Source organism: Sapajus apella, unplaced genomic scaffold, assembly GCF_009761245.1.
Source record: "Sapajus apella isolate SASKATOON/1434 unplaced genomic scaffold, GSC_monkey_1.0 scaffold27, whole genome shotgun sequence".
NCBI classification, from domain to species: Eukaryota; Metazoa; Chordata; class Mammalia; order Primates; family Cebidae; genus Sapajus; species Sapajus apella.
The window spans coordinates 16,537,230-16,609,318 of NW_022436967.1; the positions used below are offsets into that span (position 1 = coordinate 16,537,230).

The 72,089-nt window shown below is 35.6% G+C and overlaps 2 protein-coding genes and 1 pseudogene across 3 annotated transcripts in view; 1 reads left to right on the forward strand and 2 right to left on the reverse strand.

Annotated features, from left to right (window-relative positions):
* Positions 1-16,475: 16,475 nt before the first annotated feature.
* Positions 16,476-17,872, reverse strand: LOC116560853 (annotated as a pseudogene). The gene has a single exon (XR_004273172.1). The product of XR_004273172.1 is annotated as a 60S ribosomal protein L4 pseudogene (transcript).
* A 7,431-nt stretch (positions 17,873-25,303) lies between these two features.
* On the forward strand, positions 25,304-30,587 carry IL2 (interleukin 2). The gene is made up of 4 exons (XM_032292373.1): positions 25,304-25,847; positions 25,938-25,997; positions 28,240-28,386; positions 30,211-30,587. Exons 1-4 carry the CDS (start codon positions 25,701-25,703, stop codon positions 30,319-30,321), a joined length of 465 nt encoding a protein of 154 aa, XP_032148264.1. The 5' UTR covers positions 25,304-25,700; the 3' UTR covers positions 30,322-30,587.
* A 15,822-nt stretch (positions 30,588-46,409) lies between these two features.
* Positions 46,410-72,089, reverse strand: part of ADAD1 (adenosine deaminase domain containing 1) — a 72,481-nt gene continuing 46,801 nt past the window's right edge. Inside the window, exons 6-11 of the mRNA XM_032292374.1 lie at positions 71,201-71,324; positions 69,192-69,362; positions 67,791-68,020; positions 65,193-65,430; positions 56,989-57,118; positions 46,410-46,565 (exon numbers count right to left, since the gene is read on the reverse strand). Coding sequence (XP_032148265.1) covers positions 46,452-46,565; positions 56,989-57,118; positions 65,193-65,430; positions 67,791-68,020; positions 69,192-69,362; positions 71,201-71,324 — 1,007 coding nt within the window. The 3' untranslated portion in view covers positions 46,410-46,451. The remainder of the gene's footprint in view (positions 46,566-56,988; positions 57,119-65,192; positions 65,431-67,790; positions 68,021-69,191; positions 69,363-71,200; positions 71,325-72,089) is intronic.

Consider the following 72,089-nt stretch of genomic DNA (forward strand, 5'->3'; position numbering starts at 1 on the left):
AAGCCAGAGCAGTGGTCAACCTTTTCCCATCTTCATAGACCACACAATAAAAATAAGGTGCTATAAAACCCAAAGGGAGGGACTGAAACCACTACTGAAAATTATAACTAAGGCAGTGAAAGAGATCTGACCTAACCAGCTCCATCTTGCTTCTAACCTCCAAGCTGTCCTTGTTCGCTCCTGGTTGTAGGCAGAACTAACTTTGGGAGAAACTTAGTTTAGTTTATAGTCTGAAACAAAAATGATAACAGCCCTTTCCCAAAACAAATCCTCATCTTTCCTGGGGTCTAGATTGCCTTTGTAGGACTAACAAATTAGCCACAAAATTAGAAGTTATGGATTAGGAGTCATGCAGCTGGAAGCTACAAGATTCTGACCCTCCCCACATTGCTCCTGGGGATAACATAACTATTGTAAAACCTATGATCAGTGCTTGAGATATTCTGTAGACTCTGCACTTGATGGATCAGCTGGCACCACCCAGATCAATAAACTGGCTCATCTGATCTTTTGGCTCCCACCCAGGAATTGACTCAATGCAAGAGGACAACTTCAATTTCCTATGATTTCATCTTCAACCCAACCAATTAGTATTACCAAGCCACTGCCCCCAAACCCCCACCCAACACACCAAATTATCCTTAAAACTCCAATCCCCAAATGCCTGGGGAGACAGGAAGACTGATTTGAGTAATAATATAACTCTGGTATTCTGCACAGCCGGCTGTGCATGAATTACTCTTTCTGTATTGCAATTCACCTGTCTTATTACATCAGCTCTGTCTAGGCAGTGGGCAAGGTGAACTCCCTGGGTGGCTACAAGAGTATTAGGGATGAGTAGAAGCACATAGAGGGACCAAGCACATAATTTAAAAAAATGATTTCTGTCAACTGAAAAAAATTCCCCAAACAAAATCCAAAAAGTGAAAAAGCATAAAAGCCTTTTATATATATTTACACACACACACACACACACACAGAAGCACACATAATTTGTATATATTTATATAAATATCCTTTTAGGTTTCTTATTATCATATTTTAACTTGTTTAAATAGCTCTTATTTCTGTCTTTTGAACTTATTTACCAAAGGTATTCTCCCAAGTGAAAACAATAGCTTTAACCAAGATTATGACTTAAGCAAGGATCCACAACTCATCTCCAAAAGGTTCAAGGTGGCCCTCACAAGATCTAGAACCACCCCAAAGATAGTTCAAAGAAAAGAAAGTTTCACTAGCCACAAATACAGTACAACTCACATTTCTATCCAGCCGCATTCTCTAGAGTTTCAATTTCTCAGTTGACGGTGTACACACAAAGGCCCCAAATCCCTGTGTGCTGCCACAGACAGGATACAAGAATCAAAAGTTATCCATAGATGGGAAGAAGATCAATAAGTTGCAAAGTCATACATATATCAAACCAAAAGGGACTGATTCCTCAGGAGGGCAAGTATCACCTGGTGACCATCAAGAGGCCAACTGGAGTCAAAACCCCTCATCTGAGGAATTAAGAAGTAATTAGACATCCCTATTATCTAAAGACAGCATCTCGTTCCATGCCTTTTTCTAAAACATTTATAAGTAACTAGAATTTCTATAAATCTCTAGAATGCATGCATGCCAAAATCATTGTACAGCCCTTTCTGACATTAAGGCACCAAATTGCCTACAAATGTAGTAATTTATTATGACTTACATGGTCAGTAGGGTCCAAATTTCCCTTAAGCCCCCACTTGAATACCCATAAATGCGCCTAAGGAAAATCCATCTGGCACAGTCAGTCATTTCTTGCTGAGGCTCTCTCCTGTACTCCTCTGCAGCATTCTTTCTAGCTAATTAAACTTTCATTTTTAAATCCATACTGTTGCCTGTAAATTCTTATTACCAACCCATGACTCAACTGTTTTCCAATGCTAGGGCCCTGACATAGCGATTCCCTGATCAGGAATTTTAACTATTAGAATACAAAATGGAGCAACCTTCATTGTTAATCCTGCATGGAATCCAAAAACAGGCAGTTTGAATGTATCAGAAATCTTAACTATTTTCAGTCAGATTTTTGTGCTGTAATTTAATCAAGAGAATTTTTAAGGTTAGTCATAACACTATTATTTAAAAATTTAAAAATTTTTGATATTCCCATTGTGCTTAAATATGTAAGCCACTACAGTCCCTTATGGCAGCTAATCAGAGACTGTCCTCTTAGCACTAAGGTTCTCTGTAACTGCACTTACCTTATACAGTTATAAAACTAAGCCCAAGGAGAAAGCTCAGAAATGAGGTGACTATATAAGAAGCTTTCCTTTGACTATTAGCTGCTCAGCATGACAGAAACAATTAATAGTATCATTCACTTAGATATTTGATTTTAAAAAGAGCTCTTTCAGCTCTTCTTAGCCAGAAAATTAGCAATATACAGATTAATATAAAGTACAAAGTTATGGAATGGACTATCTGTCACACCAAATGGTAACTGTAAATGTGAAATTCAAACTTTATCTGTCTCAGTGTAAACATATATTTTATTTTCTGTTCTTCTTTTAATTCATGTATTTTATACTTTAAATATTATTGAAATTATTTTTACTTAATTTCCTAATATCACAATTAAAAGATCTAGAGAAGCAAGGACAAACAAATTCAAAAGCTAGCAGAAGATAATAAATAACTAAGATCAGAGCAGAACGGAAGGAGATAGAGACTCAAAAAAACCCTTCAAAAGAATCAATAAATTCAGGAGCTGGTTTTTGAAAAGATCAACAAAATAAATAGACTGCTAGCCAGACCAGTGAAGAATAAAAGAGAGAAGAATGAAATAGATGCAATAAAAAATGATAAAGGGGATATCACCACTGATCCCACTGAAATACAATCTACCATCAGAGAATACTACAAACATCTCTACAAATAAACTAGAAAATCCAGAAGAAATTTATAAATTCCTGGACACATGCATTTTCCCAAGACTAAATCAGGAAAAAGTCAAATCCCCGATTAGACCAATAACAAGTTCTGAAATTGAGGCAGCAATTAATAGCCTACAAACCCAAAAACGTCCAGGACCAGATGGTTTCACAGTTGAATTCTACCAGAGGTACAAAGAGGAGCTGGTACCATTTCTTCTGAAACTTATTACAAACAATAGAAAAAGTGGGAATCCTCCCTTATTCATTTTGTGAGGCCCGCTTCATCATGATACCAAAACCTGGCAGAGACGCCATAAAAAAAGAAAATTTTAGGCGAATATCCTTGATGAATATTAATGTGTAAATCCTGAATAAAATACTGGAAAACAGATTCCAGCAGCCCATCAAAAAGCTTATCCACCACGATCAAGTTGGCTTCATCCCTGGGATGCAAGGCTGTTTCAACGCAAGCAAATCAATAAATGCAATCAATCACATAAACAGAAACAATGACAAAAACCACGATTATCTTAATAGATGCAGAAAAGGCCTTCAACAAAATCCAACAGCTCTTTGTGCTAAAAACTCTCAATAAACTAGGTATTGATGGAACGTATCTCAATATAATAAGAGCTATTTATGACAGACCCACAGCTAATATCATACTGAATAGGCAAAAACTGGAAGCATTCCCTTTGAAAATCGACACAAGACAAGGATGCCCTCTCTCATCACTCCTATTCAACATAGTATTGGAAGTTCTGGCCAGGGCAATTAGGCAAGAGAAAGAAATAAAGGGTATTTAATTAGGAAAAGTGAAAGTCAAATAGTTTCTGTTTGCAGATGACATGATTGTATATTTAGAAAATCCCATCATCTCAGGCCGAAATCTCCTTAAGCTGAAAAGCAACTTCAGCAAAGTCTCAGGCTACAAAATTAATGTGCAAAAAATCACAACCATTCCTAAATACCAATGAAAACAGAAAGCAAAATCATGAGTGAACTCCCACTCACAATGGCTACAAAGAGAACAAGATATCTAGGAATACAACTTACAAGGGATGTGAAGGACCTCTTCAGGGAGAACTACAAACCACTGCTCAAGGAAATAAGAGAAGACAGACATAAACAAATGGAAAAACATTCTATGGATAGGAAGAATCAATGTCATAAAAATGGCCATACTGCCCAAAGTACTTTATAGATTCAGTGCTATCCCTATCAAGCTACCATTGACTTTCTTCCAAAAAAGAGTCTGCATAGTCAAGACAATCCTAAGCAAGACCAAAGCTGGAGGCACCATGTTAGCTGACTTCCAACTATAATACAAGGTTACAGTAACAAAAACAGCATGGTACTGGTACCAAAACAGATATATAGACCAATGGAACAGAATAGAGGCCTCTGAAATAATGTCACACATCTACAACCATCTGATCTTTGACAAACCTGACAAAAATAAGGAATGGAGAAAAGATTCCCTATTTAATAAATGGTATTGGGAAAACTGGCTAGCCATATGCAGAAAGCTGAAACTGAATCCCTTCCTTACACTATATGAAAATTAACTCAAGATGGGTTAAAGACTTAAACTTAAGACCTAAAGCCATAAAAAACCTAGAAGAAAACCTAGGCAATACCATTCAGGACATAGGCATGGGCAAAGTCTTCATGACTAAAACACGAAAGCAATGGCAACAAAAGCCCATATTGACAAATGGGATCTAATTAAACAAAGGAGCTTCTGCACAGCAAAAGAAACTATCACCAGAGTGAACAGGAAACCTACAGAATGGGAGAAAATTTTTGCAATCTATCCAACCAACAAAGGTCTAATATCCAGAATCTACAAAGAACTTAAACAGATTTACAAGAAAAAACAACCAACCACATCAAAAAGTGGGCGAACCAGACACTTCTCAAAAGAAGACATTTATGCAGCCAACAAAAATATTTTAAAAAGCTAATCATCACTGGTCATTAGAGAGATGCAAATCAAAACCACAATGAGATACTATCTCACGCCAGTTAGAATGGCAATCATAAAAAGTGATGAAATAACAGATGCTGGAGAGGATGTGAAGAAACAGGAATGCTTTTACACTGTTGGTGGGAGTTTAAATTAGTTCAACCATCGTGGAAGACAGTGTGGCGATTCCTCAAGGATCTAGAACTAGAAATATCATTTGACCTGGCAATCCTATTACTGGGTATATACCCAAAGGATTATAAATCATTCTATTATAAAGACACATGCACACATATGTTTATTGTGGCATCATTCACAATAGCAAAGACATGGGACCAACCCAAATGCCCATCAATGTTAGACTGGATAAAGAAAATGTGGCACATTTATACCAAGGAATACTATGAAGCCATAAAAAAGGATGAGTTCATATCCTTTGCAGGGACATGGATGAAGCTGTAAACCATCATTCTCAGCAAATTAACACAAGAACAGAAAACCAAATATTGTGTGTTCTTAGTCATAAGTGGGAGTTGAACAGTGAGAACATATGGACACAGGGAGGGGAACATGACAGACACACTGAAGCCTGTTGGGGGGTTGGGGGTTAGGGGAGGGATAGCATTAGGAGAAATACCTAATGTAGATGATGGGTTGATGGGTACAGCAAACCACATGGCACGTGTATACCTATGTAGCAAACCTGCACATTCTGCCCATGTACCCCAGTATTTAAAAAAAAAATAACAGCTTCAGGGATAAATTTTACTCATGACTTTCCCATTTCTGTGAAATAGTCTGCTTCCAGATTGAAATACTATCTCCATTTCTTCAAAACAGGTAAACAAATCTTTTATCATCCACTTTGATCTATGAGTTTAGCAAGAAAATCACTGTATCAAAATCTTTTACATTTCTTCAAATATTCATCCCCTAACCATTCCCCTGGATTTTAGTGTTGCTTGACTATATAAATTGGGCTTAAAATTAATATCCAAGTCATAAAGAAGTCAGTAACTAGAAACAGAGTTAAACTTATTAAACTTTAAATTTATTAAAGTAGAAATGTTTATTCTCCCACTGTCTCAAATTTTACTTTACTACTCAATCCAAACTATTCAACCTAATATTTCTTCTATTTTTCAACATAGACAACAGGATGGCTTGGGGTTAATAGGAATTGGCATTAGTGAGCTTGGGAGCAAACTTAATTCCCGCTACCTAAGGGTTCTTCCTCAGAGAGATTCACTTTCTGAGAAAAAGCAACATTCTTCCCAATTTTAAATCAGTATGTGATCTAATTAGAAAAAAAAAAGATAAAACCACAAACCCATGGCACACCAGAGAGATTTAGACATCTGAGAAACAAAAATAAAATCCTAAGTCCCCCAGCTGACTGAATGCCCCCCTTCCTCATGAAGGGGACCCCAGAGAAACCTTAAAAACTAAATTTCTAATCATGACAGGATGGGAGGTCAGACACTTCTCATTATATCTCCTTCCACACTTTACCGCCATTAGCCTTTCTTCCCTGTGGGTTAAACAGAAACCAGCCCTTCGTAAAGACTCCACTGTTGATATCAACCAATTGCCTGACACTGCCCCCTTCCTTTTTTGGTTTTGGCACAAGAGCAAACCAGCATTCCTTCCTGATAAGAGACCACTAACCACAGAGTGGTTCTGGCTTGTCTACAAGGATGCCCAGGGAGGGCATTCATGTCCTTTGCTTCACCTTTTAACTTCAAAGGACTGAAAACTCCACCTTTAGATCATGCCAGTGCCGTCATTTTTTGTACATGCCACTCATGAAGGGACATGAAGTTCAATTGCACATACACATATTTCTTCTTCCATAAATATATATGACTCCTCCTATAGCTTATTAAATATCTATATTCAGCCACCGTGCTCAGCATAAATTCTTCAGCATTCTTCAGCATTCTTACTGGTGACAAGGGTGGCATCCGCAGAGAATCCTGCATTCCCCTAGTGTGATCAAAGTCAATGCACCAAGGTCTACAGCTTAGCTGTGTCCCTGACAATGCTGGGAGGAAGCTTGGTAAGCTTCCCTAGACCTAAAATATCCCCCCTTTAGGTGAAGATTTTGGAGAAGATTTCTCTCCACCCTTTACCTTTATTTCTTCCTAGTTCCTTTCCAGTCCCTGTCCTAGTTTCCTCCATCTGGATGATGGAGGGAATCTTCCCTGTTAGCCCCAGATTTCGGTGAGTGGGTGGGTTTCCCAGTTCAATTAGACTCAGCTGATATGTAAGGTCTTATAAGGATACCCATGATAAGGGCACTCAAAGAGATTCTTTTATAAGGTAATTTGACACTTTTAGACTTGCTTTACAAGAAGTACTAATGGGAATCCTTCAAGCTTAAATGAAAAAATGCTAACAACATGAAAACATATAGAAGTATAAAACTCACTCTAAAGGTTAGAATAGAGTCAAATTTAGAATACTTTAATGCTATAATGGTGGTGTGTAAATACTTTTTAACTCTATTAAGAAAGTTAAAACTATAGCGACAATAATTTGTTAATGGATACACAATATTAAAAGATGTAAATTGTGATGTCAGTAACATAAGATGTTGGGAGAGGAGAAGTTAAAGTGTAGTTTTTGTTTGTGGTCAAAGTTAAGTTGCTATTGGCTTAAAATAGACTGTTATAAAGTATTTTATATAATCACAAACCTCATGGTAATCCCAAATAAAAAAACCTGTAGTAAGTACACAAAAGGTAAAGTGAAAGGAATCAAAGCATACCACTATTAAAAAAAATCATAAAATCCCAAAGGATAACAGGAAGAGTAAAAGAAAGAAACAAAGGAGCTATAAAACAGTCAGAAAACTACTAATAAAATGGCAATACAAAGTCCTCACCAATCTATAATTACTTTAAATGCAAATGGATTAAATTCACCAATCAAAAGACATATAGTGGTTATATAGATTTAAAACCTAACAAGCAAGATCCAGCTATATCCTGCCTGTAAGAGACTCATTTTAGATTTACAGACACATATAGGCTGAGAGCAAAGAGGTGAAAAAAGATATTTCATGCAAATGGTAACCAAAAGAGAACAAAGGTAGCTGTACTTACATCAGACAAAATAGACTTTTTATTTTTTATATTTGTTTTATTTTATTTATTTATTGTTTTTTGAGATGGAGTCTTGCTCTGTTGCCTAGGCTGGGCTGCAAAGGCACGATCTCAACTCATTGCAACCATCACCTCCTGGGTTCAAGCTATTTTCCTGTCTCAGCCTCCAGAGTAGCTGGGATTACAGGAACCTGCCATTATGCTCAGATAGTTTTTATATTTTTAGTAGAGACAGGGTTTCACCATGTTGGTCAAGCTGGTCTCAAACTCCTGACTCCAGGTAATCTACCCACCTCGGCCTCCCAGAGGGCTGGAATTACAGGCGTGAGCCACTGTGTCCAGCCCAAAATAGCCTTTTTAAGTAAAAAGAGGTTATAAGAGATAGGAAAAAACTTATCATTATATAATGATAAGGGTGTCAATTCATCAAAAGCTTATAATAACTGTAAATATATACATGTACCTAACATCAGAGCACCCAAATATATATTAAAAAATTGACAGGAGGGGAGAAACAGGCAGCAATAAAGTAATAGTAAGAGACTTAAGTACCCATTTTTAATAATCAATAGAGCATCCAGACAGTAAAATCAATAGAAAATATTAGACTGAAACAACACTATAGCCCAAACGGACCTAATAGACATATACAGAACATTGCAGGGAATGCAATCTTCTTGAGCACACATGGAACATTCTTCAGGATAGATCACATGTTAGGTCACAAAACAAGTCTTAGCAAATTAAGAAGATTGAGATCATTCCAAGAATCTTTTCTGATTACAGTGGAATGAAAGTAGAAATCAATAACAAAGACAAGATGGCAAAACTCACAAATACATACTAATTAAACACACTCTTGAACAACCACTGGGTCAATGAAGAAAGCAAAAGGGAAATTAGAAAAATCTTGAGATAATTGAAGATAAAAACATGCATATCAAAACTTATAGGATAGAGCACAAACAGTAATAAGAGGGAAGTTTATAGGGAGAAATGCTTTCATCATAAAATGAAGAAAGGGCCAGGCACGGTGGCTCACACCTGTAATCCCAGCACTTTTGAGAGGCCCATGTGGGCGGATCATTTGAGGTCAGTAGTTCGTGACCAGCCTGGCCAACATGGCAAAACCCGATCTGTACTAAAAATACAAAAATTAGCCGGGCATGGTGGCAGGTGGGCACCAGTAATCCCAGCTATGTGGGATGGTAATGCAGGAACATCACTTGAACTTTGGAGTGGGAGGCTGCAGTGAGCTGAGACCATGCCACTGTACTCCAGCCTGGGTGACAAAGTGAGATTCTGTCTCCAAAGAAGAAGAAGAAAGATCTCAAGTTAACAACCTAATGTTATACTTCAGAGAACTACTAAATAAACAAACAAACAAACAAACAAATAAATAAAAGAACAAAATATGCCCAAAGCTGGGGAGATATAAGGAAAGAATAAATACTAGAGCAGAAACAAAAAGAAATAGAGAATAGAAACATATCACAAAAATGGAGAAAACTAAGTTGGTTTTTTGAAAGGTAAACAGAACCAACAAATACTTAGCTCGACCACCCAAGAAAAAAAAAGAGAGAAAACTCAAATAAAACCAGAAATAAAAGAAGAGACATTACACCTGGATACACAGAAATAAAAATGTTCATAAGGGACTATTCTGAATGATTATATGCCAAAATATTAAACAACACAGAAGGCATAGATAAGTTCCTGGAAACATGCAAACTACTAAGATCCAGTCAAGAAATAGAAAGCCTGAACAGATGAATACATATAAAAGGACTGACTCATCTAAAACTTCCCAACAAAGAAAAACACTGGAGCTGATGGCTTCATGGTTGAATTAAACATTTAAAATGAATTAATACTAGTCCTTTTTAAACTCTTCCAAAAATAGAAGAACAAGTAAGACTTCCACATTCATGATGCCAACATTACCCTAATACCAAAGCCAAACAAAGACACCACAAGAAAACTACAGGTCAATATCCTTGATGGACATGAATACAAAAATCCTTAACAAAATATTAGCAAACTGAATTGAATAATACATTAATCGGTTTATGCACCACGACCAAGCAAAATTTATCCTGGGAATGAGGATGGTTCAACATTTGCAAATCAATCAGTGTGATACACCACATTAACAGAATAAAGAATAAAAATCCCATGGTCATCTCAATAAAAGCAGAAAAAGCATTTAGCAAAAATTAACATTCTTTCATGATTAAAAAACCTCTCAACAAATTAGGTTCGGAAGGAACTTACCTCAACATAGTAAAGTCATCATGAAAAGTCCACAGCTAATATCATGATCAACGATGTGTAACAAAGCAAGGATGACCACTCTCACCTCTTCAATTCAATCTGGTGCTAGAAGTCCTAGACAGAGCAATAAAGCAAGACAAAGAAATAAAAGGCATTAAATTTGGAAAGAAGTATCACTGTTTATAGATGACATAATCTACAAGTATTTCTAGCAGACATAGAAAACCCTGGCCAGGCACAGGTGGCTCACACCTGTAATCCGAGCACTTTAGGAGGCCAAGGTGGGCAGATTACCTGAAGTTGGGCGTTCAAGACCAGCCTGACCAACATGGAGAAACCCTGTCTCTACCAAAAATACAAAATTAGCTGGGTGTGGTGGCACATGCCTGCAATCACAGCTATTCTGGGGGCTCAGGCAGGAGAATTGCTTGAACCTGGGAGGCAGAGGTTACAGTGAGACAAGTATTGTGCCATTGCACTCCAGCCTGGGAAACAAGAGCCAAAAACTACATCCCAAAAAAAAGAAAACCCTAAACACTATTTAAAAAATGCTGTTGGAACTAAGTTGCAATTTACAAATCAACATACAAAATTCAGTTTTGTTCCTATACCACCAGCAAATGATACAAAAAGGAAACTAAGGAAACAATCCCATTTATAATAGCATCAGAAATAAATAGATAGATAGATAAAGTAGTTAGGAATAAATTTAACCAAGGAAGTGAGAGATGTATACACTGAAACTATAAAACATTGATGAAATAAAATGAAGAAGAAAAAAATGAATAGAAAGATATCCTGTGTTCATGGACTGGAATAATTAATATTGTTAAAATGTCTACATTACCAAAAGCAGTGTGCAGATTTAATGCAATCCCTATCAAAATTTCAATGATATTCTTTAAAGAAATAGAAAAAAATTATTAAATTCATATGGAACCACAAAAAACCCTGAATTGCTAAAGCAACCTTGAACAAGAAAAAGAAAGATGGAGGCATCATATATCCAGATTTCAAAAGTATAACCAAGCTACAGTAGTAAAAACAGTATAATACTGAAGTAGTAATAGATATATAGATCAATGAAACAGAATGGAGAGACCAGACATGAATCCACCCACTTATGGCAAATTGATTGTCACCAACAGTACCAAGACCACATGATGGAGAAATGATAGCCTTTTTAACAAATGGTGTTAAACCATGGAATACTATGCAGCCATAAAAAAGATTGAGATCATGTTCTTCATAGCAGCATAGATAGAGTTGGAGACCATTATCCTAAATGAAATAAAGCAGAAACAGAAAACCAAATACCACATGTTTTCACTTACGAGTGGGAGCTAAACATTGAGAATGCAGAGACACAAAGAAGAGAAGAAGAGACACTGGGGGCTACTTCAGGGTAGGGGGTAGAAGGAGACAGAGGATTGAAAAACTACCTATTAGGCACTATGCTTATTCCTGGGTGGTAATCTGTACACCAAAACCCCCAAGACATGCAATTTACCTACATAACAAACCTGCACGTGTACCCCTGAACCTATAATAGAAGTTATAAATAAATAAATAAATAAATAAATAAATAAATTGTGTTGAGAAACTGTACACCCACAGAAGGATGAAGTTGGCTCTTTATCTGACACCACATATAAAAATAAACTTAAAACTGATTAAAGACTTAAATATAAGATCTGAACCTGTAAAGCTACTGGAAAAAAAAACAGGGTAAAAAGCTTTTTGAAACTGGTCTTGGTAATAATTTTTTGGCTATGATACCAAAATCATAGGCAACAAAAGCAAAAATCAGTAAGTAGTGTTCCCTCAAGCTAAAAAGCTTCTGCACAGCAAAGGAAAAAATTAACAGTGAAAAGACAACCCATGAATGGGAGAAATATTTGCAAACCATATATCCAAGAAGGATTAAATTTCTAAAACTTATAAGAAACTTGGGGGGGGGGGTGGAGATAAAACTTATAAGAAACTCATACAACTCAATAGCAAAAAACAACCCAATACAAAAATGGGCAAAGGACCTGAATAGACATTTCTCCAAAGACATACAAATGGCCAACAGATATATGAAAAGGTGCACAACATCACGAATTATCAGAGAAATGCAAATCAAAATCACAAGGAGGTATCACCTCACACCTGTTAGAATGGCCATTAACAAAAAGTCAAAAAGTAACAAGCCTTGGTGAGGTTGTGGAGACAGTAGAACCTTTGTACACTGTTGGTGGGAATGTAAATTGGTACAGCCATTTTGGAAGACCATATGGATTTTTTTTTTTCCAAAAATTAAAACTAGAACTACCATATGATCTAGTGATCCTACTTCTGGGTATATATTCAAAGGAAATGAAATCAAGAGCTCAAAGAGATATCTGCAGTTCATGTCCATTTTAGAATTATTCACAATAGCCAAGATAAATATCCATCAATGAATGGTTAAAGACAATTTGACTGATGCACACACACACACACATACACACACACATGAACAATGGAATACTATTCAGCCTTAAAAAAGAAGAAAATCCTGCTATTTGTGACATGTGTGAACCTGGAGGACATTATACTGAGTGAAATTAGCTAGACACAGATACACAAATACTGTATTATCTCACTTAAATATGGAATGTAATATAGCTGAACTCATAGAAGCATCATATAGAATGGTGGTTGCCAGGGACAGTGGAAAAGTGGAAATGGGGAGATGTTGGAGAAAAGATATAAAGTTTCAGTTATGCAAGATATATAAGTTATGGAGATCTAGTGTAGAGCATGATGACTATAATTAACAATACTCTATACTTGAAATTTGCTAAGAGGGTAGATGTTAAATATTCTCACTGTAACACCCCACCAACACACAGACACAAAATCATAATTACATGAGATAATGGATATGCTCATTATAGGCATACCTGAGAGATATTGAGGATTAGGCTCCAGATGAACATAACAAAGCAAATACTTCAATAAAGTGAGTCACACAAATTTTTTTGTTTCTAGTCCATAAAAGCTATGTTTATACTATAACTAACAACTGACAGTTGGTATGGCTGTGGAAATTTCTTAAAAGAAGAAGATAATGATGTTTTCCACATCAACCGACTCTTCCTTTCATGAAAGATTTCGCTGCAGCATGTGACACTGTTTGATAGCATTTTATCCACAGTGGAATGTCTTCCAAAACTGGAGTCAGTTTCCTCAAACCCCAGTTTCATTAACTAAGTTTATTGAGTACTTTAAATCCTTTTTTTTAATGTCATTTCAACCATGTTTACATTGTTTCTTCACCCAGAATAAATTCCATCCCAAGAAAGCACTTTCTTTGCTCCTCCACAGAAAGTAACTCCTTGTCCATTCAAATTTTATCATGAGATTGCAACAATTCAGTTCCAACTTCAGGCTCCACTTATTTATTTATTTATTTATTTGAGATAGAGTCTGGCTCTATCACCCACGCTGGAGTGCAGTGGTGCCATTTCAACTTACAGCAACCTCTGCTTCCCAGGTTCAAGCGATTCTCCTGCCTTAGCCTCCCGAGTAGCTGGGATTACAGGCACTCACCACTTTTATTCTCATTCTCTTGCTACTTCCATCCCATCTCTCCATTCAAGACTACAGTGGAGAAAGCAGTTACTTCCTCTATTGTAGACTTGAATCCCTCAAAGTCATCCGTAAGAGTTGGAACCAACTTCTTCCAAAATCCTAGTAAGGTTGATATTTTGACCTCCTCTTATGAATAAAAGTGTTTTTAATGAAATCTAAAATGGCGAATCCTTTCCAGAAGGTTTTTAATTTAGTTTGCCAAGATCCATTGGAGGAATCACTATCTATGGCAGCTATAGCCTTACAAAATGTATTTCTTAAATTGTAAGACTTGAAAGTTGAAATTACTCCTTGATCCATGCTACAGAACAGATGTGTTAGTAGGCATAAAAAGAACATTAATCCCTCCATTAGGGCTCTTGAATGGCTAGATTCACTGTCAATGAGCAGTAGTATTTTGAAAGAAATCTTTTCTTCTGAGTAGTAAGTCTCAACAGTGGGCTTAAAATATTCAGTAAGCCATGCTATAAAAAGATGTGCCGTCATCCAAGCTTTGTTGTTTTATTGATAGAGCAGAGTAGATTTAAAGACCCCAGCATTTTCAGAATGGTAAACAAGCACTGGCTTCCACTTAAAGTCACCAGCTGTATTAGGTCCTAACAAGAGAGTCAGCCTGTCCTTTGAAGCTAGGCATTGACTTCTCTTCTCTAGCTATGAAAGTCCTAGACGGCATCTATTTCCCATAGAGGACTGTTTTGTCTATGTTGAAAATCTGTTGTTTTGTGTAGCCACTTTCATCAACTTAGCTAGATCTCTGGATAACTTGCTGCAGCTTTTACATCAGCATTTGCTGCTTCAACTTGCACTTTTATGTCATGGAGACAACTTCTTTCCCTAAATGTCATGAGTTAACATCTCCTAGTTTCTAACTTTTGTCCTGCAACTTCCTCACTGCTCAGCTTTCATAGTATTGAACAGAGTTAAGGTCTTGCTCTGACTTAGGCATTGGCTTAAGGAAATGTTATGGCTGGTTTGATCTTCTATCCAGACTACTCATACATTCTCCATATAAAAATAAGGATGTTTTGCTTTCTTATTATTAGTGTGTTCATTGGAGTAGCATTTTTAATTTCCTTTAATAACTTTTCCTTTGCGTTTACAACTTGGCTGTTTCACACGAGAGGCCTAGCTTTCAGCCTATCTTGATTATCAACATGCTTTCCTCACTAAATTTAATCATTTCTAGTTTTTCATTTAAAGTGAAAGACATGTGACTTTTCCTTACACTTGAACACTTAGAGCCCATTGTAGGTTTACTAGTTGGTCCAATTTCCATATTGTTGTGTTTTGGGAATAGAAAGGCCTGGGGAAAGGGAGACAGACAGAGGAATGGCCAGTCAGTGGAACAGTCAAAATACACACAACATATATCAATAAATTTATGTTCTTATATCTGGGTCTCAAAAAAACAGGAATATCAAAGATCACCAATCACAGAACACCATAACAGATATAATAATAATGAAAAAGTTTGAAAAATTGTGAGAATTACCAAAATGTGGCACAGAGGCACAAAGTAAGCACATGCTGTCAACAAAATGGTGCTGATAGTTTTGCTGCACACAGAAGTGCTACAAACCTTCCATATGTTAAAATAGAAAAAAAAAGACAATGTCTGTCTAGTGCAATAAGTCAAAGCTCCATAAAATGAGGTATGCCTGTAGTTTGATTTTGGCAATTATTTCACAATGTATACATACATCAAAACATCAAGTTGTATATCTTAAATACAATTTTTATTTATTTTTTATTGTACTTCCAAAAAGCTGAGGGAAAAAAAATCTCTTTGGTTCATCAATAGTCAGAATAATATCACAGATTTCACAGAGAAGACCAAAAGTAAGGACTTCTTAGTTGTAAAAGTACATTCAATACATCATTTTATTAAATCTTTATAACAGTACTGTGAGGAAGAGAGGAAGGGCAGGTATTCTTTGACCTATTTAATAGAAGCTAAATAAGACTTATAAATAGGAAACATCATGCCCAAGGTCATAAGGCAGGTTAGACTTCTCCCTAGGTTTAGGATGCAAACTCAAATGCCTACAAATCCAGATCCATGATGTATTAGCCTGTTCTCCCACTGCTAATAAAGACATACCTGAGACTGGATAATTTATGAAGAAAAAGAGGTTTAATGGACTCACAGTTCCACATGCTTGGGGAGGCCTCACAATCACGGCAGAAGGCAAAGGGATAGCAAAAGTACATCTTACATGGCAGCAGGCAAAACAATGTGTGCAGGGGAACTGTCCTTTATAAAACCATCAGATCTCATGAGACTTATACACTATTATAAGAACAGCACAGGAAACCCCCCCACTTCATAAATCACTGGGTTCCTCCCATGACACATGGGATTATGGGAGCTGCAATTCAAGATGAGATTTGGGTGGGGACACAGCCAAACTGTATCACATGATATAATGAGCAAAGTGGCCAGTTGGAAGAGCACAGGTAACCACTGCATGATGGCATTTAAGGAGGGAAGTAGCGTCCAGCTTCAGCAAACGACCACCAGTGCTGCCATATCTTCAGAGGTGTTTTTTTTTTCTATCTTTGGAGTTTTTTTTTTTTTTTTTTCTTTCTTTCTCGCTGCCTTTTTGATCAGGTCTTTTTCAAAAGAAGCTCTCCAAAATGATTTCACCTTTACGGAATAATCAAATTTAAGAGTTTATGCAGCAGGCTTCTTTTCCTCTGTAGTAGGTTTCTTTTCTGCTGGAGTCTTTTCAGGGGCTGGTTTCTTGGTAGCTGCTGGCTTTTTTCCCACTAGAGGCTTCTTCTGCTTCTTAACACTAACAGCAGCCTTCTTTCCTTTCTTACCTATCACAGGCTTTTTGCCTGCAACCCCCTTCTCATCTGATTTGGCTTCTAGTGCTGCTGCTGCTGCCGCTGCCTTATCCACCCGGAGCTTGTGATTCCTGGCCTGGCAAAGAATAGTGTTCCAGCGCATGATCTTTGTGTATGGGTTTAGCTTCAACATGATTCGCAGGTTTTTCAGTGGGTTCTTCTTTAGGTCTCTGCAATGAATCTTCTTGCGTGGTGCTCGAAGGGCTCTTTGGATCTCTGGGCTTTTCAAGATTCTGCTGAGATCTGTATTGTTCATCTTGTGCATAGGAAGATTGTAGTTACTCTTGAGGGAAGCAGCTTTACGCCAAGTGCCATACAATTCATCTAACTTCCGGAAAGCACTTTCGGTCCAAATGCAGAAACGTCCCACATGCCCACCAGGAGCAGCAAGCTTCAAATGTTCAATTTGCTTACACTGAGCAAAGTAATTCCAGGGATGTTTCTGAAGCCCTTGATGATACTATTATCTTCATTGTAGATAATGCAGAGTCTCCTGTGCTGCATATGGTGACAGTTTCTCATTTTGCCCTTGCCAGCTCTCAGTCGCTGAGAGGTATAGACCTTTTTGATATCATTCCAGGTTGTAAGTTACTTAAGAAGCAAAACAGCCTCCTTGGTCTGCTTGCAGCCTTCAACTTTGTCTTCTACTACCAAAGGAAGTTCAGGAACTTCTTCAATACGATGACCTTTAGACATGACCAGTGCTGGTAAGGCTGAGGCAGCCAGAGCACAACAAACGGCATGTCGCTTTTGGGTTGTGTTCACTCTACGATGCCAACAGCACCAGGTTTTGGTTGGTGCAAACATTTGGCCTCCATGACACATATTTCCAAAAGCACCCTGGCCAGAACGGTGAGTACCACCACTTTGAACTCTGGGAATTCGAGCCACAGCTCTACCAATACCCCAAGTCTCAGCACTGGTCTGATGACCTGCTATTTCACTGACGGCATAGGGCTGTCTGTTCTTTTTGTGCAAGTTGGTGTGAACAAAGTTCACAATATCTGGTCCAATAGGATATTTGAATACAGCAGGCAAAGTGACATTTTTGCCAGATGACTCTCCCTTTCTGGAGTACATTAATATCAGTGGGCAAGCACATGCCATGGCGGAGAGGAGACAGCCATGCTCCTCTCAGCTGGCAGCTGCCACAGGAAAAGCTATCCTCAGAGTTTTAAACACAAGCTCCAATCCAGACTTTTAAGTTAAATCTTCCGATTTTAAAATGTTGCCTTAATTAAAATACAAAACAAATGAACACTCTGAGGGCTAAGTACATTTAAGTCACAATCTGCATCCTCTCTCAATTATTAAATGTTGGTTTAAAATACAAACACTTTGAGGGCTAAATACATTTAAGTCACAATCTTTATCTTCTGATCTAGGGGTTTCTGCTTTTCAGACAGTATTCTGCTGCTTAGTATACCAGTCAAGGGTTGTAGTAGTCAAACATTTGGCTATAAGAACAGGTGTACTTGTTACCTGCAGTTAGGTCTGGTTGTATGCATCATGTACCATATTTTGGCTTCCAAGTTTTCTTAAACCATTTCCATATTTCTGTAGTATTTATTAGTATACTTATTTATCTTAAAATATTTTCAAACATTTAAATATACTGATGTATTAAAAGATGTCATTTAATAATCAAAGAAAACGTATTACCATTTATTTAATATTTAGGACTTAATTAGGTGACAATAATCAGCAATGAGAATAGTGACTGAATGCCATATAGTAATTTTACTATTTATTTTTACTCTTTAACAATATAGACAATTTTAAGTTTTAACTTGTTCTTTTCATTCTCTTTACACTTATTTTATATACACTGGTTATATACCCAATTCTTAGAGATAAATCTAGTTTCATTCTGGGACATTATTTATTTCAGTATGGCCACAAACCAAAATCATACTGCATCTGTTTCAACCATTTTTCAATTGTGAAGCTAGGAAAACATTTTTAGCAGCTTTGAGATATAACTTACATACCATAGTATACAATTGAGTGATTTCTATATATTCATAGAGTTGTACACTATCTAATTTTAGAACATTTTCATCATCTAAAAAAGAAACCTCATATTCATTAGCAGTGACTCCCTTTTCTCCCTCCCGAGCCCCTGGAAACCACTAATCTGCTTTCTGTCACTATGTATATCTTTATTCAGGACATTTCATATAAATGGAATCATACAATATTTGACCCGTTATGATTGCTTCTTTCACTTAGCATAATATTTTCAAGGTTCACCCATGTTGTAGAATGTAATAGCATTTCAGTTTTTATTGTTAAATAAAATTCCATTGTATGGATGTACATAAAATTGCATTGTATGGATATAAACATTTAATTTATCCAGTATCAGTTGTTGGGTACTTGGGTTGCTTCCACTTTTTGATTTTTACAAATAATGCTGCTATGAACATTTGTGTACAAGTTTTTGTGTGGAGATGTTTTCATTTCTTTTGGGTATATAATTAGAAGGACAATTGCTGGGTCACACAGTAATTCTATATTTAATATTTTGAGGAATTGCCAATGTTTCCAAAGAAGCTATACTATTTTACATTTCCACCAACAAAGCATGATGGTTTAAGTTTTTTCATATTTTTATCAACATTTGTTTTTGTTCTTTTAAAAAATTATTTTAGTTATTCTAATGGGTGGGAAGGGGCATCTCATTGTGGTTTTGGTTTGGTTTTTCCTAAGTATTAATGATGTTGAACATCTTTTCATGTGATTTTTGGTCATGTGTACATTTTTTTGAAGGAATGTCTGTTCAAATCATTTGGCCACTTTTGAAATGGGCTATTTGTATTTTTACTGTTAAGTTGCAAGAATTCTTTGTATATTCTCAATACAAACCTTATATAAAATAAATGGTTTGCAAATATTTTCTCCCATTCTGAAGAAAATGATGGTCTTTCTTCATGGTGTCCTCTGAAGCAAAAAGTTTTTAATTTTGATGAGCTCCAATTTATTTATTTATTTTTTGTTAGTTTTGCTTTTGGTGACATATCTAGCCATTGTCTCATTCAAAGCCAAGAATATTTACTTGCATGCTTTGTTCTAAACGTTTTATTAGGTTGGTGCAAAAGTAATTGTATTTTTTTCCATTACTTTTGCACCAACCTAATATAATTTTAGCTCTTTCACTTAGGTCTGCGATTTATTTTGAGTTAATATTTCTATATGGTATGAAGTAAGGGTCCAATCTCATACATTTGCATGTAGATATCCAGTTATCCCAAGCACCATTTGTTAAGAAGACTTTTCTTCTCCCATTGAATTGTCTTGGCACCCTTGTCAAAAACCAATTGACCATAAATGTACCTTACACTTGGGAATTAACCCCTTATCCATCCTCTTATTGTCTAATACTGGGGCATTGCATATATATCTGTTTTTCTTTCTTAAATATAAAATTCTGTGGGCTAAATATAGCAACACATTTTGTATCTCCTATAGCCCATAATCATACTTAATAATGTTCCTTAAATATTTTGCATTTACAATACAAATAGAACTTTCTAGGAAGAATGGCCCAATATACTCAGAGTGTAGTTGCATGAGAAACCCAAAATAACAGTGGCTTAAATAAGATATGGTTGTTTCCCTCTCACATAAAAGAATTCAAAACTAGGCAATCAGAGTTGATTTGGTAGCTTGATGAAGTTATCTGTATCCTAGCTCTCAACCCTATCATCCCTAGAGTGCAGTCCCCTGTCTTCAAGGTACTGGAAAGCCACTAGAGCTCTAGCCATTAAATCTGCATGGCCACACCTCACTGCCAAGTGAAACTAGAGAATGTGGTCTTTACTGGAGAGCAGCAATATGTCCAGCTAAAAATCAGACTTCTTATTATAATAGAAAGGAGGGATAGATATTAGAGGAAATCAGCATTCTCTACAACAGGAATAAGGGGATAACTTTAAAGCAAAAATCTCTTTGGGACTAAAGAAAGTGAGGTATTTAGGAAGTTCCAAGTAATTAACTGTCTCATAGCTGCCCCTGTGGCAATGGACTTAGATAAGCCTGGGATGAATGTGGAGCTTGTTTTTTTTTTTCTGATTAATTGGCTGTTCTTTATTCTAGATTAAAGGGACAACTAGCAGGAAAGCATTGAATTACTTCACCCCTTACAAGTTGTAAGCTGTACTCCCAAGTTATCCTCATTGAGAAATGATGTCAAATAATTAAAGTATCTTCTACCCTATTTGTCTAAACTGTAGGAGACAGAAGATGCAACTCTTTAAGGAACAGAAGGTCTGAGCAGGTTCATCTGCCAGAAGACTTGGCCTAAGAGGTGAAATGAATTCTGCAGGAATCCTAATATCATCCAGTGAAGAGTCCAGAGTTGTTTGTTCAATATTGTGCAACTAGCCTGATACAGGTCAAGGATAGAGAAGAAAATTAAGAATGAGGTACATATTCATACATTTAAAAATTATATGAGGCAAATGACTCTAAAATTAGCCACCTATGTAACAACTTCTAGAAGCTCTACTAGTAAAAAAATGCAGTTACCATGAGGTGATGGAAAAGCTTTCCCTTTCTTCCCAGTAAGGAGAACTATAGATCCATCTCATTTGCAGAGGCTGGCCCCTCCCCTTATCTCCATGGGTTACATGAGTGGGTCCTGTAGATGCGTTGATTTCCTTGACTTCCCCCTATTCTCTGGCATTACTGTTTTCTGTAGTAAATTGTTCACCCTTGATCTGCAGAAGTGTGAAGTAAAATGTGATAACAATGGTTATCTCTAGCTGATTAGATTACAGTTGATTTTTATTTTTGATTTTTTTTAGATTCTGTGTATCATCCAAATTTTCTATAATAAATATGCATTATTTAATAATTAGACAATGTTATAAATTTTAAAATAAAAAAATCCGGTCAGAATCTTTAAAATATGTATACTATTTAGGAAGGATGAACAATGGACTCTTTGTCAGTGGTACACCCAAAGCCACTATAGGAGAAAAGAATAAACTGTTGACAGAGAACTTAGAAATAAAATAGTAAAAACAATTAGATGTAGATAAGCTTAAATGACTGCAAATAATAACTTTATTTTCACAAAATTTTAACAAAAGAATTTATCTTGGCAGAGGAGAAAACTAATATTTATCTGTAAGTTGTAAGGCTTAATTCTTAATGTATGAAGAAAAAAGTTCTGCAACATGAAGCACATGTTTCTTTCCTTAACTATTTTGTGGTGGAATGAGATTAAAAGATGTGAAATGAGATAAATAGATGTGAAAGTGCTTTATAAACCTGTGCTTTGCGAATCTGTTACTGTTACTGTCAGAATACTATCTATCATCTTCTACCTCTAGTAACTGCTGTGTGACTTGTCATAGGGGTCTCATATTTACACAAAAAGTAAATTTCCAAAGGTTTTGAAGATTCTCCCCTTCTCATCACATTTAAGTAGTAAGGTATCTCTTGGCTGCCAATGCAGACAATTGCCTAGTGTGATATTTCCATGTTAGCCTTAGAACACTGCACTCTGAAAAGCACAGTGCAGCTTAAATCCACAACGAATACAATCATTGCCTAACTTTAGATATGAGAGAAATGTTAAAAAAATCAAGTCTTCTGGTGCTTTTAAAAGGCCCCAGAAAGAGAGCCAAAAACATGAGAAAAACTCAGCAATTGTAGCTACTGTGTGAATTCAGCGGCTCCAAGTTCTTAGAAATCCTAAGGCTACTCAAAGTGTTGTTTTAGTGAAGATGGATGATGCCTTCCCTGAATCATCCTCTATCATTGACAGAGTGAAGGAAGATGGAATAGTGGGCACAATCTCATTCAGCTAACTCTGTGTAGTCTTAATGGGTCCAGAATTTAGCATCACTATTTTACACTGGAAAAAGATGAGATTATGAGGGGTCAGGAAGGCTTTGAGTTTTTACTCTAACCTCACCAATAATTAAGATTGTGATACTGGGTAAGCCACCTTAACCTCTGTAGATGTCAAGTTTCCTATCAGTGAATTGTGAGTATATAAAATACTAAATTTGAAATAAGTATTCAATCCAAAAAGGTTATGAACATTGTTAAAATTTGCCACATGGAAAAGCACACACCACAGAGGCATAATTGTGATCATGAACAGATTTACAAAAGTGATATCACATTATGGAGGGCCATAGGGCTGATAAAGACAAATGCATCACCAACCTATGCCCAAGGTCATTCAGATTTTCACAGTAAACACAGAGCTTCTAGCTGAATTAGGTCTGGAGGGTATGGAAATTTTCCAACAATATGTTCCTAATTTCAAAGAAACAGTAAACTGAACCTTGAAAAGCCAAGAGGCCTTTACAAAAACTGACAAGAGATGAATTAATACAGGCATCAAGCTACAGACCAAATTAAAGTTTTACAAAACTGTGAAAGAGGATCAGAAGGAAAAACTTTTTGGAAGCAGAGTCATTGAAAGTCAGCTTTGATGGATGGACAATATGTGCAACAGAGTGAGCAACCTCTTTGGTAGGCAGCTTCAGGGACTTGGGCTACTCTTGAGTCTAAGAGGCTGAGTCACAAACAATGCTAAGCAACTAAAACAACTTCTTGTTGAATAGTAAAATTCTGCATAGTAGAAGGAGAAGCAGGGGTATGACATATGACACACGTGGTAGTTAGCAATCCACTACTGACTTTACTGCCACTACACCCAGAAAAGCCAGCTGATGTGTCAGACATGAGAAAGCGAAAGTATGTCACAGTGAATGTGGCTTTCTCCCCAAGTATTTCAAGAAAGAAATTAAAAATCCAACTTCTATAATGGTGTCTACTGTACAATAACAGAGATAAACTAGGTATCCATGAATTCAATTTTCTACAGGGTCCCAGAAATATAGCCATATATTGTCCCATTTTCTAATGGAAATAGCCGGAGAAATATAAATATCAAGACTGGAGAACATCAAAGACATCATTGGAAAAGCCCCCACATAGGAAAATGAGTGGGCCTGAATTCTTCCATTTTGGAAGGGTAAAGCCTGAGTGATGATGCTGGGATTAGACACTGAAACTATTTAGAGAAGCAAAACAAGTTTAATAAAGCTATATTTTATTATGCTAAATGACACCTTTATTATACTAAATAAATAACTACCAAATAACCTTCCCCTTGTAATAGTGCTAATGTGATTTTGATCTGAAATGTACAGACATTTTGCATTTTTTCATAACCAAATGTTTATGATATTTGGCCATAATCTGACCTTTTCTTCATTTTTTTCTACTTCAGGGACTATAATCTTTATTTTTAAATTTGTTTTATATTCCCCAAACATTAACTAATGCATAGAAAACTCTTATTAACCCATTTTTCTGTTTTTTTTTTTTGTAAAAGATCACAATTGACTGTTTCTTAGAATGCTTGAATCATTCCTGCCTAAGCACCCTCCTCAAAATCCAGTTTGAAGTAATCGTTCCTTATTGAAAATTCCTTATATCCACCTCCCTTGAGACAGCAATCACCTTTCACCCAGGATTACACTTGTGTATGTACATACCTTCCCTATTACAAATCAGGGTCTTTGAGAAAATACAAATGGTAAGAGAGTGGATTTTTGGATTCAAAACATTCTCTTTTCAAATCCTTGTTCTGCCCCTTACCAGCCATAAGGGCTAAGTGCCCTAGAGCAAATTCCTTAACTTCAGTGAGCCTCAGTTTTCTAATCTGCAAAATAGGAGCCAGCACTTCACAACTCAGCAAGACCTAAATTAGGCTAAGTGCTTGCCTGTACACTGTTCTCTTTTCTCTTTTTCTATGTACCTGAGGGCATAATAGGTGCTAGTAAATGTCTGTTTAAAGACCAGACAATATTGTCTTCAAAAAAAAAAACAACAAAAACACAGGCGATATCATCTTAAAAAAAAAAAAAAAAAGACCAGGTAAAAAATAAATAAGGTAGGAGAATGGAAGCTTGTGTCCCCAGGTTAAATTAGAAGTATATACCAGTACCATTGTTCAGCCAGTTTGTGCACTGTACTGAGGATGAATGAACACATATCCTAAATGTCCTAGTATGCTGACTAAAAGAAATATGATCGTATTTCATAATTATTACTGTTACACTCATAGTGTCCCAGGTAATTTAGAGGATAAATCAAAATCCATTAAAGAGGTAAAGACATAAAAATGAGAAACATGTACTGGTTTACACATAACACATATAAAGTCTACTATAAAACTAGCATCAGTATCCTTGAATACAAACCTTTTTCTGAGTATTTATCACACCCTTTAAAAAATGTACAATAGACATTAAGAGACTTAAACAGATATATAAGCATTTTAAAATTAAAACAGCATAAAACAGTGCCTCAAGCTTAATAAGCATTTTATGTATTCTAATCTTAATATTTCTCTAGCTGATAAGTAAGAAGCAATCTATCTTATTGTATGCAATTAGCTCATTGTGTAGATAAAAAGGTAAAACCATTCTGAAACAGGAAACCAATATACTTCCTGTTTAATCAACAAATCTAAACATTTATTCTTTTCATCTATTTACTCTTGCTCTTGTCCACCACAATATGCTACTCACATGCTCAGTGTAGTTTTATGACAAAGAGAAAATTTTCCTGAGTTACTTTTGTATCCCCACCCCCTTAAAGAAAGGAGGAAAAACTGTTTCATACAGAAGGCGTTAATTGAATGAATTAAAACTATTACCTAAGTGTGGGCTAATGTAACCAAGAGGGATTTCACCTACATCCATTCAGTCAGTCTTCGGGGGTTTAAAGAAATTCCAAAGAGTCATCAGAAGAGGAAAAATGAAGGTAATGTTTTTTCAGACAGGTAAAGTCTTTGAAAATATGTGTAATATGTAAAACATTTTGACACCCCCATAATATTTTTCCAGAATTAACAGTATAAATTGCATCTCTTGTTCAAGAGTTCCCTATCACTCTCTTTAATCACTACTCACAGTAACCTCAACTACTGCCACAATGTACAGGATGCAACTCCTGTCTTGCATTGCACTAAGTCTTGCACTCATCTCAAACAGTGCACCTACTTCAAGTTCTACAAAGAAAACACAGCTACAACTGGAGCATTTACTGCTGGACTTACAGATGCTTTTGAATGGAATTAATGTAAGTATATTTCCTTCCTTACTAAAATTATTACATTTAGTAATCTAGATGGAGTTCACTTCTTAATAACAATGTATTATACTTTCTTAGAATTACAAGAATCCCAAACTCACCAGGATGCTCACATTTAAGTTTTACATGCCCAAGAAGGTAAGTACAATTTTCTACGTTCAATGTACATTTTAATAAAATTCAAAGTAATGTGAACATTTGCACAGATGGGATTAATAGCACCTCATCTGAGGAAAACAGTAACTTTAATTTCTGTTTTTTGAAAACCCAAGTTTGATAATGAAGCCTCTATTAAAATGGTTTACCTGTATTTTTATATATATTTGTGTGTTGGTGGCAGTAGGAAGAAAACCTAAAAATAATATTCTCACTTTATTGACAGGACAATTTTAAACAAAAATGATTTATGGTTTTATTTAAAAATATAAAACTCTAAATATTTGATTATATCATTTTAGTATGTAAAATACCAAAATCTATTTCCAAGGAGCCCACTTTAAAAAATCTTTTCTTGTTTTACGAAAGGTTCCTAAGTGTTTGAGAGGCAGCATAACACTAACTAATAGCATAGACTCTGGGCCAGAGACTTGAAGTGAAATCTCAGCTCTGCCATATCCTAGCTTTCATGAGCTTTGGCAAATTACCCACTCTGTGATTTAGTTTCATGTCTACTTAAATGAATAATTGTATATACTTAATATAGTTTTGTGAGGATTAGTAAGTAAATGTAAAGCCCTCAGAACTGTGTCCGGCATATGATAAATACCATGCAAGCATTAGCTATTATTAGTATTATCAAAGATCAAATTCTCATTGGGAAATACAAAGTAAAATTTTGGACTTAAATATCTTTTTTATCAATAGAACTTGAGACTTATAATGCAATATGACTTATTTTCTAAGATTAAAACCTTCATTTGGTTGTTTTTGGATTCAGATAGAGCACAATCATCCAAGCTCCTAGGCTACATTAGGTGTGTAAAGCTTCCTAATAGTTGTGCCAGTTAAGAGAGAACAAACAAAATTTGGTGTCAGAAAGGGCTTGTGCCAGGGTGAATCCAAGCCCAGAAAATAATAGGATTTAAAGGGACACAGATGCAATCCCATTGACCAAATTCTATTAATTCAAGGGAAATCTGCTCCAAGCTACTATTCTGAAAGATGTAAAGGAGACAGCTTACAGATGTTTCTCTGGTTTAATCAGAGCCACGTAACACAACTCCAGCAACATATAAGACACTAGTTCATGACAAAAACAGAAGCCGTGAATTTGTAGAATGTGTAGTGGTGAATTTAAAGAGCAATAGATGGACATACCAGGGGATCTGTATTGTCTAGTCCTACCATTCCCAGTAAAGATTGTTAGAAAGATGAGATTATGTGCATAATTTAGGGGGTGGTAGAATTCACTAAAATCTAATAGTTTGAAACCAAAGGTAATGATAAACTCTATTCATTTGTTCATTTAACTTTCACTGCATATTTACAAAAGATTTTGGAAATTAATAAAAAACATTTGATTCCATGGATGCTATGTTACTGTTATCATGAGAAAGAACTGAAATCTAACTCTGGCTCTACCCATTTTTGTGGCCAATTGCTGAGACTTAGTGTCCTTATTTATAAAATGGAGATGACACTTCACTGCCTACTTCAAAAAGATGGCTATGAGACATAAATGGGCCTATTTTGGAGAAAATTCTTTTACATTATACCATATAATCATAAAATATTATGTATAATATAGAATCAAGAGGCCTGTCCAAAAGTCTTTCAAAAATACTATAATCTTTAATTTCATTAGGACAAATTTTTTAAAATGAATCTTAATGTAGTGATTGTAGAAAAGTAAATATTTAAGTCACACTTAAATGTATCTTGCTCCAGGCTATATTGAGAGCCACTACTACATGATTATAGTTACCTAATATAAAATGTTGGGATTCTGATAGATGGCATCCAAGAGCTCCTTCGATCTCTTAACATTCTATGTTTCTTAACTCTTAGATTATCAAATATTAGAATCATAGAATGTGATTTTTATACTTCTACATTCTGACTGATTTGTTCTAATGATTTCTATGCAGACTGGAAAAGTAATCGGCCCACAACTGTAATTTGCATTTAGATGCAGAAATGCTGCAAAACCAAATTAAGCTAAAACTAATGAGTTGACTATCACTTAATGCTAGTCATAGGTACTTGAGCCCTAGTTTTTCCAGTTTTATAATTTAAACTCTACTGGTCCATCTTTACAGTGATACTGAGAACAAAGAGAATGGTAAAAACTCCATACTGCAACTCCAAATAAAATAAATTAGAGATTAGTTTCTGATTCTGATCTCTGTGTAAACTAAGCTGATGATAATTATTATTCTAGGCCACAGAATTGAAACATCTTCAGTGTCTAGAAGAAGAACTCAAACCTCTGGAGGAAGTGCTAAATTTAGCTCAGAGCAAAAACTTTCACTTAAGAGATACCAGGGATATAATCAGCAATATCAATGTACTAGTTCTGGAACTAAAGGTAAGGCATTACTTTATTTGCTCTCCCGGAAATTAGAAAAAAATAATGGAAGGGGATAAGTATCACATTTTTAAGTGACATAACATTTTTGGTATCTGTAAAGTACCCATGGTGTAATTGGCCTACATTTTAGGTACACTGTGAACATGAATCATTTGTAATGTGAGATAATAAACTGGGGAGTATAGAGTTGCACCTACCATCCACTAAAGGACAAGTCTCATCCCAAACTCCATCACCTCTCACATTAACACAAAACTGAGAGAAGGTACTGAATTGAATTTCACAGGAAGCAGACAGATTTCATTATACACTTTTCAGTTCCTTCAGAACATTACTGGAAAAAGCCAATACTGATCACCTGAAAGGCTTTTCAAATGGTGTTTCCCTATCATTTGATGGGAGGGATGCCCATGAGATTTTTCTTAAAAAAAAAAAAGTGCAGCCAATTTTTAAAATTGCCAGTGGACTAGAAAAACAACAACCTTGTTAGAGGCAATCCCCACTTTCAGAAGCTTAAGTATTTGTAAATGCACAGGAAGCATAAAACAGGCAAGGGACTAAGGTGATGTAAAAGAGATTCACTTCTCCCTTTTTATATTCCATATACTAAGATACAAAATTCATTAGTTAATAGGTATCCTAAACAGCATAATTATAGTAACAGAAACACATTTCTAAAAGTAACTCCAGTTGTTTCCAAATGAGTCACTTATTAGTGGACTGTTTCAGTTGAATTAAAAACAATACATTGAGATAACTGTCATCTGGACTTTGACAGATTTAGTCCCTTATCTAAGTCAAGAGGTTTATTCTAAAATAATTAACATCAGACAACTCACTCAACTCTTGATACAAATTTAAGACAAAACTATGAAAATCTGAAAACTGTGTTTCAAAAGCCAAATACTTTTTAAAATAAAAAAAGCAAGATATTATAATATTTAAATAATTATGCTTAATTGGGTATATAACACTATAACAGTTTATTTAAAGAGAATACTTATTTAAAGGGAATACTCTAATCTCACTTGTTTTTTGTTCTGGGGATAGGAATCACTTCAAATTTGAAAAGCTCTCTTTTAAATTTCACTATATATAAAAATATTTCCTTCTTAGCTTGTCAACTAGAGGCAGCGTTAAATAGCTCCTTTCAGTAGAGAAGCCTAATTTCTAAAAAGCCAGTCCATAGAACAAAATTTGTAATGTTTAAACTTTTAAAAGGTGGTAAATTCACCTGCATTGATACTATGACGAGGTGGGGGCAAGTATAAGTATTTATGAAGCTGTTTTTCAAATTTCTCCCAAACAGAAGCATGTCTTAGCTTATTCTGGGTTAGTTCTATTCTGCTTTGAGGAAAATATAAGGAGATTCACTTAAGTAGAAAAATAGGAGATTCTTAAATCAAGATTTAGAAAAGAAGAAAGTATAACGTGCATATCAATTAATACATTTAACTTACATAGATATAGATACATACTCAGAGGAAAAGTGGTCAAGTTTATTTCACATGCAGCGTTTAATATTTGTCTAGATCTGATTTTATTTAAATGTTTATTTGCACCCAATTCGGGAAAAATTTTTTGTGTTCATTGACTGAATTAACAGATGAGGAAAATCTCAGCCTCTATGTTACTATCATTTGGTATTGTAACAAAATATATAATTTTAGCACATCATTTTGATCATTTCAAGAAAATATGAATAATATGTTTGGTAAGCTTGAAAATAAAGGTGACAGGCCTATAAGCCTTCAATAGGGAATAATTATGTATAAGGTAAACTACTTTGTACTTTAAAAAATTAAAATTTTTCTTTTATAGGGATCTGAAACAACATTCACATGTGAATATGATGATGACACAGCAACCATTATAGAATTTCTGAACGGATGGATTACCTTTTGTCAAAGCATCATCTCAACACTGACTTGATAATTAAGTGCTTCCCATTTAATACATATCAGGCCTTCTATTTATTTATATATTTAAATTTTATATTTATTGTTGAATGTATGGTTTGCTACCTATTGTAACTATTATTCTTAAGATTATAAATATGGATCTTTAAGATTCTTTTTTGTAAGCCCTAGGGGCTAAAATGGTTTCACTTATTTATCCCAAAATATTTATTATTATGTTGAATGTTAAATATAATGCCTATGTAGATTGGTTAATTTAATAAATTTGATAAATATAAACAAGCCTGGATATTTGTTATTTTGGAAACAGCACACAGTAAGCACTGAAATATTTCTTAGTTGCTTGTGTGAATTATAGGATGGCTAAGATGCTTAAGAAAGTCACTCTTCCCCTGTAGAAATATGTAGAACCAAGATGCAGACTTTGCAAAAGGCCTTGCTTTGTCCTTTCAAAAGCTGATCAAACCTTTAGTTCTGGTCTGAGAAAATCTCTTAGCTGATTATATTTTCCTTCTTCTTAAAGAAAATGCCAAACACAAACATTCTTGAAACTCTTCATAGATTTGGTGTAGCTATGAAGTTGTCTAATATCTTACACCTTGCCTTCTGCCCTAAGGAGGCTCACCTGTACCACCTATATCAAAGGTCTTCCCTGCCCTTTGGCTTTTCATTATGTCCTGCCACTGGGGAACCCTGGTCAGAGCTGTGAGGAACTTAAGAGATTTCCCTGACTCCCTCCTTTGGAGTAGACTCAGGATGGCTACGCCTCTCAACCAAAGAACCCAGATTACCTCAAGGTGGCACTCTGGATACTTTTCCTTCTGAGTGATTCTGGTAATATTCCCTTCCACGTCTCTCTTTAAACCTAGGGAGGGTCATACTTTTGCTGTTAGCAACTCCAGGGTACTTATACCATCCCTTGCAGTTTCTCTGTACTCTGACCATAGCTTTTTAAATAGTCCTTTTATTAAAACCTTCTTTTAATTGAGTATGCCATCTGTTTCCTGCTGGGACTCAGATACAGTAGTTGTATCAGAAATAGCCCCAGAAAACAGACCCTCAAAATAGGATTCTGGGACTGGGTTGTTCATATTTAAGGAATACAAGGATAACAGGACACAGGAAATCTATGGGAGGTATTAGCATCACTATTACTCAACTTGTCATCAATGGTGTCGATTCTGGCTGGCAGACTCTGGCCAAGTGACAGATGAAAAACTACTCTGACACAGGTTTTTACCTGACAATGCAGCTGTTGCACCGCTTTGGCACTGCCAAAGAACACGTACTGCCGTGCTGCCCCTGATCAGCCAGGGAGGTTCCACATTTATTTAGTACAGATTTAATGACAAAGGTCTCGAGTGAACACTATTAGTGGGCAATTAACATTGCCGACCCCTCCAGTAGAGAGCAGTTCTGCCCCAGATGATCAAAGGTCGGTCTTAGGACAACAAGCTATTTAAATAAACTCCTCTACATTCCCTTGTTATCTGCTCTTTGCTATTAGCTCAAGGTAAGAGGATTAGGCTGCTTTCAGCCATAACTCTCTCCCGAGGGTTTTGCAAAACCTTTTAGCTTTCCAAGAAGGTTTGCACCTGTCTATAATTTTTCCCACCATTCTGACCAATCACCTATACAATGGTAGGATGGGATGAAACGCAGTGGAGGGCAAGATGTTGTGAGGTCAAATGGCTGTGGCACTTAGTTGCTATAGAAACAATAAAGAGTATGATTATTACCTAGATCCTTTTGATGATGATGATCCCAGACAGAGGACAAAGGGGAACAAAAGTTATCAATGTACAATTAAAAACATACATGGGCAACCACAATGCCTCTTCAGCAGTTTTGAAGGAGTCCTTCCTCTCTTCAAAACTACCAAGGAGTAAAAGGGACCCTTCTCATTAAATATTTCACTTCGAAGATTTTTTTTTTCATTTCTCATCCATTAAATCATATCTTGGTCAGTTTTAAGGTTCCAGTGCTCAATGAGGTATTCTTCTACCAGGAACCTTGACTTCTACCAGAAAACTGATGAAATGGCTGAGACTACCTTTTGGTCATTTAGGAGTTCTTCATACAGCTGAACCAACAAGCACGGAGAGAACGACTATACTGAGCAGGGTGACAGATTTTGATGAAAAGCGGGAAATTCAGTGCCTTCTACTGACCTGGGAAATGACTACACAATAGGTAATGCTATATTTGGAACCCAAGAAATTCAGTGGGGCATCCGTTAGCTCTCTATCCTCAGTAGTATTGGTCAATGAAAAACTGTAAAATTCACCAAAATTCAAGAACATCAAATTTCACAGAAGTGAGATGTGGAGTATACCACCAGGTAAATAATGCCACCCATCCAAAGCAATGGCAGAGAGTAAAAGGAAACATGCAAAAGATAGCGTAAGAATGCAGCTGTACTAACCAACTTTCATGACTAACTACTGAAGCAGAGATTAGACTTGAGCAGTTTTGTTTTTCTCCATTTTTATACTTTACTCTGTTAAGTTGGACTTGACATTGCCTCATATTCTTTACATGAAGAACACTGGCGGTACCTAGCATTTTAGATTTCAGGAAAAGTACTGCTGAATTGACATTACCCTACAATGATACAATAACTAATGGGATTTCATGTGTCTCCTTTGCTAGGAACACAAACCTTCTCCCCAAAGGAAGAAATAAAGCACAATGCTAAGGAATGAAGGTGTGAACTGTGCCAGATATCTTTTACTTTTCCCTCAAAAACAACTCTACAAGCTTTTCCATCCTGATCTTCATCCTGCTAAGTCGACTTGTATGGAATACATTAATGTGTTTTCTTGCCTTCTGGCTTCTAGCTGAGGGGATTCCTGGTAAGAATTGAATGTGAGATCACGTTGGGATACCTGTATCACTTGACCAAAGATGGCACTTCTTTCAAAGTTGTCCTTTATTATCTTACCTCTCAAGGTTCTAGTACCCACTCCTCTACACTTCTCTTCAGGCCTAGGTGCAGTAGCTGTTTTCCTGTATGATGAAAACAATCAATACAGGCAGGTCTTGGAGGTTTCATTCCTCAAGAGAAGGAATGCACACAACAGACATCTTGCTTTTTTCCTGAGGCAATTTTCCAAATTATGACATAAGAAAATGGAACCCAAGAATGAAGGAATAAAGTGCCAGTCTTATGAGGAGTTAAGAGGCAGAAGTAGTTCAGGATTTTCAAAGCAGATGGAATTTAACAGACAGAACTCCATAAAGGAGTGACCTCCAGGGAAGGAACCCATGTATCTACATACAAATTCCCCTCAATTCACTGGCTGATCCATCAGCTGCTTATGAAATATAAGACACCACCCAACCAGTAAAAGAAATGGCAGAAAACAACAGGTAGGAGGCAAATAAGCTTTATGGTACTGAGAAGACAGGCTGGAGCCAAAGCCCTGCTATGGAGAAAGGGTCTAGTAAACAAGTCAGGATTTAAGATAAAAAAAAAAAAAAAAAGCAGCTCTAGGTGAACATGTCTTGGAATAAGGACAAATCCGAAAGATACCAGCCCTAACAAAGCCTAAAAATAAGCTTCAATAAGATCAAACGAATATGGTAGATTCTATTTGTCTTCTGAACAGAGCTTAATCTAGTTTAAAGATAACATCACCCACAGCCTCCACACTATTCCAGACCTATGTATAGCATCAGTTTAAAAATTATGAGACCTGCTAACACACACACAAGCACTCTCTCTCTCTCTCTCTCTATCTCACTCATTCTCTTTCTGAAAATTAAGTTGGGTGAGTGGGGGTAGGAAACAATAAACATCTTCAACATAGGATTCAAGTGTAGTTATAAGATACAGACTTTAACTGATATAATATGTTCAAGAATATAAAGCATCATATCTAGATAATCGATAAAAAGATAAAATTTTGCCAAAAATTGAATTCTATTTTTTAAAAATCAAAGGATTATTCCAGAACTAAAAAATGCCATGTGTGAAATCAAGAAATCACCAGATGTGCTTAACAACATACTGGATGTAGCAAAAGACTACTTTAGTGATCTATAGATAAGACAATAAAAAAAATCCAAACAGAAAAAAAGGTACAAAAAAATTAACACATAGGTAATTAGAGTCATTGAAAAAAAAAACAGGAGAGGAAATAATAGGGAAAGATGTAATGACTGGTAATTTTCATAACCAAATGAAAAGATATCTACCTACATATTGAAGCTCAGTAAAACCCAAGTAGAATAAATACAAAATAACAATAGCAAAGCACATTCAGAAAACCCTCAAATCCACATGTAGGCAAATCACACAATTAATCTGCTGAAAAGCAAAGACAAAAGTCAGCTAAGTGAAAAAAAGCACTGCCTTCACAAAACAACAATATATTTGTCAGCAAATATTTCAACAAAATCTATGAAAGTTGGAAAACAATGGAATGACATGCTTAATTAAAAAAAACTTGGCAAACTAGAATTCTGCACCATAATTTCTCAGAAATTAATGTAAAACAGTCATTTCAGGCAACAAAAGCTGAGAAAACTGGGCAAAAGCAGACTTGAACCACAGAAGTGCTAAATAAATAATTTTAAGCTGAAGAAAAAAATCCAAATGGAAGCACAGGAGTACAAAAATGAAACAAAGAGTACCATATAGTATAGATAGAAAGTTACTAACTAAGAAGACAATAGATCTGGGAGCATTTTAACATATGCACAAGTAAAATAGCTGAAAAAATAAATAAGGGCAAAAGATGATAAATGGCATTAAAATGTTGCGGGATCCTTGCATTGGTTGGGAAATGTTAAACTAATGAATTTAAGATAGACTGCAATAAGTCGAAGCTGCATATTATAATCTAAGGTAACTTCTAAAAGAATAATACATGTTGAGTATCCCTTACCTGAAATCTTGAGACCAGAGGTGTTTTAAATTTTGGATTATTTTGGATTTTTGAATACTTGCATTATATTTACTAGTTAAGCATCCCTAAACTGAAATCCAGAATGCTCAGATGACTATTTCCTTTGAGTGTGATCTTTCAGCATCATGTCAGTGCTCAAAATGTTTTGGATTTTGAAGCATTTTGGATATTAGATTTTTGGATTAGGGATGTTAAACATGTATAAATGAAAAGTAATAAAAAAGAAAATGTAATATTATAATTCTTATAACTCTAAAGATGAGAAAGAATAAAGAGGAATAAAGGCAAAAAAACAAAAACAAAAACAAAAAAACCCCACAATGAGGCAAACAGAAAACAAATAGCAAGAAGGCAGACTTAAACCAAACTCTATAAGTCATTGTCATTAAATACAAAGAAACTACAAACTCCAATTAAAATAAAGATTGTAAGATGAAATAAAAATAAAACCCAATTATATACTATTTACAAAAAACATATTTTAAATAAAAGGACAAAGGATTAAAAGGAAAAGGAAAAGGGAATATAATGGGCAAACACTAATCAAAAACCAAAACCAAAACCCAGAGGTAGGCTTAACAACAATAGAAAAAGCAGACTTTAAAGCAAGATTATAACTAGAAATAAAGAGAAATTTTATTCAATAAATACATGCCAATACCAGTATTTACAACACAAAAAAAGCAGACGTTAAAGCAAGAATTATAACTAGAGATAAAGAGAAATTTTATTCAACAATACATACCAATACCAAATTTAATTTGTTTTACTATGAAACTAAATTTTATAAAATTCTAAATTAAATTTAGAATTGGTATGTATTTCTGAACAAAATACATAGCTTCAAAATATACATACCAAGACTTCTGCCTCTAGCCTTAATAGAGTAACTGGTACCTAACTAGTCTTCCTCCTGTAAGTAACCATAAAAGTGAGGGCACTGAACAACAGGCAGCAAAAGAATATGATACAAATCAATGGAAATGGACACAAAAAATTGGGTCCTGCATAGAGCACAGCAATACTGCAGAGAGAACAAAACAGAGATTTGAGTTCAAAGTTACTGATGTAGCCTTGTGTAAATTTGTGGAACAGTATACTAGAAAGAGCTGTACATCCTGACACTTGGGTTCTTGTAAAAAAAAAAATAATAATAGAGAGCTGTACAGAAAAAGCGATATAAAAATAAGTAATCTTTTTTTTTTTTGCTGTTAATAAGCTGTGTGTGTTTACGCATAAGACTCTACAAGTTTAGAGAAAGAGCAACTAACAAAGAAAGAATGTGTACTGAAAACTGTATCCTAAACAATCACTGAAGCTTGTACAGGGATGAAAGACATTCAAATTCCAATGAGCCAGAGTGAAGAAACCTTGTTGAACACCCTGGGAATTCAGTCAAACCCCTAGAGAGACCATGTCTTAGAATTAGGATAATCTAGAACTAGGTAACCCAAAATGATGAGGTACGTAAAAGAGCACGAAAATGTGATGTATATAATCAGGAGAACAATCACATAATAAAACAGATTCAAAAACGACAAAGATGAGGGAATTAGTTATTATAAACATGTTCAAGATTTAAAGCAAAATCTGAACACAATTAGAAGACAAATAGTGAATCCAACAGAAAAAGGGAAATCATAAAAATTGAAACTATATAAAAATTAACCAAAGTTCCAAAACAGAAATTCTAGAACTGAAAATTATATGAAATGAAAAATTCACTAGATGGGCATAATAGGAGTTTAGACATTGAAGAAATAAAAAACTGACTACTAGCAATCTTACACAATTTCAAAGAACAGAAAAAGAGTGGATGCTTCAAAAATCATTCTATTAGGTCAACATAAATTTGACACCAAACTAACATTACAAGAAAGAACAACTATATAGGCCAACATCTCTCATAAACATAATGCAAAACTTTTAGTATTAAAATATTAAATTAAAAATTATGCTGTCTGTAAAAGGTAGTATGTGACCAAATTGGAATTTATTCCAGGACTGCAAAATTGGTTTCGTGTTTTCAAAAAATATAACTCCCTACATTAATAACAACAAAACAATGATACAGACTACATGAATCAACTCAATTGGTGCCTAAAATTCACTTTAGAAAATGAAAATTATTGGGAGGCCGAGGCAGGTGGATCATGAGGTCAGGAGTTTGAGACCAGACTGGCCAATATGGTGAAACCCCAGCTCTACTAAAAATACAAAAATTAGCTGGGCATGGTGGCTCCTACCTGTAAGTCCCAGCTGCTCGAGATGCTGAGGCAGGAAAATTGCTTGAACCCAGGAGGCGGAGGTTGCAGTGAGCCAAGATTGTGCCACTGGACTCCAGCCTGGGTGACAGAGTGAAAGTCTCTCTCCAAAAAAAAAAAAAAAAAAGGAAAAGAAAAAGAAAATGAAAATTAATGGCACCAAGAAAAACTTATTTTCTTAAACTGTCAAGTGGTATCTACAAAAAACCAAACCAAACACCACAACTAATATAATAATGATAAAATATGAAACATTTTCCCCAAGTTTGGAAGCAAGATTAAGATGAGAAGGCCCATCATCATTTCTGTTCAATGGTGTAGTGTAGGTTTTAATGACTATAAGAAATAAAAGAGACTGGGAAGGAAGAAGTAAAATTATCACTAGTCGTAGATGACATTATTGTATTAACAGGATATCCCAAATAATCTGTAATTACAAATTATTGGAATGAGTGAATTTAGTAAGATTAACAGTTGGCAAGGTTAACATACATAAAAGTTCATTTATTTTTATATGCTATCATCAAAGAGAATATACTCAAAAACAGTACCATTTGCAGTAGCACGAAAAATCAAATAACTGAGAATGTAATGAAATACATGCCACTATATTGAAAACGATAAAACATTACTGAAATTAAGACCTAAATAAACGGTTATACCATGTTTCTGATTTGTAATTCTCACTTTTCTTAAGATTAATTCTCTCTGAATTGATCTATAGAGTGAATGCAATCTCATTCAGAATTTCAGATTTTATATGGGTGTGTGTGGTAGAGGGAAGACCATGAAACCAACAAAGTGAATCTTACATTTTTATGGCAATACAAAGACTCTAAAATAGCCAAGACATTCTTGAAAAAAAAAAAAAAAAAAACGGAAACACTCATATTACCAAATATCAAGACATTATAAAGCTACATAATAATTATGACAGTGTGGTCTTGGTATAAAGACCTACATATATAAGGCTACATCAGATGTGTAACTCTAATCCAGTGGCAAAATGACGGTGGTTTCAATGAATGCCACTATGTCAGTTACCCATATTTTAAAAAGTTATTGAACATTATGTCAAAAAAATGAAAAACAACAAATGTTGGTGAGGATGTGGAAAATTAGATTCCTTGTGCATTGCTTGTAGGAATGCATAATGGTGCAGCCACTGTGGAAATCAGTTTGGCAGTTCCTCAAAAGGTTAAACAGAATTGCCATATTATTCAGCAATTCTACTCCTAGGTATATTGCCAAAAGAAATGAGAGACTTAAAGAGATACTTGCACACTTATGTTCAAAGCAGCAAGGTTCCCAACAGCCAAGGATTTAAAACAACCCAAATGTCCAACAGATGAACTTTTAAACAACAAAAGTGCAGTGTATCTATACAATAAAATATTATTCAGCTTTAAAAGAGGAAGAAAATCCTGACACATGCTACAAACATGGATGAACCTTGAAAACATCATGCTAGGTAAAATAAGCCAGACACACAAAAGTACAAATATTATATGATTCCACCTAAATGAGTTACGTAGAACATGCAAATCCATAAAACATTCAATAGATTGAAGCTTCCATGGGAACTGAGGAAGTAAGGAATGGGGAGTTACTGTTCATTGGGTACCAAGTTTCTGTTTGGCATGATGAAAAACTTCTGGAAATGGAGAACTGTGCAGTGCAACATTATAAATTGACTTAATAGTACAGTTGCACACAAAATGGTTAAAATAGTAAATTTTATGTCATGTATAGTTTACCACAATAAAAAATGCATGAATGCTCATTATAGCTGTATTTATAATAAATTGAAAAGAACTCAAATGCCCTTACATGGGTGAAAGGATAAACAAGTGGTGATAATGGATATAACAGAACACTATTCAGTAATGAAAAAGGGCAACTATGATACATACAACTTGGAATGAGCTCCAGATTATTATGCTGAGTTTAAAAAAGCCAATTTCCAATTACATGATTTCATTTATATAATACGGAATCTCAGCAACAAAATTATATTGAGAGAACAGATCAGTGGTTGCCAGAAGTTAAAGGAGAGGATTTGACTATAAAGGAGCAGCATGGCAGAGTTATTTTGTGGTGATCAAACAATTCTGTACTTTGTGATGGTAATTTTTTAAATCTACATTTATAATTTCATAAAACTATACACACAAAAAAGGATTAACTGCAAAAACTGGAGAAACCTGAGTAGGGTCTGTGGTCTCATTAGTTATATTGTGTTATGTCAATGTCTTGGTTTTTATAATATAATTATGTAGTACCATTTAAGGAAGCTGGCTGCTGTGTACAGTTGTAGGACCTCTCTGTGACTTCTTATGAGCCCCTATTTCAGAATAAAACGTTTTTTAAAGTTCTGAGAGAAACATAATTCCTTTACTTAAAAAAGCACACATTAATCTTGGTGCCATATACATCCTTTTTAAAAAATTCACTTATTATACTTTAGGTTCTGGGATACATGTGCAGAACATGCAGGTTTGTTAACATAGATATACACGTGCCATGGTGCACAAGTCAGCCAGATGCAGTGGCTCATGCCTGTAATTCCAGCACTTTGGGAGGCCAAGGTGGGCGGATCATCTGAGGTCAGGAGTTCGAGACCAGCTTAGCCAACATGGCAAAACCCCGTCTCTAGTAAAAATACTAAAATCAGCCAGGCATGGTAGCAGGTACCTGTAATCCCAGCTACTCGAAAGGCTGAGGCAGGAGAATCACTTTAGCCCAGGAGGCAGAGGTTGCAGTGAGCCAAGATTGCACCACGGCACTCCAGCCTGTGTGACAGAGCAAGACTCTGCCTCAAAATAAAAAAAAAGAAAAATACAAGTCATCTTAGTGCACAGTTATAAAAGGATAGGTAGTCATTAAAAATTTAGCAGTAAAGGATCAAGTAAGACAATCCATTTATAAGAGAATATATCTAAAGAATCAGAAATGCTCTGCATTTCTGTAGCAGTAAATTTAGGTATTTCTAGACATGAAAAATTGTTTTATGTTTTTGAGACAAGGTCTCACTCTGTCACCCAGGCTGGAGTACAGTGGCCAGATCGTGGTTCACCGCAGCCTCGACCTCCTGGGCTCAAGAGATCCTTTCTCCTCAGCCAACTGAGTAGATGAAACCACAAGCATGCACCACTGCATCCAGGTAATTAAAAACATTTTTTTGGTAGCGATGTGGTTGTACCATGTTGCCCAAGTTAGTCTCAAACTCTTGAGCTGAAGGGATTCTCCCACCTTGGCCTCCCAAAATGCTAGGATTACAGGCGTGAGCTACCACACCTGGCCTGTACTTTCACTCTTGAAGAAAATAAAAATTTTTGAAGTTTTCAATAAGTAAATTTAACCAACTTTTATAGAAAAGTCACTGCCTAGGAGGCAATAAATAAATTTACAGTTTTTTGTTAATAGTGCTAAGACAGGTACAAATGAATGCGATAAGAGAGTATAACATATTATAACATAGTATATGAAAGTTCAGAGGTAACAGAGAGATTTAAGAGCAGGAGATTTCACAGACAGTTTCATGGAGAAATTCTATTTCAGCTGTCCCTAGAAAGGAGAGAATTTGGATAAAGATGAAGCGGAAATGTTTGGTCTTGTTAATGCTAAGGGCAGAACATAAGACAATACAGCAGGAAATACATGATATATTCAAGTAACACAGAATTATCTAAATTGGTTGAAGAACAGAGTATTGTTAAAGAAGTAGGGAGTAGTAAATAGATTGCTTGCATATAAATTTTTTTAGTTCTCAAATTCTAAAAAACTTTACAGCTTCAGGGCTAAAATATTAAAAATTTGACCGGAAGTACTATCAAACTATACTCTACAGTGTCTTTCTACTAATGAAATAATTCAAAAGAGTTGATGAAAAAAACTTACAAAGCATTAACATTTTGAACAAGTACCCAAAGATATAGCTTAAAAATTATAAAGTCATCTGTCCAAACAAGTTACATATTAGAATGTTTCTACAATAGTGAATTCCCTTTACGTTAAAAAGTGTAAAGCAAGACTCTGACTAGTATACAAACACATGTAGAAAAATTAAAACTTTACTCTCAGGAAATTATTCATTTTAATATTTTAAAAGGCATCACCAACCTATGAGTAGTATACCTACCTGAGTAGCACACCTTTTCACTTCTACCATCATATAACAAATGAAAATCACAGTTTCCATGAAAACAGAAAGTTATTCAGACTTAGAACACCACAGAGAAAGGCAACTCCTGCAGGCTTAGCAGAATTTTTAACACTAGAAACATGTATATTATTTCCAGGAACCAGTAACGTTTTGGTAATCAGGATGCTCCTGTAGTACTAGCAAAACTATTAAGCTAAATAAAACTAAATATTTCTGACATCTACCATAACACAAGAAGTAACAGAATAGTTAAGCTGTACTTTAATTTATAGGATGCTATGAAGATTAAAAGGTTCTGAAAAGGAAATTCGCATGCTTCCTGTTTTACTAACAATATTCTTTCTTCTTTCTCACATCAAAGAACAATTACCTTTATCTAGGAACCATCAATTTCAGCTCATTGTCAAAGACAAAGTTGCATTTGGAAGTCACAGTGTTCTTTCATTATTGTTTTAAAGCTTGAAGATGGTCACATTAAGGTTGACTAATTGAGATAATATTTTCAAAGTATTTGTAAATATCTCATGTACATATTATACTTGCTATTTTTCACAAGTTTCATCTAATGCCCCTTGGATTAATTCTATCATGTCACTTCACCTCATGTGCAAAATGAAATACAGTTGACCCTCAAACAACATGGGTTTGAACTGAGCTGGTCCACTTAACACACAGATGTTTTTCCAGCCAAATACGAATGAAAAACACAGTATTTTGGGGATGCGAAATCTACCTCTTGAGAGGGTCAACTTATGTGGGTTCTACAGGGCTGACTGCAGTACTTCAGATTGTGTGGATTTTAGCATATGAAAAGTGGAGGCTGTGCTGGAACCAAACTATACCACTGGTATACTGAGGGATGATTGCATGTATATATCTAAAAATACCTCCTTGCTTAAAACATTGTTTCTAGAACAGATACAACTAAATGTCTGTTCTTTTATAGGTACTACCTCAATAGATGATCAAGGTCATCATATGTCATTTAAAAATTTAGGGCAGTACTTTCTAACCACACTTATCCATGCCATGGCACAGATAAGAAAATGGCATTGCACGGTGGAGGTGGAGTAAATAACAGGCTACTGAGGCAAGAGTTAACCGTTCAGGGCTCTAGCTGAACCATTCAGGCCCCATACACACCTCTCAAAGGCTACAAAACCCACGATAATCTCCATTCATAAGCCATCATTCATGCCTATTTTAACTATTATACTATTTCTTCTAATAATTGAGTTCAACTGGGGATAAGGTGGGGGGGAGCATGACACAATACAGGCCAGGGTTAAATTTCTAAGAACGCTCACTGAAAATACCCTGAACATAATCTGCCCTTTACTCAATTAAACTGCTATACTTCCACTCAATTCTTTCTTTACTCTTATTTCTCTCATTTTAGCTTCAGTCATTTCAATAATACATTCATAATCACCCTAGATTCTCTATAACCACAGCTGACCCAATTATAGCTGGGTCAGTTCTCTGACCTGGCTAACATCCACTAGGATCCAAAACAAGTCATAAAAATCAATTGAAGTGGCTCCACTATAAATTCATGCATGCACATGACATCTCCTTAATCTTTAAACAAACATTTAAAACATCCTAACCACAACTATATTATTCTTGTCACCAAATTACTAGGAAGAACAGAATGCAGACATTGCCTTTAACTTCTCATCTCCCATTCATTCCTTAATAATGGCCAATCTCAATTCTGATACCACTTTTTATTACTATTCTGTAGGGTGATATTTTTCAAAGTGTGGACAAAGTACCACCTGTATCAACTCACCTTTAATAACTTGTCAAAATGGAGATTTGAGACCTTTCCCCAGATTTACTCAGGGTATCCTGAAGTGGGATTTCTCCTGAGTAACCAGGTTAGGAAACTGTTTTAGACACCAGTGAACTCATGGTCGCTAAATCTGATGTTATTTTTGTAGTTTTCATTCTCCTTGACCCCTCTGTAGCACTTGAGAATGCTTAGTCTTAAAATTTCTTTTTGTGCTATCCTCACTCTCCACTTAGCTGTCAAAGAACTCCATGTTTCCTTATTTTTTCAGTTCCAAAATATGAGTGTTCCTTGAGGTTCTAGCCCTAATGCTCTTTTTATACACCCTGCAGAGGCCAACATCTTTTCTCACAACTTCAATAATTACCTTTGATTATCTGCATAAAACATGCAAGCGACTGATTCCCAGCCTTTTACCAAAGGTCCAAAACTTTTTAAAAGGTCTCGGTTACAGTATTTCTTATTGCTAAATATCTCCAATTAACCATCTTATTACCATCTTAAAAATGTCAAAACTTCAAATCTTTTCAGCCAAATCATATTCCATTCTTGACTTGTAGTAATGGTACCTCAATCACCCACTTCAAAGTCATGAAGTCACCTTTGTCTTGTCCATGTCCTTTATTTCATATATTCTATTTTCATTTCCTAGCGTCCCATTATTACTTGAATTTATCTTCTCCTTTATAAATGGTGACAATCCTGGTTTGGGTTATCATTACCTCTTACATAGGCTATTATCATGGCCTCCTAAATTTCTAGTCGTCTCTAATCTCAAACACAATTCCTCTCTAATCTTTATTACTTCCAACTAGAATACATTTTCTCTCCCATTTCAGCCTACCAAATTTTGCCCATCCTTTAATGCTTGCCTCAGATTGCCTTAGATCACCTCAGAGCTAAAAGGGGCTTCAAGTTAGATACAAGCAATTTAGTGGTTTTTGAACAATGTTAGCAGTGGAAGTTTAAAAGTCTAAATTTAGAAGTTTGCTTTTCCTCAAGCAAACTACCTTGCAGAACTTCAGTACATAACATATGAGATACAAAAGTCACAGCTGTTTTTGATGAAGGGCAGCCTGGAGCCCTTCCCACAATGCTTTTATCCCTGAACAAAGAATGAAAATCATTAGTCTAAAGTTCATACTTGCAAAGATAAAGAAATGGGCTAAGAGATATTAAATGATTTACAATAGTTTCAGCCATAAAAGCAAATGTTGGGCTTCATATCCATTTCCTAAACTTTCTACTAAATGACTGTCTTCTACTCCATGCCATTTCATTTATCCTTTATGAAGTCTCTTTTGATATCCTATATCTAGACAAAATCTTTCCTTTCTCTAAACCAAAACACCACACATAATTGAATGCACATAGTATATAGAGACAGTGACTACATGTTGAATAAATGAGTGGTACTTAGATTTTGTCTGTAAAACAATTGCGCAATTTTGTTTTATCTTCTCCTTAAAACTGTAAATTTCTTGATGAAAGAAATTGTCTTTTACTGATCCTCATGGCAGTGCCTAACTCTGGGCCTTTTACTAATGAGGCAGAACTTTCAGAAGCAAATAAAAGCACCGCTTTCCCACATTTTATAAGTGTCAGCTAAAGGCAAATACTTATGAATGGAAGAGCCAAGAGAAGGCTAAAGATCTTGTATTTTCAAAGGAAAATTTACTATCAAGAAGAAATAAAATAATAGAAGGCTAAACATTTGCTATGAAAAGAAACAGCCCTGCAAAGAAATTAAAAATACTTAACAAGGAAATAGCACTTACAGAAATAAGCAATAAATACTATGTAACTAATTGAAATGAAATTTATTAGTTTATTTTAATCCACATGAAACTGCCCATATTTTGATCCTTTTTAATCCACTAAAAAGGCAACTTCACATGATTCAACCTAACATCAGTAGAGTTTAGATTACTGAAAGATGTCTATCCAGCATGACTTCACTGTTCATCAACTAAATTCTACCATGCTTTTAGAACAGACGAAAAACCAAAACAATTTATATAAACCTCATCTGTGATTATAATAGTTCATGGTGGGGGTAGGTGTGAGATTTATAAGTTTAGTAAAGATCTAAGTTAAGGACAAACTCTGAGAACCAATAATATTCAATATATCTGTGATTGTAAATCAAGGAATAAGAGGTAGAAGCTAAAGTATGGGACAAACAATTTCACTAAAGATACTTATCCTAACTCAAAAGTAACTATACTTTCCCTTTTCTCCTAATCACTGTGTAAACACATACAGATATAAAGCAAAATGGCCTTTACTGACTTAGAAATCCCCGTTAATCTAAATTATAAAGAATTAAATCACATTTGGTGCAGACAGATCTTGTAGGACAGTTGAAAATGGGCAATGTTATTTAATGCATATATGATAGCCCTCTATAAATAGAATAACTACTTTATCAAACTATTCCTTAACATGGTTAATATTTTTCTACATTTATATGTGCAGTTTGCATTCATGAACTCCTTTAACATATTTTTTTTTTTTTTTTTTACTAACACTTAGGATGGTGACTGGCAAATATTATGCAGTCAAATGTCTACTGAATTAATCAATGAGTACAGGTTATTATTTTTATTCTTGATGTCCCATATTTAATTTTTAAAAATTTGAGTGAGATGCTAGGACACAATGTTGAATATGGTAGCCATATGGACAGCTTTAAAGCAAAAGCTTAAAAGGAAATCTCTATTAAACTACAAAAAGGAAAATGGCTTTATAATATCTGTACAAATAAATACAAAATGGCTACATATTCAAACAGGTAAGTCCTTTTCTAAGAAAATGAAAAAGTAAAAAGCCCTAATGTTTCAATGTAATTTGGCAGGAATATTTAGAAATTTTCAGTAATCACTGCATACTGCTGTAAAGACTCTGATTCTGAAAGTTGAAAACCATCAATATTTAAAAAACATTTTTACTAGTCAAAACACACAAACAATGTAAGACTTTTAATGTGACAATGGATTGCCTAATTCACATATTAAATTGCTCTATGCAGGGAGATTTCACAATCCAGGATCCATAGCCATGTTGTTGTAAGTAGGATTTCAGCTTAGATTTAGCTTCTTGATAGGAGGAAGACATACACTAGAGAAGAAAAAAAATGAATTATAGAAAATAGGCAGCATTTGACTTCTGAAAAGTAAGTAGCCCTAATATTGTTTCTTTAGCATGAAATGTTAAAAAGTTGATGTCATTTTTCATTCCTATAATTTAGTATTTTTGAAGCTAAAAAGTTTCCTTCCTAACACTCCTAAAAAGCAATTATTCATTTTTTTTTTTTTTTTTTTTTTGGTAAGAGCCAAGGTCTTGCTCTGTCATATAGGCTGGAGTATGGTGGCAAGATCACTGAACTTCTGAGCTCAAGCCATCTTCCTACCTCAGCCCCCTGAGCAGATGGGCAGATGGGACTACAGGCATGCACCACCATGCCCGAGATTTTAAAATTTTTTTTGTAGAGACAGGGTATTGCATGTTGCCCAAGCTGGTCTCGAACTCCTGGCCTCAGGCGATCCTCCCACCTTGACCTCCCAAAGCTCTGAGAGTACAGGCATGAGCCACGACACCTGGCTAGTTTTTATTTTTAACATTTAAGTTAAAAGATTAATTATACTAACTGCAGACAATTTGAAAAGCAGACAAATTATAAAGAAGGAAATAAAAATTATTGGTAATCTGAAAACTACATGATGATAGATAAAACTAATGGTGATAGCCACCATTAATATTTTGGTGAATTTTCATTTTTCACAAATGAAAATGTAAGTGAACTTTTAACAAGGTGGTTTTATTGAGATATAATTTCCATACCATGAAATTCATCCATTATTAAGTGTATTGTTTGGTGTTTAATGAATTAATAGAGGTATGTAACTATCAGCATAGCCCAGCTGTGAAACAAATCCCTCACCTCTATAAAGTTCTACTGTACTCACCTACAGTCCTAGTGTCAGCACAAGCCCTAGACCCAGACAACCATAATCTACTTGCTGTCTCTAGAGTTTTGCTTTTCCTAAAAAATTTATATAAATTAACTAACATAATATGCATTCTGTTGTGTCAGGCTTCTTTCGGTTAGCATAATGTTTTCCAGTTCATTTATGTTGTTTCATATATCAGTAGCTTGTTCCTTTCTATTGCTGATTAATATTCCATTGTAGGGGTATAATATTCCATTGTAGGGGTATAACACATTTTGTTTATGCATTTACTACCTGATTAACATCTAAATTGCTTCCAGTTTCTGGCTTTTATGAATAATGCTGTTCTAAACATGCATGTAAATACCAGTGGAATTGCTGATCACACATTTACCATCCTAAGAAAATGCCAAACTGGGCCGGGCACGGTGGCTCAAGCCTGTAATCCCAGCACTGTGGGAGGCCGAGGCGGGTGGATCACGAGGTCAAGAGATCAAGACCATCCTGGTCAACATGGTGAAACCCCGTCTCTACTAAAAATACAAAAAATTAGCTGGGCATGGTGGCGCGTGCCTGTAATCCCAGTGACTCAGGAGGCTGGGGCAGGAGAATTGCCTGAACCCGGGAGGCGGAGGTTGCGGTGAGCCGAGATCGCGCCAGCCATTGCACGCCAGCCTGGGTAAAAAGAAACACCCTCTTTTAAAAAAAAAAACAAAAGATAGAATAAAAGAAAATGCCAAACTGTTTTCCAAAGTGGCATTTTCTCATAGTCTATAGTTTGTATTTTCATTTTCTTAATAATGAATTTTGAAAAGCAAGTCTTTTATTTTGGAGTCAAATGATCATTTTTTTTCCTTTTATGGGTTATACTTTTGGTATCATATCTAAGAAATCTTTCCCTAATAATGTAAATATTTTCTCACATTTTATTTGGAAGTTTTATAGTTTTAGACCTTACAGTCAAATTTAAAGTCCACTTTAATTTTTGTGTATGACCGACATAAAGATCTAAGTTAATTTTTTGTTTTACCCACATATATCCCACCATTTTAGCACTATTTGTTGAAAACATGATTCTTTTTCCTGTTGAATTACTTGGCACTTCTGTACCAAAGCAATTGATCATATGTGTATAGGTTTATTTCTGTTTCACTCATCTATATGTTTATTATTATTATTATTTTGTTTTTGAGACAGAGTCTTGCTCTGTCTCCAGGCTGGAGTGCAGTGGTGCCATCTTGGCTCATTGCAATCTCCGCCTCATGGGTGTTCAAGCGATTCCCCTGCCTCAGCCTCCCAAGTAGCTGGGACTACAGGCATGCCCACCATGTAAGGCTATTTTTTTGTATTTTAGTAGAGATGGTGTTTCATCATGTTGGCCAGGATGGTCTCAATCTCTTAACTTTGTGATCTGCCCACCTCAGTCTCCCAAAGTGTTGGGATTACAGGCGTGAGCCACTGCACCCAGCCTATATGTCTATTATTATATCAATACATTGTCTTAATTACTATGGCTTTATAGTAAGTTTTGAAACTAGGTAAGCTTTCCAATTTTGTTTTTTTTCAAAATTATTTTGGCTCTTAAATGTCTTTTGGATTGTGCCAGGTGCAGTGGCTCATGCCTGTAATCCCAACACTTTGGGAGACCAAGGTGGGTGGATCACTTGGGGTCAGAAGTTTGAGACCAGCCTGGCCAACATGGTGAAACCCCATCTCTACTAAAAATACAAACAATTAGCCAGGTGTGGTGGCAGGAGGCTACTTGGAAGGCTGAGGCAGGAGAATCACTTGAACCTGGGAGGTGGAGGTTACAGTGAGCTGAGATCGCACCACTGCACTCCAGCCTGGGCGGATCACAGGGTCAAGAGACAGAGACCATCCTGGCTGACTTGGTGATACCTGTCTCTGCTAAAAATACAAAAATTATCTGGGCATGGTGGTGTGCACCTGTACTTTCAGCTACCCGGGAGGCTGAGGCAGGAGAATTGCTTGAACCTGGGAGGCGGATGTTGCAGTGAGGTGAGATCACACCATTGCACTCCAGTCTGGGTGACAGGAGAGACTCTGTCTCAAAAAAAAAAAAAAAAAAAAAAAAAAAAGTCCCTTGGATTTCCATATCAATTTCACAATTAGCTTTTCAACTTTTACACAAAAGCCTGCTGGAACTTTAATTTTGCATTGAAGCTATAGATTAATTTGGAGAGAAGTAACATGCTAACAATACTGAGTTTTCCAACGCATTATAATGGTACATCACTCCATTTACTTAGGTCTCCTCAATTTCTCTCATCAATGTTTTATCATTTCAAATGCACAGGTCTTGCATTTCTTTTGTTAAATTTATTCCTCTGTGTTTACACATGAACACATACACAAATGTACACGTTTGGTGCTATTATGGATGAAGCTGTTTTCTCAATTTTTGGAGCACTCATTCCTATATGAACAATTTATTTTTCTATGTTGCTCTTACACCTCATGACCTTGCTAAAGTCACTTATGATCCAGTTGTTTGTTTCTTGTAGATATCAAAGAGTATGTTACCTACAAGATGATACAATTAAGGAATAAAAATTTTTTTCTTACTCCTTTATGGTATAGGTACCTTTTTACCTTGTTTTCTTGCCTTACTTAACTGGCTAGGACCTACAGAACAGTGTTGAATACAAGTGCTGAGAGAAGACATTCTTGCCTTCTTCCCCAATCTTGAGTAGGGAGAGTAGTATTCAGTTTTTTCACCATTCAGCATAATGTCAATGGTAGGTTCTTTATTGATGCTCTTTATGAAGGTGAGGAAGTTTACTTTTATTCCTTGTTTATTCAGTGTTTTTATTGTGAATAGGTGCTGGATTTTGTCAAATGCATTTTGTATATCTTTTGAGATAATTACATAAATTTTAAACTTGAATTTATTCATATGGTGTATTACATCAAATAATTTTCTGATGTCAAATCAACCATACATTCCTGGTATAAACCTTCTTTGTTGTGGAGTATAATCCTTTTTGTATGTTGCTGGATTTGGTTTGTCAGTATCTTGTTAAGGATTTTTACATTTATCTCCATGAGACTGGATCGCAGTTTGCATTTCTTGTGGACAAGGTTTTCTTGTGCACTTTTGCTATCGGAGTAACACTGGCCTTGGAAACTGTGTAGAGAAGTGTTTTCTCCTCCATTTTCTGAAAGGGCTTTTGCAGGATTTACATTATACTTTACTTGTATGTTTGACAGAATTCACCAGTGAAGCCATATAAGTGTCGGAGATTTTCTTTAGGAAAATAATTTAATTAGTAATTTGATTTCTTAAGTTCTAGTTGGATATTCTATTTTTGAGTCAGTTTCTATGATTTGTGTCTTTCTAAAAATGTGTTCATTTCATCTAACTTATTGACTGACAATCGTTTACAATCCCTTATAATAATTTTAAGCTTCTTAAGGTCTGTAGTGATGACCACTTGTTTTAATGCCAGATTTTGATAATTTGTGTTACCTGTTTTTTTCTTGGTTAATCTAGCTAAACAATTATCAAGTTTTCTTTTGAGCTTCTGCATACTTTGGTATTTCTAGGGGCTCCCAGAACCAATTCCCCACGGATATCAAGGAATGACTACATAAATAAGTACTTAGAAATGTATAGCTTTAAATGCTTACATTGGAAAGAATCTTAAAATCAGTTATTTGAGCTTTCAGCCCAAGAAACTAGAAGAAGAGCATATCAGAATCAAAGTAAGTAGAAGGAAGGAAATAATGAAATGGAATGAATCAGAATGGAAATCAGTAAAACTGAAAACAGGAAAATTAGTAGGAAAGACACAAAAATGTTTTTTATTATACTTCAAGTTTTAGGGTACATGTGCAGAACGTGCAGGTTTGTTATAAGGGCATACACATGCCACAGTAGTTTGATGCACCCATCAACCTGTCATCTACATTAGGTAATTATCCTAATGCTATCCCTCCCCTAGCCTCTCACCCCCCAGTAGGCCCCAGTGTATGATATTCCCCTCTCTGTGTCCATGTGTTCTCATTGTTCAACTCCCACTTATGAGTGAGAACATGTGGTGTTTGGTTTTCTGTTCTTGTGTTAAGTTTGCTGAGAACGAAGGTTTCCAGCTCCATCCATGTTTCTGCAAAGGACATGAACTTATCTTTTTTATGGCTGCGTAGTATTCCATGGTGTACATGTGCCACGTTTTCTTTTAACAGTCTATTACTGATGGGCATTTGGGTTGGTTCTAAGTCTTTGTTATTGTTAACAGTGCCGCAATAAACATACATGTGCATGTGTCTTTATAACAGAATGATTTATAATCCTTTGGGTATATACCTGGTAATGGGATTGCTGGGTCAAATGGTATTTCTGGTTCTAGATCCTTGAGGAATCGCTATACTGTCTTCCACACAATGGTTGAACTAATTTATACTTCCACTAACAGTGTAAAAGCATTCCTATTTCTCTGCATCCTGTACTCCATCTGTTTTCCTGACTTTTTAACAGTTGCCATTCTAACTGGCGTGAGATGGTATCTCAATGTGGTTTTGATTTGCATCTCTCTAATGACCAGTGATGATGAGCTTTTTTTTGTATGTTGACTACATAAATGTCTTCTTTTGAGAGGCGTCCATTCATATCCTTTGCCCACTTTTTGATGGGATTTTTTCCTATAAATTTGTTTAAGTTCTTTGTAGATTCTGGATATTAGTCCTTTGTCAGATGAGTAGATTGCCAAAATTTTCTCCCATTCTGTAGGTTGTCTGTTCACTCTGATGATATTTTATTTTTGCTGTGCATAAGCTCCTTAGTTTAATTAGATCCCATTTGTCTATTTTGGCTTTTGTTGCCATTGCTTTGGTGTTTCAGTCATTAAGTCTTTGCCCATGACTATGTCCTAAATGGCATTGCCTAGGTTTTCTTCTACGGTTTTTATGATTTTAGGTCTTACATTTAAATCTTTAATCCATCTTGAGTTAATTTTTGTATAAGGTTTAAGGAAGGGGTCCAGTTTCAGCTTTCTGCATATGGCTAGCCAGTTTTCCCAACACCATTGATTAAATAGGGACTCCTTTCTCCATTGCTTGCTTTTGTCAGGTTTGTTAAGATCTGATGGTTATAGATGTGTGGTGTTATTTCTGAGGCCTCTGTTCTGTTCCATTGGTCTACATATCTGTTTTGGTACCAGTGTTATGCTGTTTTTGTTACTGTAGCCTTATAGTATAGTTTGAAGTCAGGTAGTGTGATACCTCCAGCTTTGTTGTTTTTGCTTAGGATTGTCTTGGCTATGCAGGCTCTTTTTTGGTTCCATATGAAATTTAAAATATTTTTTTTCCCCAATTCTGTGAAGAAAGTCAATAGTAGCTGGATGGGGATTGCATTCAATCTATAAATTATTTTGGGCAGTATGGTCATTTTCACGATATTGATTCTTCCTATCCATGAGCATGGAATGTTTTTCCATTTCTTTGTGTCCTCTTTTTTTTCCTTGAGCAGGGGTTTGTAGTTCTCCTTGAAGAGGTCCTTTACATCCCTTGTAAGTTGTATTCCTAGGTATCTTATTCTCTTTATAGCAGTTGTGAATGGGAGTTCACTTATGATTTGGCTGTCTGTTACTAGTGTATACGAATGTTTGTGATTTTTGCACACTGATTTTGTATCCTGAGACTTTGCTGAACTTGCTTATTAGCTTATGGAGATTTTAGGCTGAGATGATGGGGTTTTCTAAATATACAATCATGTCATCTGCAAATAGAGACAATTTGACTTCCTCTTTTCCTATTTGAATACCCCTTATTTCTCTCTCTTGACCGACTGCCCTGGCCAGAACTTCCAATACCATGTTGAATAGGAGTGATGAGAGAGGGCATCCTTGTCTAGTGCTGGTTTTCAAAGGGAATCCTTCCAGTTTTTACCCATTCAATATGATATTAGCTATGGGTTTGTCATAAATAGGTCTTATTATTTTGAGATACATTCCATCAATACGTAGTTTATTGTGAGTTTTTAGCATGAAGGGCTAAATATATTTTGAATTTTGTCAAAGGCCAATGTAAGATGTTGGTCTTTGTCTCTAGCAATATTTCTCCTCTTCATGTATACTTTGTTTAATATTAATATAAATATTCCAGCTCTCTCATTATTCAAATGATCGGTTTTTTTCACCCTTATAACTTTCAATGTATTTCAGACTGAATTTAAAATTTGTCTGTTGCAGACAGCATATATTTGAATCAGCCTTTTTTTTTTCAAACCCAATCTGACAATCTGTCTTTTGAGCAGTCTACTTACATTTATCGTAATTATTGATATGGTGAATTTATATCTGCAATTTTACTATTTCTCACATCTTGTGTCTTTTTACAATTTCGCTTTTTCCTCACTGCCCTATAGTTTAAGAAAAATGCTTTACTAATCATTCTGTTGGTATTTTATCAATAGTTTTTCATTTATTTTCTTAATGGTTACATCATTTATTTTCTTCATGGTTACGTTAAGAATTATGATATACCTCTTTACCCTATATATTTTATTTCAGATTCATACTGGCTTATGGTAAAACAGCAACTTTGTTTCAATATAGAGCCATTTCTTACTCAATCCTTTGTTATGTTGTAATATATTGCATCTATGTTATAAAGTCAACAACACAGTGTTGTTTTAAACAACTTTTTAAAAGCAAATAAGAGCAAATTAAACATGCACATACACATACTCACAGGTCTCATGTTTATCCACATACTTATCATTTTCAGTATTTATTATTCCTTTCTGTGGATTTGCTATTATCTGGTGTAATTTTTTCCAAGTTTCAAGGACTTTCTTTGGAATTTCATTTAGCAAAGTACTGCTAACACCACATTTTCTTAATTTTAGTTTAACCTGTGAATGTTTTTGTTTTGCTTTTATTTTTGAAGGATTATTTTCCTGGATATATAATCCTTAGTTGCCAGGAATTTTCCTTCAGCACCTTGAACCTGTCATTATACTGCCTTTGGGCCTCCATTATTTCTTTCGTAACAGCTTTGTTAAGATATAATTTGCAAGTCACAGAATTTGCCCTTTTAAAGTGTACAATTCAGCTTTCAGTATATTCACTAATTTGTGCAGCCATCACCATTACTTTTAGAACCTCTCCATCATCCCAGAAAGGAACTTTTTATCTATTAGCAGTCACTCCTGATTCTTCCTCCTCTAGCACCTGAAAATCACTAATCTATTTTTTGTCTCTATGAATTTGCCTATAATTGACATTTCACATAAATTGAACCATATGATACGGGGCCTATGCTTTCTTTCACTTGACATAGTATCTTATTGTATCTAGGCTCTCAATTATATTCCATCATCTATATGCCAGTACCACATTGTCTTGATTACTGTAGTTTTATAGAAAGTTTTGAAAATAAGAAGTATACATCTTTTAACTTTATCTTTTCAATTTTTTTTTTTTTTTTTTACTACTTTGGGTTGGCTTCCACTGTTGCTAGTAAGAAATCAGACACATTAAGCCTGTGAAACTTCTACCTTCTTCTGATCAACTTGCATGTGGAAAAGAATGTACTGAATGTTACAGTCAGCTCTCAAATATCCCTTGGCTTATACTGTTGATGGGCTCTCTTGGGTATTCCCTGCACGTAAGTGTAGTTTTTCAGTCAACCAGGGAAACATGAAGAATTTATCTCAGCCCTTTCAGGGCTCTCTCATTTTCAAAATCTCCTTGTTAACTTGCTAGTTGGTCCACTGCTTGCTTCCAACCAGGATGGCAACCTTGGGCCAGCAAAGTTATCAGTTTTCCCCATTCGCTTCCTACCACATTTGGCATTTAGGCCAACAAAACAGGAAATTTTCATTCCCTTGTCCCCAAACCAATTATACCTCCTCTGAAAGCAACGCTACTGCTTTTGGTGGCAGCCTCATTGGGTCAAAAACTAGTTCTTGCCATACAAACCAGCAGAGAGGAACAAAGAATGAGAAAAGGCCTGGGCAAGAAAGCCATGTACTCCTACAATTCTTACTCAAAGTAATAGCAGTTTTTCTTCTTCTTTTTTTTTTTTTTCTTTTAGAGAGATAGGGTCTCGCTCTGTCCCCCAGGCTGAAGTGCAGTGGTGTGATTATAGCTCACAGCAGCCTTGAACTCCTGGGCTCAAGTGATCGTTCCACCTCAGCCTCCCAAGTAGCTAGGACTCTATAGCTGTGGGCCACCATGCCTGGCTAATAATAAGAGTTTGTGAGGAATACACACTTTTGGATGTTTTGTCTGCCTTTTGTCAATGTCCAGGGTTGTGAAAAGTTGTTTTTGACAATTTTGTCTGGTTTTCTACTTGTTTATATAGTGATTTGCAACTTCTTTACGCCATGAAACCAGAAATAGTCTAGATAAGCTTTTATACTTAAAAATATGTGATTATGTATATCCATACCTGTTATTACTATAACTGCTTTACAGGCTGTAACTATACAGGTTGAGCATTAAGTTGGTAAATCTGGTAAAATTAAAAGACTTTCATATAATCCTATATCATTACTGGCATTAGGATATAAAACAATTTAATATTTAAGAATGGTAACATAGAAGTATGTTCATGTCGGCCAGGCATCGTGACACAAGCCTGTAATCCCAGAACTTTGGGAGACCAAGGTGGACCAATCACCTGAGGTCAGGAGTTGAAGACCAGCCTGGCCAACATGGCGAAACCCTGCCCCTACTGAAAATACAAAACTTAGCTGAATGTGGTGGTGTACACCTGTAATCTCAGCTACTCAGGAGGCTGAGACAGGAGAATTGCTTGAACCTGGGCGTCAGAGGTTGCAGTGAGCTGAGATCATGCCATTGCACGCCAGCCTGGGCGAAAGAGTGAGATTCCATCTCAAAAAAAAAAAAAGTATTTTCATGTTTCATTATGTAGAATGAAAAAGTAGATTAAAACGCAGCCAATATGGTCTTATTTTTAAACAGACACATAAACCTATATATATGAGAAGGAACTGAAATAACATGCTCACATTAAAAGACTGAGTATTATCTTTGAATAGTAAGTGGGATTACAAGTATTAGTATTGTTTTCCGTACTTTTAAAACTTTTTCAAATTTGACTTAAATTTACATTATATTTATATAAAAATATTTTTAAAGAGGAAAAAAAAACCCCTGTACATCATCTACGAAATCTAGCATGTTCAAATCAGATGGTGAAATTAAAGTTTTTCTCACAACTTTAAGACAGAAAAATTCATATGTTTTCAATAATATATTCTTTTAGAATACTTAAGATTCTACAGGTAGTATAATTAATACCATATACATAATAAATTTTATTAACATTTTGTTTCTCTGGGTATTACATAGCAGGTTTGAGTGTTATGTAACTTACACTGTCAAAATAAGTATATACCATACTAAAATGTCTACTTTATATGGCAATAGTTATTTACATATGTAATTTCTGGCATGTTCATTTAAAAACCAATTTTACCATTCCATGATAATATCTTATATTCAGGAACTATTCAAGAAATTTTGCTAAGTAGAATCATAAAATGACCACATTAATGTCTTAAATTTTATTCCTATAACTTTATTCCTTTAAGGACTTACCTTAGCTGCATGATATGTACCAGCTTCAAGTAATTCTTTTTTAGCTTCCTTGGCAAGGAGGTTAAATCGACTTAACATTGCAGCCTTGCAAAGCCGACTTGCCATTGACATACCACTTTTAAATGGGGAACTAAAGCAGAGAGAAATCAAATATTCAAAAATCACTTTTCAATAATTTATGTTGGCAAATGAAGGAATTAAAATCAACATGGATCTACAAAATGCTTGATTTTAATTATTTGCAATATACATTGTGAATCTTTTTACATAAGAGGCATTCTTAATATTTAATTACTTTCTGAAGCGAATTTCTTAAATTACATTTAAATTATTTAGTATTGTATCAAAAATTAATGCAGAAGATTGACCTTGGAACATTTCTATTGTTTGACGCAAAATTAATCTATGGTGATACAAATTAAACAGTGGCTCTATGAAGGACTGACTGGAAGTGGGCATGAAAATACTTTCTGCATTTTGACTAGAGTGATGGTTACAGGAGTACACACATATATCAAAATTAATGAAATCGTACAATCTATTTTGCATTTCACTCCAAGAAGTTCTGGCTCAGTAAAAGCATAACATAGCTACTGACAAGATGGCTGAATAGGAACAACTGCGGTTTGTAGCTCCCAGTGAGATGATGCAGAAGGCAGGTGATTTCTGCATTTCCAACTGAGGTACCAACTGAGTACCTCACTTCCAATGAGGTATCTCATTGGGGCTGGCTGGACAGTAGGTACAGCCCAAGGAGGGCGAGCCAAAGCAGGGTGAGGCATCATCTCACCTGGGAAGCACAAGGGGTCAGGGAACTCCCTCTCCTAGCCAAGGGAAGCCATTAGGGTCTGTACCCTGCACTCTGGCCCAGATACTGTGCTTTTCCTATGGTCTTCACAACCTGCAGACCAGGAGATTCCCTTCAGCACCTACACCACCAACAAGGCCCTGGGTTTCCAGCACAAAACTTGGCAGCCATTTGGGTAGACAACAAGCTGGACGTAGCAGTTTTGTTTTTACATACCCCAATGGTGCCTGGAACGACTGCAAGACAGAAACGTTCACTCCCCTGGACAGGGGGCTGAACCCAGGAAGCCAAGTGGACTGGCTCAGCAGGTCCCACCTCCACAAAGATGAGCAATCAATCAAAGATCCACTGGCTTGAAATTCTGGCAGCCAGCACAGCAGTGTGACCTCGACCTGGAATGCCTGCAAGCTTGGTGGGGGGGGGGGGGAGGAGCATCCACCATTGCTGAGGTTCCAGTAGGCTGTTTTAATCTCAGAGTGTAAACAAAGCCGTGGGGAGGTTTGAACTGGGCAAAGCCCACCACAGTGCAGCAAGGCAACTGCAGGCAGACTGCCTCACTAGATTCCCTCCTCGCTGGGGAGGGCATCTCTGAAAAAAGGCAGCAGTCCATCAGGGATTTATAAAGCCCCCACCTTCCTGGGACAGAGCACCTGGGAAAAGGGGTGGTTGTGGGCACAGCTTCAGCAGATTTAAACATCCCTGCCTGGCAGCTCTGAAGAGAGCAGCAGATCTCCCAGCACAGCGCTCAAGCTCTGATAATGGACAGACTGCTTCCTGAAGTGGATCCCTGACTCCCACATATCCTGACTGGGAGACACCTCCCAATATGGGGTGACAGAGACACCTCATACAGGAGAGCTCTGGCTGGCATCTGGCAGGTACCCCTCTGGGTCAAAGCTATGAGAGGAAGGAACAGGCAGCAATCTTTGGTGTTCTGCAGCCTCCGTCAGTGATACCCAGGCAAGCATGGTCTGGAGTGGACCTCCAGCAAACTCTAGTAGACCTGCAGCAGAGGTGCCTGACTGTTAGAAGGAAAACTTACAAACAGTAAGGAATAGTTTCAACATCAACAAAAATGACATCCACTCAGAGACCCCATCCAAACTGACACCAACTTCAGAGACCTAAGGTAGATAAATCCAAGAAGATGAAGAGAAACCAGAGCAAAAGGCTACAAATTCCAAAAACAAGAACACCTCTTCTCCTCCACGGGATCACAATTCCTCACCAGCAAGGAAACAAAACTGGACAGAGAATGAGTTTGATGAACTGACAGAAATAGGCTTCAGAAGGTGGGTAACAAGGAACTCCTCTGAATAAAGGAGCATGTTCTAATCCAATGCAAGGAAGCTGAGAAGCTTGAAAAAAAGGTTAGACGAATTGCTACCTAGAATAACTAGTTTAGAGAAGAACATAAATGACTGGATGGAGCTGAAAAACACAGCACAAGAACTTTGTGAAGCATGCACAAGTTTCAATGGCCAAATCGATCAAGTGGAAGAAAGGATATCAGAGATTGGAGATCAACTCAATGAAATAAAGTGAGAAGATAAGATTAGGGAAAAAAGAGTTAAAAGAAATGAATAAAGCCTCCGAGAAATATGGGATTACATAAAAAGACCAAATCTACGTTTGATCAGTGTACCTGAAAGTGAAGGGTAGGATGAAACCAAGTTGAAGAACACTTTTCAGGATATTATCCAGGAGAACTTCCCCAAGGTAGCAAGGCAGATCAACATTCAAATTCAGGAAACAGAAAGCACACCACAAAGATACTCCTCAAGAAGAGCAATCCCAAGACACATAATCGTCAGATTCATTTTCTGAAATGAAGAAAAAAATGCTAAGGGCAGCTAGAGAGAAAGGTCGGGTTACCAACAAAGGAAAGCCTATCAGACTAATAGCAGACCTCTCAGCAGAAACCCTACAAGCCAGAAGAGAGTGGGGGCCAATATTCAACATTCTTAAAGAAATGAATTTTCAGCGCAGAATTTCACATCCAGCCAAACTAAGCTTCATAAGCAAAGGAGAAATAAAATCCTTTATGGACAAGCAAATGCTGAGAGATTTTCTCACCACCATGCCTGCCTTATAAGAGCTCCTGAAGGAAGCACTAAACACGGAAAAGAACGACTGGTACCACCCACTGCAAAAACATACCAAATTGTAAAGACCATCAACACTATGAAGAAACTGCATCAACTAACAGGCAAAATAACCATCTAGCATCATAATGGCAGGATCAAATTCACACATAACAATATTAACCTTAAATGTACATGGGTAAAGGCCCCAATTAAAAGACACAGACTGGCAAATTGGATAGAGTTAAGACCCATCCCTGTGCTGTATTCAAGAGACCCATCTAATGCGCAAAGACATACATAGGCTCAAGATAAAAGGATGGAGAAATATTTACCAAGCAAATAAAAAGAAAAATAAAGCTGGGGTTGCAATCCCAGTCTCTGATAAAACAGACTTTAAACCAAAAAAGATCAAAAGAGACAAAGTATGGCATTACATAATGGTAAAGGCATCAATGCAATTAGAAGAACTCACTATCCTAAATACATACAGGAGCACCCAGATTGATAAAGCAAGTTATTAGAGACCTACAAAGAGACTGAGACACCCACACAATAATAGTGGGAAACTTTAACACCCCACTGTCAATATCAGACAGATCAACAAGACAGAAAATTAACAAGGATATTCAGGGCTTGAACTCAGCTCTGGAATAAGCAGACCTAACAGACATCTAGAACTTTCCATCCCAAATCAACAGAATATACATTCTTCTCAGCACCACATCACACTTATTCTAAAACCGACAACATAGTTGGAAGTAAAACACTCTTCAGCAAATGCAAATGAATGTAAATCATAACAAACAGCCTCTCAGACCACAGTGCAATCAAATTAGAACTCAGGGTTAAGAAACTCACTCAAACCCACACAGCTGCATGGAAACTTGAACAACCTGCTCCTGAATGACTAATGGATAAATAATGAAACAAAGGCAAAAATAAAGATATCTTTGAAACCAGTGAGAATGAAGACACAACATGAATCTCTGGCCCACATTTAAACCAGGTTGTAGAGGGAAATTTATAGTACTAAATGCCCACAAGGCAGGAAATATTTAAAATTGACACACTAATGTCAAAATGAAAAGAACTAGAGAAGCAAGAGCAGACAAATTCAAAATCTAGCAGAAGACAAGAAATAACTAAGATCAGGGCAGCACTGAAGGACATAGAGACATGAAAATCCTTTAAAAAAAATAATCAATGAATCCAGGAGTTTTTTTTTTTAAAAGATCAACAAAATAGACCACTAGCCAGACTAATAAAGAAAAGAGAAAAGAATTAAATAGATGCAATAAAAAATGATAAAGGGTATATCACCACCGATCCCACAGATATACAAACTACCATCAGAGAATACTAAAAACACCTCTACACAAATAAAACAGAAAATCTAAAAGAAATGGATAAACTCCTGGACACTTATACCCTCCCAAGACTAAATCAGAAAGAGGTCAAATCCCTGAACAGACCAATAACAACATCTGAAATTGAGGCAACAATTAATAGCCTGCAAACCAAAAAAGTCCAGGACCAGATGGTTTCACAGCCAAATTCTACCAGAGGTACAAAGAAGAACTGGTACCAGACTCCCAACAACAGAAAAAGGAAATCTTCCCTAACTCATTTTATGAGGCAAACATCATCCTGATACCAAAACCTGACAGAGACACAAATAAAAAAGAAAATTTCAGGCCAATAACCCTGATGAACATCGATGCAAAAATCCTCAATAAAAACTGGCAAACCAAATCCAGCAGCACATCAAAAATCTTATTCACCACGATCAAGTCAGCTTCATCCCTGGGATGCAAGGGCTGGTTCAATATATGCGAATCAATAAATGTAATCCATCACATAAACAGAACCAAAGACAAAAACCACATGACTATTTCAATAGATTAAGAAAAGGCCTTTGACAAGATTCAACAGCCCTCTATGCTAAAAACTCTCAATAAACCAGATATTGATGGAACATATCTCAAAATTGTAAGAGCTTTTTATGACAAACCCACAGCCAAAATCATACTGAATGGGCAAAAACTGGCTGCATTCCCTTTGAAAACCAGCACAAGACAAGGATGCCCTCTTGGCACTGCTGCCTTTCCCAAGTGACTAGGACTAGCCTTGGACTAAGATCAGCTCACCTCACCTTTAGGTGACCAATTTCTGACTCAGATGTGTGGGAGAGGCCAATAAAATCCAGAAAACCATTTAGCTGACTCTAGAACTTCCAAGTAGTAATAATAAATAGCTGTTTTAAACAACTAAGTTTCGAGGTAGTTTATATGTAGCAATAGCTAACATACACTAATGTGTACAAAATCTATTGATTTCTACATATTAATTTTCCACCATACTTTTGTTGCAGTGGTTTTGATAATTTTTTTTCCAGATATAAATACCATCTTCAAAGAGTGATTAACTGTAACTCCTTCTTTCTAATATGTTATCTCCGGTTGGTGTGAGATGGCATCTCATTGTGGCTTTGATCAACAATTTAAAAAAACTAGATTTAAGTATCAATCATATACTTGCTTCAAAAAAGTACCTGGATGCTTTCCACCATTTGGGATAGCACTGGCATTATCTGCTTTTTAAAGATTTAGAAAAAAACCCTCTGAACTACCTCAGAATGGTACTTTTGAGGAACAGTTAAGGTGCCTTCTTGGTAACTTTCTCATGAAAATAACATTTATATTTTCTTCCTTTTTTATAAGTTTTGCCAGTAATGTTTTCCTATAAATTTATCCTTTTCATTTAGGCTTTAAAATACATTTGCATGGTTACACAAAGTAGCTTATGATCCTCTTAATCTTCTAATTGGATCCTTATCTGTTATTTTATATGAGACTGGTGACTTTTTACATCAGCTTTTATAAGTAATTTTGCCTTTTTTAGTTTTTTACAGCTCTTTTCTTTATATTTCTAGTTTTATTTCTATCATTTATTGTTATATGCATTTAAGGCTCTGACTTTTCTATTCAGCTCTTTGTTTAAATTGTATAACCTGCAAGTTCTGATATGTAATATTTTCAATATCCCTGTTTTCAAAATAGTCTACAATTTCATTTTATATTTCCCCTTTGAGCTAGGAGTCAGAATTTCTCAAGTAAAGCAGCTTCTAGTATTCTGAGTTTGTTAGTTTTATCTCATTATAATCAGAGAACATGTCCATATTGCTTCTACTTTTTGGAATTTGTTATTTTCTCTGTGGTTTAACACATGGTCAGCTTTTTGTCAATGTTCTGTAGGTTCTTGAAGACTAGGTAAATTCTATATTTTTATGATGTAGAGTTTAAAATAATGAAACCTACCTTACTGTTATTTAAAATGGCTATATCCTTGTTTACTGTTTTGTCCACTTGATCTACCATGAACTGAAAGAGGTGAGTCATTGTCTGTACAAGTAGTGTGTTTCTATTTTGCCTTACCTCTTCTATAATTTGTGCTTTGTGAATGTGGCTATGTCACTTTCTGCATAAACATTCTTAACTATTCTGCCTTCTGTATAAATTATACTGTTTATACTGCTAAGGTTTTTTTCTTATTGTAATGTTTTGGGACTGAATTATACCTTGCCTAATATTTAGACTACATATTCTGCTTTATTTTTTTTTTATTTTTGAGATGGAGTCTCACTCTGTTGCCCAGGCTGGAGTGCAATGGCACAATCTCAGTTCACTGCAACCTCCATCTTTTGGGTTCAAGTGATTCTCCCTGCCTCTGCCTCCCAAGTAGCTGAGGTTATAGGCATCTGCCATCATGCCCAGCTAATTTTTTGACTTTTTAGTAGAGATGGGGCTTTGCCATATTGGCCAGGCTGGTATCGAACTCCTGACCTCAGGCAGTCTGCCCACCTCATTCTCCCAAAGTCCTGGGATTACAGGAGTGAGCTACTGCACCCAGCTTCTGCTTTCTTTTGATTTGTAATTACTTGGCAAGTATTTGGCTGTAAAAAATGTTAAGCTCATTTTACACTTCATCTTAGTTATGCTATTATTTTATGTTTTCAGTAAACAATGTTTTAATATGTTGCATAGAAGACCTGTTTGTCTGTATATGTTTAGTTGGGTCTATTTTTAATAGTAAAGCACTTGTTGATGCTGGCCCAAATTATTTGATAACAGTATAATTCATCCTAGTTAAAATATCAGTGTTATGCTTAACTGAGTTCATAATAAGAAACGTTTACTTTTTTTTTTTTTTTCCCTTTTTGAGATAGGGTCTTGCTCTGTTGCCCAGGCTGGAGTGCAATGGTGCAGTCATAGCTCGCTGCAGCCTCAAATTCCTAGGTTCAAGTGATCCTCCCGCCTCAGCCTCCCAAATAGCTGGGACTCCAGGTATGCACTCCTGCTCCTGGTTAATATTTTTTACTTTTTATAAAAAAGACTGGGTCTCTATGTTTCCCAGATTGGTGTTAAACTCTTGGCTTCAAGCCATGCTCCTGCCTCAGCCTACCAAACTGCTAGGATTACAGGTATGAGCTTTCTTGACTGCCAAGAAACATTTTTATGTGGTCTTCATTTAAATTTCTCCTTCACAAAGAAAGCAATTTTATGCATTTAAATTTTTAACATTATCACTGCCTCATCACAAATGTATGTTCACACCAAAAGAACAGTGTCACTTTTACTAAATAAATCAATAGCAGGGATATTATAAAGAAATGTCTAGAAGGCACAGAACATCCTGGTTAAGAACAAGGGCTTTGAAAATAAAATGTCTGTGTCAGAATCTCAGCTGTGTCATTAACTACTTGGGTAACCTTAGGCGAGACATTTAACCTAGATTGAATCTCAGAAACTGTTAAAAAAAAAAAAAAATCGAATCATCCAACCTAAGGGTTTTTATAAGAAGACAGTATAACATAGTACCATAGTTCTTACATGTAAGGGTACATAAGTAATATTTGAAGGAGTATATAAAAAATATAATTTCTGAGCTCCAGATCCAAAAGTCAGATTCAGCAGAAGAAACTGAATTTCTAAAGAAGTTTATATGATTCTAATACTAATGATATGACATGACAGTTGGAGAAACATAGGTTATGGAGCCAGATTCCTTGGGTTTGAATGGTGACTCTACCATTTAGCATGAATTTCAGTAAGCTATATAACTTCTCCACGTCTGTCTTCTTGTCAGAAAAAAATTTTAAATTAGTACAACGCCTGCAACATAGTCACATTCAACTAATGATATTGTTCAGTATTCAATAGGTGGTATTCAAAAAAGTTAGAATAAAAACTGCAATAAAATGCTTCTTCTACTTAAGTAATACATGGTTTAAATAAATTAGTAATTTTAACCTTTCAGTGATCTTCCCACTCAGGCCATCCACAATCTCCAAAGAAACATCTCCTTGTGCCCAATTCAGACTCAGAAATTTATATTCCAAGTTCATTTGAAGTGGATATGCAGAGGGTACTAAACTAATATGAGGTCTGTTGACTAAGTAAAACATAGGAAGTTTTGAAGTGAGTGCATCATCAACACGTTGCTTTATAGCGATTTCTAAGCCTCTGGTATCATTGCAATTCCCATCACCTAGAAAGCAAAAACAAAACACTCAAGTTCAATATTAAAAGATCATTCCAAAAATAAAAATAAATGATTGCGAATCGTCTAAAGCCCATTTCTCTATTTTTTATCTTACAACCTTCCCTTTCCTGGTTCTACTCTCTTAGCATCTATTCCATATTCTTAACCAGAACCAGAATAAGGTAATAACAGATTTTCCATTTTAAAAAAGACTCTGATACAGAAAATAATGAAAAGTCCCTCTATTGAGTATTAGCAAAGAGCCACAGCTGATTCAGAAACTGGTACTTTAGTAACTGACTCAGAAAGAAATCTGGTACATCCGGATTTGTTGATTGCATTATATGCTGATTTCTTGCAGGGCAGTCGACAAATCTGGATGAAAAATAATTGGTGAAAATGAGTTATTTTCAAACATCTAAGGGCCACAAATTACAAATTTTCCAATACCACAATGCTCCAATTTCACAATGTAAAATAATTTAAAGAACGACCATTTCTGGTTAAAATTGGACCAATACCAAAAGCTTTGAATTCTCAGTTATGATAATTATTGAAGGAGAGACCTCAAAAAGATGCAATGTTACATTAAAAAACACTGGGCTGCATCAAACTTAAAATGGAAGTTAGGAAGCAGTCATTCCTATTTAAAAAACAGTAATTTTAAACCAGATCTCTTTCTTCCTCAGAAGATCAGATGTTCTGGCATCAACAGAATCTTTGTAAACCACTGGACATATTTCACAAAGTTTTGCATCCTTATCATTAAAATTGTTGAGATGGTTACTAGGGCCACATTATGACTATCTGGGCACTAGAAAATGATGTAAAAAGGACATGTATCACTTTTGACATCCTTTTTCTAAATACTTCCCTAAGTGTTTATCAAGAGTGACAAATGATCAAGACAAATCAAGAGTGACAAATGAAAACTAATCAAATAAAAAATATACTTGGGCACAGAAAAAAAGTTGGAAAAAAATATGGTGTGAGGAATGGTTAATATATCTATAATGAACAGTAGATAATAAGGATTAAAAAAACCTAATTATTTATTACACTTTGCAATTAAATAATGATAATGGTTGTGCCAAAAAAAAAAAAATTTGGAAAAAGGAAGAAAAAAAACCCTGTAAGTCAAGTTTTTCATGAAATACTTTAAACATCAAATTGTTTACCTAGATGCCTTAATGGGAAGTATAAAACCTAATATAATAGAAAAAAGCTTACAAATATTTTATTATAAATTTTACTTTTCCCTTCATTTATGTGTGCATTAATAATTTATTATATCTGAGGTATGATTTTAATACATCTCGAGGCACAATCTTGTTCCTAGAAGATATATCTCTAAAATTTTATCATATAATTGAAAAATTTTGATTTGATTCATTCAAAATGATCTGAAATAACATGAAACTCCAAGGTTAAAGTCAAAGGTTAAGTCTAATCAAAGACTATAGAAGACCTGACCTGACAATAATTCATATATAAAAAAATCGATCATAAGCAGCAGCACGAAAAGTTATGAAAGCTGGGTTTGAGTCCAGGCTCTATCACTAAGCAAACTGACTGACTTTAGGCAAGTGTTTTATTAACATTCTGAAAGTGATCTGAAAAAGAAAAAAAGAAAGGACTGAATAACAGATTCCCTAAGGTTATCAACTGCTTCTTAAAAGTCAATGAACTGTATTTAAAATGGATTTCTTCACTAGGAAGGATTCTCTATACTCAATTATACAAATCAAGTCAGTATATGAAAAGGACCTCTGGATGGAAATAACTTCTGGATAAACATTTCTAAGTATTTTGGAAGAAAAGCCTAGATCCTATGTTTTAAATTTAAAAAGACCACCATCATAAAATGAAAAAATAAGTACCTACAGAACCACCACAGCATCAAATTTGTTTCTGCAAACTTTTTGAAAAGTAAAGCTTTAAAATAATGTTGGGGTACAGAAAACAATTCCTCAAAATATGAACCTTCAGCATGCTGAGTGCTTTGGAAATTGAAAGGCCTCAGAAATACGCTTCACAACCAAGGTTTTTCTCTGATCTTTCCCTCATTTCCCTGTGTCTCCGGTGTTTCCCAAAGCAACAGAAAGAACTCTCTCTGGAATTTCCTTTTCCAGTTGGCTGGTGACTACATCTTATGACTCCTTTATCCCATAATCTCTGCCTCCCACCTTTGGGATCCATTCATTCTCCCTGATAATTTACCATGAAACCAACAGCTCTACAAAACATGTCTGTGTTTTGACTTTAAATAAAGTTTCACATATTCAAAAACTAATTTTATACTGATAAGTAAAATACAGAGAATTTGCTTGGTGAGTGAGGCCAGGAGGTTTTGAAATCCCACTCACCAACAAGTATACTGCTGATGTAAACTGGCTGTATAAAATGACTCAGCAATGCTCCCTGTACACCAAGCACTTCCCATCTTGTCAATTTGTCACTTGAGGACATACTGCTTATTCTATTAACACCATCTTTAGGACAGTAAACAGTCAGATAAATTTTGCCTTCAACAGCCACGTGGAGGCACAGTTCTTCATTGGCTTCAAATGCAGATATAGAATGTGGATTAAGACGTCTAGAGAAAGAAAAGAAAGTTTCTTCCTTTAAAAAAACAAAGGTGACAGACCAAAATCTACCTGTACCTAAGAAATGTTCTTTAACATGTTTAACTTCCCAGTATACATTTAATTCCAGTAGCAGAAACAGATACAAGAAAGCAAAGTAGGAATGGAGTGCCTTTATTCTATAATAGCAATATAAAACAGAAATGAAACACATTTAGAGCTTCCAATAGAGATACTTTTCATATTATCACTTTATGTCCCTTCAAATAAAAGAAACGCTAATTTTTATCCCTATCATAGTTTGTGAATTAGTTCCCTCCTCTGTATGAACATTTTTTAAAACTACAAAATGAAGAAATGAAAAAAAGGGAAACTCACTTTATGAGTCATCTTCAAAAAATGCAAAATTATTTTTTTTTCTAGAGAACACTGACCTTATTTTCAACAGTGTTAGCAGAGGGATTTTTATTAAAATATTACTCATGATTACCACTAGATGGTCAGACTTAAGGTGACTTTTACTGTCTTCTTTGTTCTTGTTTGTACTGTTTAAATGTTATGCTACCTGATGATATTCATTAATCAAAGCAATATTTTGGACACAGATTAATGTTTTTCTTAACTCTTGTATTTATATGTGAACAGTGCATAAATGCGTACTTCCTAAGGTGTATGAGGTCTTAAAAGTAGAAAGAAGTAGAAGATTTTTTAAAAAATAGCATAGCAAAAAATGTGGTGAAGTACATGGGACTTTTAAGTACAGGCTGAGTATTGCTTATCTAAAATGCTTGGAACGAGAAGTGTTTCAGATTTTTTTTTTTCAAGCTGTGAAATACTTGCTTTATATATACCAGTTGAACACAAATCCAATAATCTGAAATATGAAATGCTCCAATGAGAATTTCCTTTGAGTGTCATATGTCAGTGCTCAAAAAGTTTCCAATTCTGGAGCATTTTGAATCTCAGACTTTTGGATTTGGGAAGCTCAACCTGTAGAAGTGATAGATTAGACTGAGGGGAAGGGAACGAATTTAGGGTCTCCTGCATGCCACATATAGTAACTCAAGGCTGAATGGAAAATATGAGTAATTAGAATTTACATGTTCTATTTGCTATAGGAAGTCAGAATGCTATGGCATGGCCATCCTACTTGCTTTTAAAAACAACTTCTATAATACTTACAACTGTGACTTAATCTGGGCTGATCCTTTAGGCAACTGGTTCATGTAAAGACAAATGTTGATATTCTGTTTAAGAGTGAGTAGATTAGAAGTTGGTTCTGTACAGAATATTGATTTTTCCATCATAGCAGGATTTTTGCTGTAGAAGAGTAGAAGTTGTCTGTAAAAGTACCTAAAATAAATGTTATAACTTTGTCAAGTAATAAACTTTATAAAAGATGTATCTTAATGAGCATCATGTCCATATGTGTCAGTAGCAATGTCCCTGAATGTCAAAAATTTTGACACAGGTAAGAACTCTAAATTAATCTTAGCTTTATTTAATGAAGCTTAAACTTCTTGAAAGTCCCTAACTGGAGCCCAGTCTGCCCTGTAACACACCATTCTATAAAACACCATTCCTTGTCTACTACTCCACTTCCATTTCATATTTGAGTCTTCCAACTATCATATTCTGCAAAAGACTCATTTCTCTACTGATTCCTCCCTTCTTCCTCAGACAGTTCTGCTCCCAGCCTTCCAGATGAAGTGCCAACTTTTTGTCTTACTTCTATTTCCCCTTCCCTACCCAAACAATTACAAAAATCACAAAAACTGTGGTCCCTCTCCTTAATGGGTTTAAAGAAAAAAAAAGAGCATAGGAATAATACAATGAACATCATAAGTTGTATTAAGAAATAAAGCAGATATAGTTACCAATAATTTACTGCATGTTTCAAAATAACTGAATGAGTGGAACTAGAATGCTCCTAACACAAATATTACATGTACCTTATAAATATGCACAAGTATTATATATTCACAATAATTTAAAATTTTTTAATTAAATTTTTTTTTAAAAAGGGAAGATCTAAAAGACTACAACTAATCAAATCAAGGACAAATACTATTTCGCTTATTTAATAAACCATAACTTTTAAGATATACTCCCTTGAATCCCATTATCAGAAATAGGTAGTAAAAAATTAAGCACCAGTATATAAAAATGCCAAGCATAGGGATCAGTTATACAAAAGGGGTAGCTTTTAAAAAGGTCAAATAATTCCGTAAGCACCGAGAGGGGTGGAAGGCAATGAACTGCATTACCCTCATAGTCTTGCTGAATAACTTTTAAGATTATTGGATTCTTTCCTCATTATTAGAGATACAAATTTACATTTTTACAGGTATGAATGTCTAAATTTGTTTTAAAATACTCCACTGAAGTAAACGCCAACACAAAAAGTGAGAATGCAGATATTTAACAAAGACAGCAGAATGCTAATATCTGTTGAAGCTGAATGAGAATTTGTTATCCTATTCTCATTTGTGTGTCTTTGAAAACATCCATAAGAAAAAGGTAAATAAAAAGTCAGTTTAATGCTTCAAAGAACCAAAATGAATAAGACCTAGTAGCTGACGGCACAATGGGATTACAGGTGTGAGCTACTGTGCCCAGCTGATTGTAGGATTCTTAAAACTGAGTTCAGCTGGGCATGGTGGCGCATGCCTATAATCTCAGCAATTTGGGGGGCCTGGGCAGGTGGATTACCTGAGATCAGGAGTTCGAGACCAGCCTGACCAACATGGTGAAACCCCGTCTCTACTAAAATACAAAAAATTACTCGGGTGTGGTGCTGCAAGCCTATAATCCCAGCTATTTAGGAGGCTGGGACAGTAGAATCACTTGAACTCAAAAGGCAGAGGCTGCGGTAAGCCAAGATTGCACCACTGCACTCCAGCCTGGGCAATAAAAATGAAACTCCCAGTAAAACACACACACACACACGCACACACGCACTATTACTTCACAGGTCTTAATAATGGAAGCCACTAAAATCCAATAACTAGACATTGCAGTTACAAACATTCCAAAGGTGACATGGAATCAATCCGATGACAGATAAGAAAATGTGACATCCTTGGCTCTATGATCAATAAAATTCCATTTGTAAATGAAGATATTTACATGAAGTTACTTTGGGTTGACAGCATTCATATTTAATAACATTAATATATGTGTTATCTTACCTAAGAAGAGACCTTCTTGCTGTAACGACAGCATGAGTATCATGCAATACTCTTCCATTTGGCTTAATACCCTGGCTGTAATTGTATTCACCTGTGCCTATAGCTACAACCTCATGCTGTCCAGCTAAAAGAAAAAGGTAGACAGTAGCAGGTTAATTTAACCACTCTCTCCCCTATGTTCAACTCTCACTTCTACCCCACCATTTTTTTTTTTTCTGAGACAGAGTCTCACTCTGTCACCCAAGCTGGAGTGCAGTGGCATGATATTGACTCACTGCAACTTCTGCCTCCTAGGTTCAAGTGATTCTCTTGCCTCAGCCTCCTGAATAGCTGGGATTAAAGGCACATGCCACTACGCCTGGCTAATTTTTGTACTTTTAGTAGAGACAGTGTTTCACCATGTTGGTCATGCTGGTCTTGAACTCCTGAGCTTGTGATCTGCCCAGCCTCCCAAAGTGCTAGGATTACAGGCATGAGCCAACACGCCCGACCACACCATTTTTAATTTAGTAGAATATACTAAATGAAAATATGAAAAAATAATTCCACAATTTAAAATAAGAGTCTTAGATTCTTCTAAGAAGCAAAATTAAAAAGTAGTATCTCAACAAAAAAGGCAGATGTTTTATAATACTTCATCTAATTCTGCAATCAACAGAATTACCAAATGTCTTTAGCTTTCAAATATGGCTATTTCTTCTACATCTAGATGTGTTTGATCTTTTTTTAAAAAATTTTGTTTTACTTTAGGCTTTTGGGTACAAGTGCAGGTACAAGTTGTTGCATAGGTGCATACTATATCTGGCTTTTCTCCCCATGTTATCCCTCCCCACCCTCCACTGTCCGTCCCCTAGCCACCCCCAACTGCTCCCAGTGTGTGATGCTCCTC

What these genes read in the sequence shown, in the direction of transcription:
- IL2 (XM_032292373.1), top strand. Translation starts at nt 25,701, where the DNA reads ATGTACAGGATGCAACTCCTGTCTTGCATTGCACTAAGTCTTGCACTC. An exon ending in TGCTTTTGAATGGAATTAAT is followed by an intron (nt 25,848 to 25,937) that starts GTAAGTATATTT and finishes ATACTTTCTTAG; the next exon opens with AATTACAAGAATCCCAAACT. An exon ending in TACTAGTTCTGGAACTAAAG is followed by an intron (nt 28,387 to 30,210) that starts GTAAGGCATTAC and finishes TTTCTTTTATAG; the next exon opens with GGATCTGAAACAACATTCAC.